The sequence below is a fragment of the Puntigrus tetrazona genome, chromosome 10, assembly GCF_018831695.1.
Source record: "Puntigrus tetrazona isolate hp1 chromosome 10, ASM1883169v1, whole genome shotgun sequence".
NCBI classification, from domain to species: Eukaryota; Metazoa; Chordata; class Actinopteri; order Cypriniformes; family Cyprinidae; genus Puntigrus; species Puntigrus tetrazona.
Genome location: NC_056708.1, coordinates 4,641,361 through 4,713,449, shown reverse-complemented (window position 1 = coordinate 4,713,449; position 72,089 = coordinate 4,641,361). Strand labels below are relative to the sequence as shown.

The 72,089-nt window shown below is 38.6% G+C and overlaps 1 pseudogene; it reads right to left on the bottom strand.

Annotated features, from left to right (window-relative positions):
• Positions 1-29,251: 29,251 nt before the first annotated feature.
• LOC122352397 lies at positions 29,252-65,262 on the bottom strand (annotated as a pseudogene).
• Between the last annotated feature and the right edge of the window lie 6,827 nt (positions 65,263-72,089).

Here is a 72,089-nt window from a genome sequence, read left to right as displayed (position 1 = left end):
AAAAGATGTGTCTTTAATCTAGATTTAAACTGGCAGAGTGTGTCTGCTTCCCAAACAGAGTTAGGGAGATTGTTCCAGAGTTTAGGTGCTAGATAGGAAAAGGATCTGCTGCCCGCAGTTGATTTTTGATATTCTAGGTATTATCAAATGGCCAGAGTTTTGAGAACGCAGCGGACGTGCAGGACTATAATGTGATAAGAGCTCGCTCAAGTATTGAGGAGCTAAACCATTCAGGGCTTTATAGGTAATTAATAAGATTTTAAAATCTATCCGATGTTTGATAGGGAGCCAGTGCAGTGTTGACAGAACCGGACTAATATGATCATACTTCCTAGTTCTAGTAAGGACTCTGGTTGCTGCGTTTTGGACTAGCTGAAGTTTGTTTATCAAGTGTGCAGAACAACCACCCAATAAGGCATTACAGTAATCTAACCTCGAGAGCCTTGAGGAACTCCATATTTCACTTTTGAGCGATATGATACCTCATCATTTAATGCTACAAACTAATAGCGGTCATATAGATATGATTTAAACCATGCTAAGGCGCTTCCTCTAATGCCAACATAGTTTTCTAGTCTATCCAAGAGAAGTTACAATTTTATCTCTGATGGTATCAATCTTAGAAGTAAAGAAATTCATGAACTCATTGCAGCTATCCTCTTGGGGAATATTAGCACCTGTTGACGTTTTATTTTTTGTTAATTTAGTTATTGTACTGAATAAATACCGGGGGTTGTGTTTGTTTTCTAAAAGGGAAGAAAAATAATCAGATCTTGCCATTTTTAATGCTTTTCTGTATGACAGGATACTCTCCCGCCAGGCAGTACGAAATACTTCTAATTTAGTTTTTCTCCACCTGCGCTCCCTTTTCCGGGCTGCTCTCTTTAGGGTGCGTGTGTTGTCATTATACCATTATACAACAATTAAGACTTTATATTCTAACTCAGTTAGAAAATCAGCAAATTCTTTAATGAAATCTGTGCTGTGCCCTGGTGGCCTGTATACAGTAGCCAGTACAAACATGACAGGGGATTTATCATTAGCACATGATTCTATAGATAATGTTATGCGCAGCACCAAAACTTCAAATGAGTTATACTTAAAGCCTGCCCTTTGAGAAGTACTAAGAATGTTGTTATAAATTGTAGCAACACCTCCCCCTTTACCTTTTAAATGTGGCTCATTTTTATAGCAATAATTTTGGGGGGTAGATTCATTTAGAGTAATATATTCATCTGGTTTTAGCCAGGTTTCTGTCAAGCAAAGCAAATCTAGGTTCTGATCTTTGATCAAATCATATATATAAAGTGCTTTTATGGAAAGTGATCTAATATTCAGCGAGCCAAGTTTTATCGTTTGCTTATTTGAATTATAGGTAGTTTTAATTTGTTGGACATTAATTAAATTATTGCTTTTGATTTGGTTTGGACGTTCTCTGCATATTCTAATTTGGGGAACAGACACAGTCTCTATAGTGTGATATCTAGGTGAAAGAGTCTCTATGTGTTGAGAATTAACTGCCTTCTGTGACATGAGGCAGCTAGCAGACGGTCGGTTTAGCCAGTCTGTCTGCTTCCTGACTTGGGCACTAATTGGTCATGTTGGAGCTGTAAGACTATATGCCATATTTCTAGATAGAAGAGCAGCACCACCCCAAGAGGGATGAAGACCATCTCTTTTTAACAGGTCAGGTCTGCCCCAGAAACTCATCCAATTGTCTATAAAGCCTATAGCCTATATGTTGTTTTGCGGGCACCACTTAGACATCCAGCCATTGAGACCCAGCAGTCTGCTGTAAATCTCATCACCCCGGTAAGCAGGGAGGGGACCAGAGCATATTACATTGTCCGACATCGTGCTTGCAAATTCACACACCTCTTTAATATTATTTTTAGTGATCTCCGACTGGCGAAGTCGAACATCATTAGCGGCGACGTGAATAACAATCTTACGAAATTTATGTTTAGCATTAGCCAGCACTTTTAAATTTGACAGGATGTCAGACGCTCTGGCTCCCGGTAAGCATTGGACTATGGTGGCTGGTGTCTCTATTTTCACGTTCCATACAACAGAATCGCCAATTACTAGAGCACTTTGATCAGGTTTCTCAGTGGGTGCGTCACTGAGTGGGGAGAACCTGTTTGATGTTCTGATTGGAACGGAAGAGCGGTGTTTTGACCCACGATTAGCCCGCCTCACGGTCACCCAATTGCCCTGCTCCATGGGCTGTAAAGCTGGAACCGAACAATGTACGTGATTCACTGTACTAGTCGCATCCAAAGCAGTATCTACAGCCCTCGCATTCTTACTGTCCTCAATTAAAGTTTGGATGTGTGTCTCTAATTCTAAAACCTTCTCTGTCAGCCTAGCTATTTCTCTGCATTTGTCACAAGTGAATCCCTGATCGCTAGTGACGATGCAGGGAGAAGCCATTTACTCACCACTCTTGTTTTGATGAGCTTGTGAAAACGGAGCGAACGAGCGCGAGGAACAAATGAACAGGAGCGAAAAGAAGCCAATAATAGGCGCGAAAATGCGGGTGGGAACGAAAGTGAATCGGCTAACGAGTGCTAACTCACCGCCGAGTTTTAGATTAAAGCGAGCAAACTAACAGGAGTCTAATTAGTTAGATTAATTTGATAGTATCAACGGTATGTAGACAATTAAATTATACTTGATCGCTAGAGAAGAGGTGATAAATTGAAGAGCGAAGCTACACGGAGCTACAAACAAACCAACCTCTCAGCAGACAGGAGCAATCGAGCCATTAGTATGACTGGAGTTTGTGTATCACTTTCCTACTACAGTAGACTGCCCTGACTGTACAGTATTAGAGGCTACTCTCACTATTTTGTAAGGGTTTCAGCAATTTCATCATCAGCATATTTATCAGTAAGGCACACACAGCACATTTTGCTTTGACATTGTAACATCTCTCAATATCTAAAACACTCATTTTGTTAACTTAATCACTTTACAAAAACTTTACAGAAAATAAAAATTTAGTGAATGCTGGTGTTCCTTGTCCTTGACTTCTCGGTCCCTCACAAAGTGGAATGACTTAAAAGCTCATTTTATTTATGTATTTATCATTTATTTTTAAGTGGATGTTACAGCTTTATACCAGATTCAGATCCAGTGATGCATCTGTCCTACAGTGAACTTATCTTTCCTAAAAGTTTTTTTCCCTTTCAGATATACTTTATGTCCTCTTGAAACTTGACATGGACAAATGTAAACAGCACAAGAAGTCAAACTGATTAAAGCTCAACACCTGCACTCCTCGTGATATGGCAATTTCTGTATTACTAAGCTACAGAAGAGGCGGATGGGTTCTTAAAACAGGATATGACCTTCAAACAAACCCACTCAACCCTAAGGAAATGTCTAGTAATCTGCAGATTAACTTCAGTGCTTCACATATAGCCCTCCCTGATGACAGTATAAGATGAAAGACAACCAAGCAAAATTAAAACCTGCAAATGGAGCATTTATTAAACAATTCCCATTCTCCTGACTTATTCTAGCATCAAATACACAGTAACAGACATTAATTTAGCCTGTTGTAATCAATTAAAATTGCATCTCTATGCTAGTGAATAACATGAGAGGAGCCAACCAAGTTAGTTCCTATCTGCTTTACCTTAAACTTAAACAATGCAATGCAATTAATGTAATTCAGAAAATGTAATTTGTTTTTCCTATCAACTCCTATTCCTCCTTAATTCAAAAACACAATTTTCTCTTTTTTTTTTTTTTTTTTTTTTGTTTTTTTTTTTTTACAGCCTGTGACATCTATTTATAGAGGCACTAGAAAGCATGACTTCATTATTTTTCTTCCTGATATGACTTAAGGAGTTTTTCCATTCTCTGTGGGTGAAGCAGCCGATTAGGAGAAGCAGATTCACCAAAAACATTTCCACTAATATCATCTCTTTGAAATAGAACTGTATAAATAAAGGTTAAACGGTGTTATCAGTCAGGATTTCCACTGCATTTTATCTATTGTCTTCTGTAAATGACATTCACGTTTACGTTTAGCATGTGCAGGATGATGATCAGCCAATGTTATTATTAAGTGAAGCAAATATAAACTATATAAATGACTTTTGATAATAGTCTTATTCATATTTAGATATTTTTAATTGTCATTAATGTAAAATACTGATTTAACTATTCTATTTAAAATCCAATTTAGTTGAATAACAAAAATAGAATATGAGTAAAAGTTATTCATCTTAAAGATAAATTTATTCCATGAATTATATACATGCCTATTGTTTATAAGGGTCAAATACATTTAAACGACATCAAAATACATTTTTACAAAACTGGTGGTATACATAGAACATACATGAGAGAGAAAAAAAAACTTGCTGATAAATGGGCAAAATGGGATAGTGGCAAAGTTTGAAAAATGTTAAATTACAAGTAGGCTAGTATTTGGGTAAAACTAATTAGTTATTTATTATGTCATACTTAAACTGATTTGTGGTAAATATGCCTCACATGATTGTCATACTAAATGACATTTTAGTGGCTAGTTATCATGGTAAAAATGTATGATATTTATTTAATGCAAATCAAGATGCTTTCTATTATCTAAATAAAACAACAAAACAATTCAAAGCTATGCACTTATTGTTTTGATGTTTGACAAACCTATATATTACCTTACACTAAATGTGAAACTACTAATTTACTCAAATCATGGTAATATAAACACAGAATTTTAAAAAAGTAAAAATGTATATTACTTGAATGTTACTGTGTTTAACAAGAAAACACAAATTTAAATGTGTAGTAATTTCTCAGTAAAAAATATAACAATATCCTTTCAGTGTTTGGCTTTAGGTCAGCAGTGTTAGTAAGAGAAGGCAGTGCCCTCCACTGGAAGCACTAAGTAACTCTTAGAACAGATATTTAAGTATCTGAACTAAAAGAATTTACTTGAGGCCCAATAAAGAACTGTATGTTACTTTTCAGTAAGTGAAATAAAGATAAAATTAAGATAAAATATAAAAACTAAGCTTCAAGCAGAAAGCCAAATTGTCTAAAACAAGGCATATTGGCAATACAATATAAAGCAACACAATGACTCTATTTTAAAATCAAGCAACAATTTTCAGAGCAGAGAGTGTAGCTGTCTTACAGCTGTGCAGTGTGCACCCCTAATTTTACAACAAACAACGCAAAGACTTTAGGGAATGAAGTGCCCAAGATGCATTCACAGCTGCCACAAACAGGGAGAGAAACTTGGAGTCAATTTGCCTGGCATAATCAGGCCTTTCAAAGCTAGATAGTGCCTTCATTTAAACAAACAGAGGTCTGATCATACTTACCTGAGCAAAGTGGAAAATAAAGGGTTAGTTCAACTCAGAATAAAAATTCAGCCATTAATTGTTCCAAACCCATAAGAAATTTGTTCATCTTTTTCATACATTTTGGTAACACATTATAATAACAAGCATTTCTAAATTGTCAGTACACCCTTTATAAAGCATTGTCCCAACATAAATAGTCATTAGTAAGCAGTTTACAAATACAAATATCTATAAATGCCTTGTTCTTGATTTATAAACATATCTATTACAAAGGAGATTTAAAGGCTCAGTTATCTTCCTAACAGAAAAAAATATTGTATGCTTGAATTTTTATTTTATTGTTTTTCTATTTTTTACTTTTTTATTAAATGTAGAGGTGGTTTTTTTTTTGCGTCTTTAAAAAAATATGTCTGTGTTTTGTGTCCCTCTGCTGTGTTTAACTTTTTTGTTTGGAAGACAACTGAGCCTTTAAATCTCCTTTGTGCTCCTTAACGCTTATTAATAGTCCTCACTTTAAATGAGCTCAAAAAACAGATGGCTGGCAACTACAAAAATTTTTATAATTACCTGACTTAATCATGAACATGTGTTAATAAAGCACTTATTGACTATTTTCATGTGTCTAATTTATAATTAATTTATAAATTAAAAATCAAATGTTATAGATAAGCTCATGAACAAACATTTATAGCTGTATTTATAAACTGCTTACTAATACTTATTAATGTCGGAATAATGCTTTGTAAAGGATAAATTATCTATTTACAAACGTTTAACTAATGAGTCATAGTGTGCAAAAATTCCTTTAGAGAGCATCACAAAGTACACGCACGGTTTCCATTAGGCGTAAACAATGGCAAACGGCAGATTAACTTCTAGTGATTTAACGTCGAATTGATTACAGAGTCTCTGCATTTAATAAGAAATTGGTCACTCTCGTCATTATACATCCCTGTCATTGTACTCTTCTACATTATACTGTACAGTGCTTTGATGCAACCTGTGTTGTTAAAAGCGCTATATAAATAAAATGATTGATTGATTGATTGATATCATTATCGAGCAGCCTGATGATTTATTTGTAGGGATAAATTGACTGAATAAATTGTACCAAACAACGGTGTGATGTGATCAAATAGAGGCGTGCACTAATCCAGCAAATATGACAGCAATGTGGAAGCATTTAGAACTGTCAGAGAATGATCATTGATCATTACAATTAACAATGATAAAATCATTGCAATTAACGACAGTGAGAGACCATTTTGTACTGCATCGAATGTCATCCATGATAACCACCCTGGTTGTTTCTTGTTAATATTGTATGATAATTAAAATTGTGAAATGGCCTTAAACAATCAAATACACTACAGAACATTATGCTTTCTAATAAACGCACAAACTGCCTCTGTTCAAATGGATCTACATTTTCTGTTTTAAAATAATTCCTTCCCTTCTGCTCAGCAAGGCTAGACTATGGTTAGTGTAGCAAAGCCATGCTTAATTTGTTGTTACCATGGTTTAACTAGTAATGGTTTTTAGTAAGACTTTCTATAAGTGTTGCGTTGTTATCTGCCCTAGTTGCCGCTAAAAATATTATAAAACAACATTTTATAGCATTGGTCTGCTAAACTGTAACTTTACAGTAGATAATAATGATGACCTTTATCATACAGTATTTTGATTGATGATAGTAATTTAGTTTAGTATAATAATTATCTGGATGCTACTGTAAATAGTTGCTAGCTGTTAAAAAAAATAGTGAAGTGAACTGTGGCCAGGTATGGTGACCCATACTTGGAATTTGTGCTCTTCATTTAACCCATCCAAAGTGGGCACGCACAGCAGAGAACACAAACACATTGTGCACGCTTCAAAATAACCAGACCCTGCACAGGGAGCGTGTCTTGCAAGCTGGGGACTGTTTTCCACAGGAGCTGCATGATATCACTGCGCCTGCTGTGGCCATGGTACGGCAGCAAACTTCTATGATTATTATGCCAGAATGACAGTATAGTCAGTAATCTTATTGGCCTAAGTGACTTTTCCACCTGTCTTATATACGATATAATCACAGAAGAGTCTTGTTTTAAATAGGAATTTTTGAACGCAATCCTACTGGTCTGATTGGATTCAATGATATATGCTAAAAGTGCTATCACTAGACCCAGAGATCAGCTCAATATATTCCAAAACAGTACACCTCAATTTATCAACTCTGGATGTCACACCTCTTTACTCTTGTGTGTCGCATATAATTAAAGCCTCAATTAAAGTTCAACCCACAAATTCATAAGAGTAATCACTTACAATGTCCACATACTTTCTGCTATTTATCTGCTGGTAAACAATATAACTTGTAAAAATCATTATAAATAAATATATACATACATATTATCTACATAATATTAATATTAGTAGAAGTTCTTTAAGTACAGTATCTTGTAGATTGGTAAGGCTCAATTAACTTAAAAGTGGTTTCTCCAAAACTGATTGATACAGCAAATAAACAACAACAACAACAACAACGCATTACAACTAGCTTTACTCACTGCAACTGTCTCATAAAAAATGAGCCAGCATTACAGTTACTGTGTGACCCCTGCTGCTAACTGAGATTGACACAGACATATGGGCAACTGAGCAGAGCCATATACACTGTTCAAATGTATTACTGTGCAACACTGCCATCTGGAGACTGAACAAATGCACAATAACATAAAAAAGGTTTTATACAGAAACAGTATTAATGTCATGTCCACCACAGGCACCTCTACAAATGTAGCATATTAGAAGTCTCATTACAGCAATACAGAACAATAATTATTTTTTCAACTTTAATTCTACACTATTTTTAAAAGCTCTTGATTGACACTAAATCAGTCTAGATTGCTGAAAGAGTTAAGTCAATCAGGGGTTAGTTTAGGCCACAGTAAGGGAATGTACTGGAAAGGGAGAGCAAACATACAATGGTGGTTTGTGTCTGGAGGAGATGAAGAGGCAGCTGCTACTATCCATTAGAGCTGAGAACACAGCAGATCGCAACACATGCTTGAATTATTCCTCTAACTCACACAGGCACATACAAAAACAAATAACACATCATGACTTATCTAGCATCCACACAGTCTCATATATTAATGTATATATATATATATATATATATGCATGCAAACACAATTATGATTAAAACTATGATTAGCCTGTGGATTCCTGGGAGAGATCTATGGATTCCACTGTGGTAAAATGGTCATACAGAAAACATGAGAACTCTCAGAAAAATTTGAAACATTATTAAATGAAAATAACTATTACAAAGAGATACACATCAGTCCAGTACCAGTCTGACACTCTTCTGTAGTGATGTGCTTATCACTGAACATTGCTAGGTGCACTGTGACTAATAGACTTGTCACAGCGTTTGTATAATAATGCAAATATTGCTCTCTTATTGGTCTGATTGCTATTTTGTAAGTCACTTTGAATAAAGGTGTCTGGTAAATGACTAAATGTAAATGTAAAGACGCTTCACAATAATGCTCATTTCAGCGAATAGAAACAAAGCCAAAACCTTCTCCTTTCACACAGTGATAAAAAGTAATTTTACTTGTGACACAAACAGGACGAATACATAAGGCCAGGGGCCAAGGCTGGATAAACCCTGCTGTGGTAACAACAGGTTAAATAAATCCATTTCTTCTAAAAACCTAAAGACTTCCCTGTCATAAAACAAAAGAACAACAAATCTCTCTCCACTTGTTCCCTGTGTGTGTGTGTTTTTTCCCCCAAAATGTTTTCTGTCAAATGCTCAGAAAGGACATAATTCATTGCAGGCAAGACGAATCTGGGATAAATCATCTGCTGAATGTCTTGGCATTTTATGACAGGAATCTCAGAGCATAAAGCCCTGAAATTTGAACATGGCTCCAACAATGGACTTCTTATGATCCTGTAAAGTGGGCGCAGTCAGAGGAAGCCTGATCTGCAGTTGTCTTTAGCAGCTGAAGAAATGTGTTTAGGAAGGTATTTAGTGGGCACACGCCAGAGCAGGACAGGTGTGTACGAAGCATGTTGTTCTAACAGCTCTAATCAGGGCTAGAACTGCAAATCAGCACACGGCTTGCAGATTCTCCAAGTAACACTCTCATGTGAATAGTTTGTCTTTCATTTTACATCTACAGTTAGTCACATCCTAAATAAAAAGTTGTTATAATAATGTGCCTGTGTTCTGTGCATATTTATTGTATATATTCATGTATATGCAAATGCACATACATTCATGTATTATTGTATGAATATAAGCGAAATACGATGTACTTGTGACATCGTAAAAAGAATGGCATCTACGCTAATATTAGTCCTGTCTCTTTCTCAATTTGTTTTCACAGTTTGTATCCAGACTAGATGGTGGATCAGCACACAGAGATTATGTTCATCAGAGACCAGAAAACCTAGATGCGCCCGTGTACAGATCACCAGATCCTGATGCACACACATACACACTAAGTCATTTACAATATCTGACACAGCTGCGTTTAAAATTGAACTGGAAGTTAAGTGCTGGGCGTCCGGTCAGAGGAGAACTGACCCCAACTGAGTCTGGTTTCTCCCAAGGTTTTTTTACTCCATTCTGTATGGATGGGGTTTTGTTTCCTTGCCGCTGTCGCCTCTGGCTTGCTTGGATGGGACACTTAACTTCTAGTGATTTAACGTCGAATTGATTACAGAGACCGTCTCTGCATTTAATAAGAAATTGGTCACTCTCGTCATTATACATCCCTGTCATTGTACTCTTCTACCTTATACTGTACAGTGCTTTGATGCAACCTGTGTTGTTAAAAGCGCTATATAAATAAAAATGATTGATTGATTGATTGATTGATAAGCCTAAATATTTATTTACTGTAGGTGTGTGTATTTATATATACATGATCAAGATGGCGCCGCGAATGGCAACCACAGTGCTTAATTCTCACGCGCTTGTATAGTTTTTGTTAGTTTTTCCTGTTTTTTTATTTCTCAAACACCATCGTTGTTACCAACTGCTGGACATTCGGCAGACCACTCCACAAAATCTTTCCCCGGTTTTTGATTATTGAGGCGTTTTTGTTAAACATCGTAGTTAGCGAGCAGCGATGCTGGTCAAGCGTCTAAAATCGCATGAGCGGGGAAGGCGGCCGCGCGCGCTTATGAAACTCGGAGAACACGGATTCCAGCGTTCACTTGGCGAACCTCCGCTCTCTACCCAACAAAATGGACGAACTTCTTCTGCTCAACCAGACTGTGCTGCTCCGTGTTTCAAACCTGGCTAAATGACGCCATTCCAGACAACACATTAAGTCTGTTGGGCGACGCAAATTAACGGAGAAATCGCACGGCGGCGGGACGTGCTTTTACATCTGGTGTACAGATGTAACTGTGTTAAAGAAGATGTGCTGTGCCGATGTAGAAGCACTCTTCATTAATTGTAAGACTTTCTACTTGCTGCAGGAGTTTTGCTCGCTTATTCTGATGTGTGTTTACATCCCTCCGCAAGTGCACGTGAGCCTGGCTTTACAAAAACTCGCAACAACTAAGCAACAACACCGGGACTCTGTTTAAATCATTCTCGGGGACTTTAATAAAGCCGATCTCTGCCAAAATTCAGACAGCACGTTACTTGTCCGACCAGAGACAGTAATATACTGGATCACTGCTACACCATAATAAAGGATGCATATCTCTCTGTCCAACGAGCTGCCATGGGACTTTCTGATCACAGTTTGGTCGATCTCATTCCCCTGTCAAGCCAAAGAAGATGCTAGCAGGATAAGCGACAGAGTCTTGCATAAACAGGCCAAGTACACACTAGAAAAGGAGATCAGAGTGGCAAAGAGGAATTATTCTGAAAAGCTTTGCACTCAGTTCTCCTCTAGTGACACAGCTTCTGTATGGAAAGGTCTGAAAAACATCACCAATTACAAGACACCATCCCCCAGCACTGTGGCAAATCAACAACTGGCAGACAACCTCAACGAGTTCTACTGCAGGTTTGAAAAGACACCATTCCTGTAATCCCCTCCTCCTCACACCTGCCCTTCAACTCAGCGAAGATGGCGTGTGCCAGGTTTTCAGAAAAAAGAAAAGAAGAAAGATTCCAGGTCCATACGGTGTGACTCCAGCCCATCTTCACACAGATCTACAACAGATCACTGGAGCTGTGTGTAGTGCCTTTATGCTTCAAACGCTCCACCATCATCCCCATCCCAAAGAAACCCAAAATTACTGTACTTAATTATTTCAGACCTGTGGCTCTAATGTCTGTGGTCATGAAATCATTTGAAAAACTGGTCTTGGGTTATCTGAAGAACTTCACTGGACCCTTACTTATCCCCCTGCAGTTTGCCTACAGAGCAAACAGGTCACTGGATGATGCAGTCAATATGGGACTGCATTATGTTTTTGCAACACCTAGACAAAGCAGGGACTTATGTGAGGATCCTGTTTGTGGACTTCAGCTCGGCCTTCAACACTATCATCCCAAACCTCCTCCACCCCAAATTAACCCAGCTCTCGGTGCCCACCTCCGTCTGTCAGTGGATCAGCAGCTTCCTGACAGACAGACAGTTAGTGAGGCTTAGAAAATTCTCATCCAGCAACCAGCACTGGAGCCCCTCAGAGTTGTGTCCTCTCCCCAATGCTCTTCTCCCTCTACACCAGACATGTCAAATTTTGGCCCGCACTACAATTATATTTGGCCTGCGAGATGATTTCAAATATGTATTATATCTGGCCCGCCGGCCCATTATACAGCGCACGTTCCGCTACAGGTGCCTACACATTGAACGCGTCAAGCCCGCAAGTCCGCACTGAGGCGCAGAGCGTCGCGCAAAGTGGCGTTCACTCCCTATTTAAAACATTTTTAATTTGAGCGTCAAAACGCTGTGACGACATCTACGCGCAGCCAATAGGAGAGCAGCCGGTGCCGGGGGCGGGAGTTCCCGATGTGGAGCAGGAAGCTAAGCTTAGCTGCTGCTAAGCGATAGAAGAAGCACTTCCGTCCGCAACACTTTTCGTTTGTGTCTTAAAAACACGAACGGAAGGGAAATGGAGCAGGCTCGATGTGTGGCAATCGTCCCGCAATTGCGGCAGCATTTTTCTACGAGTGCCGGAACTGTCTGTTTTGATTGTCGTAAATGCCGTGGCATTGGCAATACTCAGGCTAGCTTTATTGTGGCGCAGGAGATCGCCAAATCAGCCCGGCCCTTTAATGAGGGAGAGTAAAAATGTGCATGGTCAAAATTTGTGAGGTCGTTTGCCCGAAAAAAAAACATTTTTAAATGTTAGCCTGAGCAGAAATACTGCAGCAGAGCATGCATGTGAACTTGCCACCAATCGACAAGAACAGCTGATGAGAAAGGGAGAAGATTTTGTTGCATACTCACTTGCTGTGGACGAGAGCAGCGACACCTCCCAGCTGTCAATTTTATATTCGTGGAGTGGACAAGAATCTTTTATGTTACAGAGGAACTTTTAGGACTAAAATCCAAGATGCAGGAAAAGCAGGCAGGTGAGCTTACAGTTTACCACTGCATTATACACCAAGAGGCTTTGTGTGGAAAAGCCTTGAAAATGGATCACATTATGAACACTGTAACACAAGTTGTCAACTTAATAAAAGCAAAAGGTTTGAATCACCGTCAGTTCAAGTCTTTCTTTGAGGAGTTGGGTGCAGACCATAGCGACATTCCCTATCACACAGAGGAGAGGTGGCTGAGCCGAGGAAAAGTTGCGAAGAGATGTTTTGAGCTGCGTGAGGAAATTTGTCTTTTCATGGAAAGCAAAGGGAAAGACACAACAGAGTTCAGGGATGAAAAGTTTCAATGTGAGCTTGCATTTCTATGTGACATCATGAATCATCTCGACACGCTCAATCTGAAGCTTCAGGGCGCACACACGTCATCACAGACATGTACAACGTCGTGAGGGCTTTTAGAACCAAGTTGCACTTGTGGGAGAGTCAGATGCAGCAGGGAAACCTGGCTCATTACCGCCATGATGCCTTTTGCACAGTTCACTGAAAAACTCATTCTACTTGGCGCTGAGTTTGCCCGACGATTTGCCGACTTTGAAGCCCAAACATGTAGATTTTAACTTTTTAGCAACCCCTTTACGTTTGATGTGAATAACGCACCAAGCAATCTCCAAATGGAGCTTATTGAGCTGCAGTGTCATGACACGCTCAAGTCAAAATATGACTCTGTCGGTGCTGCGCAATTTCCACCTTACCTCCCTGACACGCTGCCCGAACTCCGTGCCCAAGCTGCGCAAATGCTCTCTATGTTCGGGAGCACATATCTGTCAGCGAGCAACTGTTTTCGTTAATGAAGATTGAACAAAACACCACATAGAAGTCGTCTCACCGATGAACACCTTCATTCAGTCCTGAGGATTTCCTCTGCACAGAGCCTGACTCCAGAAATTGATGCACTTGCATGTAAAAAGCGATGCCAAGTATCTGGCTTGAACTCATGTGCATCATCAGAGTAAATGAACAGTGAAAAAAACTAAAATGGATAAATATTATTTTATTTACTGATGGCATGGTCTGTTCAAAGTTAAACCAAGTTGCACTTGCCTGACATCGGCTGAATGAGAAACTAACCAGGAAGAAAAAAATACAGCATTAAAGAAGATGGAGTTTTAGAACACACCTGACCAATGGTAGCTCAAAGCTGTTTTAAGAGCTAACACAAACTCCCCCCCAAAATTTGCTTTGGCAAACCGATTTGAACTGGCAAAACAAACTTTATTTCGGCCTGATTTTTTGCAAATTATTTTATTTCAGTTCATTCTTTGATTTAGTTTGAAGTATATCTTTATCAATGCTGATTCAGAAACCCCAGATTGACAGAACAAAGTAAGAATTGAAACAGGCTTTGTACAGCCAGCTTTGTACTCTTGTATGTTCAGGTCCTTAAAATGTGTTGCACAAATAGAACATCTGTGTCGTGCTGTTCTGATGTATGTAATTTTAATCTTGAACTGCATTTACTTCCGGAAATCCAAATAAAGTGCTTTTGCATTTGCATAGAAACACAGAGTGCCCCTGATATGGCTGCATCAACACTACTGCAGTTACTGAAAATACACCTTATTTCTTTACATAGACATGTGGAGGTGTGTTTTCAAGAGCCCTGTCTGGATGCCTTCACTTTTAGATAGAATAAATCATTTTGTAAGAGACTTTGTAAATATGCAGATCTTACTTGCACAAACAGCTACATACCACAAAGAAAAGGAAAAATAGAAATCGCATCATATGACCCCTTTGACCTACACTGTCCATTGCTGGCCATTTGTAATAGCTGATTAATAACAATTATCAAAGGGTTAGTTCACCTCAAAATGAGCATTATGTAATTAATTACTCATATAATTCCAAACCCATAAGTTCATCTTTGAACACAAATTAACATATTTTTAATTAAATCAGAGCCATCTAACCCTCCATAAACATAAAATGTTCCCAAGTCTAGAAATGTCCATGTTACATCAGTGGCAAAACTTCAGTTTTGTGACTCTATGAGAATAAATTTTCCGCACAAAGAAAACAAAAATATCATCATTTACTCAACCATTCTTTTCCCCAGTTTTCTTTACTGATGTCACATCCTTATTTTTCCCTTTTCCTTATGCATTTACTATGTTTCTGGACCTGGATCATTTCAGTTGTGTTGGTGTCTATGGAGGGCAAGCGACACTCGATTTTATCAAAAATATCTTAATTTGTGTTCCAAAGATGTTTGAAGGTCTGACGGGTTTGAAACGACATGAGGGTAATAAATGACTGAATTTTCAATGATGATGAACAATCCCTTTAACATTTATAATGAGACCAACAACACAGAAGTGATTTATTGAGGCTTCAGGTTTGTTTTGTAAATTTCCATCTAAACACGCATATAATTTAGACAGATGGCACATTTTCAGCACCGGCCAAAACAGCAGCTCCACAAATCTTAGAAATGTGGTCCATTCAGGACCCATCATCTCACTCAGCATAAAGCACAGGCCACAGCTCCTCAGTTTGTCGGAGCTTGTTTATGCGAAGCGAACACACTGCCCAATCATATCCTTGAAAGCTTATACTTTGCTGACTTTTGATCTGACTCCTGGTTTCTGTCCCGGGTGCTCACTTTGACGTGTGCTTCCCCATTACCCATGCTTCTGTTTCTCCGGTCTCCCAGTTCTCCAGCGATCCTGTATTTCTGCTTCCAGTTTAGTTTATTCTGAAAGACTGTGCCTAGTGCCTCATTCTGCTTTAAATAAAGTACTGTTTAATTCTAACTCCAGTTTCCATCTGCATCCATAACAGCAACATGAGGTAGGCCTAAATTAAATATCATGTAAAATTATATCAAATACTGTAATTTCAAAACATAGGAAATAAAGAAGATTACTACATGGAAAATAAGACTATTTGTATTAATGTAAATATATTGTGTATATAATATTAATGTAAACACTGCTTTTCAAAGTATACTTTTAAGTATACACTTCACATCTTATCAATTTCTTTACAAGTTCTGTGCCAGAAAAACCAAGCTGTTAACCCTTTCTGGCTTCAGTGCCCCCCTGCTACATGTGACGATTCTATAATGTTTTAGACTCACAACAAAAACCCACCAATTCACAATCTCAAAAAATGTGAATACTTCATAAGACCAATAAAAAACAAAATGTGAATTTAGTGAATTGTTGGCCTTCTGGAAAGTATATTTATTCACTGTACATGTACTTAGTATTTTGTAGGGGCTTTTTTTGCTTTAATTACTGCCTTACTTCAGCGTGGTATGGAAGCAATCAGTTTGTGGCACTGCTGAGGTGGTATAGAAGCCCTAGTTTCTTTGACAGTGGCCTTCAATCTGCATTTTGGGTCTCTTGTTTCTCATTTTCCTCTTGACAGTACCCCATAGATTCTCAATGGGGTTTGGGTCTGCTGAGTTTGCTGGCCAGTCAAGCACACCAACACCATGATCACTGAACCAACTTTTGGTGTTTTTGCCAGCATGGGCTGGTGCCAAATTCTGCTAGAAAATAATCTTCAAAAAGCTGATCAGCAGCATGAAATGCTCCAAAATTTCTTGGAAAATGGGTGCAAATTTGTTGTCAAAAAACACAATGAACCAACACCAGCAGATGACATTGCACCACAAAATCATCACAGACTGTGGAAGCATAAAACACTGGACTTTATGCAAAGTGGGATATGAGTCTCTCCACCCTTTCTCCAGACTCTAGATTTCCATAGGAAATACAAAACTTGCTCTTATCTGAAAAGAGGACTTTTGGACCACTGGGCCACAGTCCAGTTTTTCACCTCTGATGTTGTCTGTGGTTCAGAAGTTGTTTAACAAGAGGAATACAATGCCTTTAGCCAAATTCCTGGTGGCTCCTAATGCCTTGGCCCCAGCTTCAGTCCATTCCTTGTGAAGATCACTCAAATTCTTGAATCGATTTTGCCTGACAATCCTCATAAGGCTGCGGCTCTCTTGGTTGGTTCTTAGACACTTTTTCCATCCACACAACTTTGTTAACATGCTTGAATACAGCACTCTGTGAACAGCCAGCTTTTCTGGCAATGAATGTTGGCTTACTCCCCTTGTGAAGGGTGTCAATGGTTGTCTTCTGGACAGCTGCAAGATCAGCAGTCTTCCCCATAATTGTGTACCCTAGTGAATAAAACTTATTATAAAACCATTATTATAAAACCATTTTGAATGCTTAGGAACCTTTGCAAATATTTTTAGTTGACTAGCTCATTGACATGTCACCATATTCAAATTTTTTGAGGTTGAGAATTGTTTGTTTTTTGAGAATTTGTTTGTTTGTTAAATGTGAGCCTAAATCATTACAAATAAAAGAACCAAAAGACTATTTATGCCTGCATTGAATTAATTTATTATATGAATTTCACAATTTGAGTTGACTTACTGAACTAAATTAACTTTTCCATGACATTAATTTATTAAGATGCACCTGTAAATCTGGGGTCCATAAAGGTAGCCATGGTGAGTAGCTCATTTGTTGCAGGGTCAGTATACTTATTGTGCACAATCATGTTGGAAGAGGAAGGGGCCAGCTCCACAAAATTGGGAACAGAGAATTGTCCAAAATGTATTGGTATACTAAAGCATTCAGAGTTCCTTTCACTGAAACTAAGGGGCCAAGCCCAGCTCCTGAAAAACAAGCCCACACCATAATCCCCCCTCCTGCAAAATATACACATTTGGCACAATGCAGTTAGACAAGTACCGTTCTCCTGGCAACCGCCAAACCCAGACTTGTCCATCAGATTGCCAGATTGAGAAGTATGATTTGTCACTCTAGAGAATGCTTCTCCATTGCTCACTGCCCAGTCCAGTGGCAGCGTGCTTTTCACCATTGCATCCGGCGCTTTGCATTGCACTTGGTGATGTATGGCTTGGATGCAGCTGCTCGGCCATGGAAACCCATTCCATGAAGCTCTCTCCGCACTGTTCTTGAGCTAATCTGAAGGCTACATGACATTTGGGAGTCTGTAGCGATTGACTCTTTGGCAACCTTCTCACTATGCACCTGCTCCATCAATTTATGTGGCCAACCACTTCATGGCTCTTATCACATTATAGTCCTGCACATCCGCAGCATTCACAAAACTCTGGCTGTTTGATAATAATACCTAGAATATCCAAATCGACTGTGGATTGTCCTTTTCCTATCTAGCACCCAAACTCTGGAACAATCTCCCAAACACTTTTCAGGAAGCAAAAACACTCTGTCAGTTTAAAACTAGATTAAAGACACATCTTTTTAACCTAGCCTATTCATAACACAGTTATATGCTTTTATTATCCAAATCCGTTAAAGGATTGCTAGGCTGCATTATTTACATCAGCTGGAACCGGGAACACTAATCATAAAACAGAATGTACTTGTGACATTGTAAAAAGAATGGCATCTATGTTAGCATTAGTCTTATAACTTATAAACAAACTATTGGTCAACGTAATTATGTTGTATTCAGCACAAACTGTTCTACAATAATATGTGAACACAATGGATGTACATGTCTGTATTTTAGAAAATAAATATTGCATGGTTTGTACATTTTTTGAAAAAAACATGTAGCTGAATCTCATACTGAATAGTTCTGCACAAGACTTTGGGGTAACAGATCTTGTAGCCTAGAATATTTAGTTTAAAATGATTTGTGACTCCTTCACAGAAAACGATATTGATTTAATTTATTAAAGACGTGTTTTGTGACTGAAAGCCTGTATACAGTCAGTGGTTCTCACCTAATAATAGCCCATCAGTGACTGTGACTTAAAAGCAGGTAAGAAAGAATGTGAGATTGAAAACTGGCTTTATAAAATTAGTTATATTCATTAAAACATATATAATAAAAGGTCAAAGACACATTACACTGACTTTGAGTCCTTCCTGAAAACTGTTCAACAAGTGACACATGTAAACCATACCTGATATTTAAGTGTTTGCTGCTTCTTTCCATGGATTCAAGATACGAAATAACTATGATCAGTAGTTAAGCTTGTTTTACCAGAGAATATCAGTGTAGTTGAATATATGATGTTGGTGCAGCACTCCTAGAGGTAAAGTTTGAAGATCCTTCATCGAAAGCATCAGGATTCATCTGTGGATTAATCTTTTTAGGCATTTAACCACAGACTTTTTTATGGTAAAGGGACATTTTATATCTGAGGACGTTAAACATCTATAGAAATCTATTTATAAAATACAATTGCTAATAGAGTATTAACGATAAACATGGTCTAAACATTCTTAGACTCATAGTGTCATGTTCTGGTTAAGGAGACAGAGACGAAGAGGTGTTTTAATGGTTCAAAGTTTTAAGCGGCATCCAGCCTTCAAACATAACTTGGGTAACAGAGTATACAGATATCCAAGTTCAATATGTATGTATAGATATGTATGTGAGCTGAGTCCCATACCCGCTCACTCTCTCAGAACCAATAATCTACCGCTGGGACTTCTGCCTGGTCACCGGTCCAAGGAAACAGAGGGGGTTGGAAACCTAGAACACATTGAAATGGGGTTAGACCTGTGGTGCTTTGATGTAGGGAGTTCTGTGCGTATTCTGCCCAGGGTAGATACTGGCTCTAGCTGTCTTGGTGCTGGTGGCAGTAGGCCTGGTGATATCGGCTGACTTCTTGGATTTTGCGTTCAGTCTGAATTGGGGACCTCAATTGGACACAATTGGTCTTCAGGGAGTCCAAAATGTCTGAAGACATGCTGGAAGAGTGCCTCCTCCGTTTCCATAGCGGTCTGGAAGGTGGAGTGGTGTGGAGGTGATGGCGCAGACTGAACATCCTTTGATGTAACGGCTAACATCCTGGGTCATGTTGGGCCACTAGTAGCAGTTTTGGAGGAGCGAGAGGGTTCGGTGGCTGCCTGGATTCCCGGATCCCAGGGGGTATGAACTGAGTGCAGAAGGGGTAGACGGAGTGTGGAAGGAACAAAAATCTTCCCTTCTAGACTTCCCAGCGGAGCAGGTTCAGTCTGAGTAGCCTCCTGAATCTGACTGTCGAGGGACCACTGTATACGCGCAAGGAAGGCTGAAGCAGGTAAGATGGTCTCTGGCGCCTCTTGCATTGGGTCTGGGTTGTGTAGACATGAGAGAACATCTGCTTTGAGGTTCTTGTGACCGTGTTGATAGGAGCATGGCGAACAAGCATGTAAAAAACAGAGCCCATCTGGCACCACTCCTCTGATGCGAGCGTTTTGTGACGTAAGAATGAGGTAAGGGGAGCTGCGATTTGGCTGTAAAGGGTTGTAATGGGCTGTAACCGGCGATAGAAGTTTGCAAATCCCAAGAACCTCTGTAGTTGTGTAATGGAGGAGGAAACAGGCCAATTGCGCACTGCTTGGGATCCATTTGCACGCCGGTTGAGGTGATGATATAACCCAGTAAATGTATAGAAGACTTACAAATTGTACTCTTCCATTGCCTCTCTCCCCAGGACCGATAATGGATCGACTCGGCCCGTCAAAGTTCTTTCCTTATAGGGTGATCACAATCATGAGAAGTGTCTCAGGCGGGCAGGTGGAAGCAGACGGGCAAGTGGATCGGGAACCAGAACATCAGGTAAGCAACCTTGAGATCAGCCATTGACTGAATGGTGAGAGCTTGCTTTATACAGGGGCAAGTGAGTGACTGCATGTGTGGGTGATCAGTACTCCGGTGATTGTGATCATGACCAGGTGGCGGGATCGGTAGGCGTGGAAAATGACGGCGTGACATAGCATACATCTTGGATTCATTATACTTTTATATAAATATAAATATATATAAACACATGGAGAAGATGCCCAAAAAAGGGGAGTTTGTGGACTCCAGAGCAGTCCATACCAGTGCTATAAAATGGTGGTTTCTGAAGATCTGCCATTTTTTAAGATTGACTGGTTTGGCCTTTATGCTTTTTACGTTTTTTGAGTTAGTGTTGATCCTGGGATATTAGCAGATCTCTTTTCCTCCTAGATCTTTTCACCTTCTACCTGGGAAGAAACTCTCAATGGCCAACGAGGCAAAGGTGGAAGAAGAGGTGGAAATCGATGATCAATGAGGATCCAGTATATTCTCAGCATTGACCCAGGATCACCTCTCTGGCTCGTATCCTCCCAATCAATAAAGTATTGCAACATCCGGCCTCGAGAATCGAGCATCGAGTATCTCTTACTCTGTATGCCTCCACACTGTCAATGATCAAGGGAAGGGTTTGCTCACGACCGCATTGGTCTCTCTCTCCCTTCTCGTGCCACCGGCAGGTTTGAGCAATGACACAGGGAAAGTGAGAGAAATAGGATAGTTATAGGGCAGTGCTAAGTGATAGGAAACAGAAGTGATTTGTCTTAAGATCTTGAAGGGACCCACGTGCACCTTGGATTGAGCTTTTTGCAGGGAAGGTGGAGGCATAAATCCGGGAGCATAGCTAGACTCACTGCCCTGGAGTGTAGGCCGGAGCCTCTCTGTGGTGTCAATCAGCAAAAGTGGTTGGAAACCCAAACGCACTGAACAGGAGCCAACCTGGTGGAAGGCTTGCGGAGGGAGTTCTGAGTATCTGCCCAAAGGAGATAGAGGATCCAATCCTGTTGGTTGTCATGACAATATGATCGGAGAAAGCAGGTAAGCTCTTGATTGTGCCATTCAGCTTGTCTATTTGACTGGTGATGATAGGCAGAGGTTAAGCTCACATTAATGCCAAGTTTAGTGCAAAAGGCCTGCCATACCCGGGACGTGAACTGAGGTCTGATACAATGTCCTCGGGCAGACCCTAGAAGTGGAAGACCTGATTTATCAGTATCTCTGCTGTTTCTTAGGCAATGAGCAGTTTGAGGAGTGGCACGAATCTGCAAGCCTTAGAGATATGATCAATAATGGTGATGATAGTGGTGAAATTATTAGAAGGTGGTAAATCGGTAACAAAGTCTATGGCAATGTGTGACCAGGGTCAATGGGAAATGGTTAGTGGCTGGAGCAGGCCTGCAGGTCGTTGATGAGATGTCTCGCAACAGTTCTTCAGCCAGCGTGGTTAGCTTCAGCAGCTGCTGCTAATGAGTGGCTAGTGTGGCAGCCTGGGATGAAGATCAACAGTAGCGTCAGGGTATTGGAGACAGAGGCAGAATCATAGACCAAAAGTAAACATGGGGAATCAATAGTGGGATGTAAACACTAGATAAGACTTGGTACAGCTTATATAGCTGATCTAATGTGAAACACCTGGGCAGGCAATCAGACAAAGGTATGGGGCATGATGGGAGGTAGTTCAGGACAGTTGACTTCGATCAGCTCACTCCAGGAAGGATAGTTAGAATGTTCAGGAATGTTAGGAACAGTAACTTCTTTCCCAATGCAACAATTCTGTTTCATTGTTCATCTGGTTGCTGTGAGAGTCCACATACCTCCAGGAGGTCTCATATTTTCGTCCCGACAAACACTTTGTATCTACAGGATTCAGAGTTTATCCATGCAAGGACAGTTGTACAGTCTATCCACATGAATACTTTACTGATTTCCAAAGTGAGCAGCATTCAGGGCATCCGCAACCACAGCCTGGGAATGTAACCGATTGACAGTGCCAACTCAATCCTAGAGTGTATTCCTGGGAATCATTTCATTCTTGGGACTACCACAACTCAGTACTGTCAGATTGGCTACAGATGGCAAGTGTTCAATCACATTGAGCCCATTACTAGCCCACTGACTTGGACATTTTTAACATACTATCTTTGTTTTAAAAATGTATTTAGTTACCACTTGTAGCACAGTTGAGTGTACTGTTGTATGAAAGGTGGTTTCAAATGTGCTGCAAGTGGTAACTCAATACATTTTTAAAAACAAAAATAGTATGTTAAAAGTGCATTTTAGTTCATATTCATGGTGTCTCAAAATAGCACAGTTGAGGACATTTAGATGATTATAAGGTACTAAAGAATAATTTGTAGTATATTAAGTACAAAATTAGTGTGCGAAAATAGAGTTACATTATGGAAGTATACTTTTTTTTTTTTTATCTGGGATCCCAATCATGTCTTAACCGTTGCCGCTTGACAACTCAAAGACCTTCAAAGGATTTGTTTAGAAACATGTGCCATCGTTTGCTGTCTTAGTGTTAATGTCATGGAGGATCTATAAGTTCTTGCCATTAGAGATGTGGCAGTGCTTCTTTAGGGTACACTTCGCCGCTCTAACAGAGCATGCACACTTCCAGTGTCTGTTGTTGGTCTTTATACAATCTATGATTTGGTCTTTAATAAGTGCTTAGAATAAGGAGCACTTACTCAGATAATGATCTCAGTTATCACAGTATGAATAGAAACCATTGCTCTTCTTAAATTTATTTTCCGGTTGTCGTATTGTCTGAATTGTAGTTGGCTGATGTGCACTGTAGATCTTGTAGCCGCTCTGGGTTTAAATCTGGATACGCTGTCCTACTGAGGTTTGTTTCACCAAAGCTCTCATTGTCTTGGCACAACAACTCAAACTTCAGCCACTTTCCCAAATCAATTAGTGAGTTAAACAGCATCAGTTTCATTACTTACACTCCTCCTAAAGCACATAGCTCAGAAGGTAATTTAGTGAGAAGTCGCGCACATGGGAACCGCAGCAAAGTTTGTTGCAAAGTGTTTTTCTGCATTTATTCATGAGAAAGAGTTCATTCAACCCAATCACTGCACTGAAACAAATAAAAAAAGTATTGTTTGAGTTTCCCTATGATGTGACCAGAGGCCTCATTTATAAAACACCATAGGTTTCATCCTAAAAGTGTGCAAATGCTCAAAAGCTAGATAGATTTTACATACACACAAAAGCTTTCAGATTTATAAACCTGAAACCAGAACCTGCACCAAAAATGTTTATAAATCACAGTCAGGTAAAGATGGTGGAGCTTACAACGCAAATATTGTCAAAAGTACATCAAGGAAATAAGATATACGCACTATAAATGACATCTGTGCCAGACATTCATTTGCTAAAAATCATACAAATATCAGAATACTTCATTTTGCATTTTAATACCAAATTTGTCCCATTAAAATAGCAAAATATCACTGCACTTGCAACTGTAATTAGATAGTAGACAACACTATGAAACTGCCGGTTCACACTTTTGGATTTCTAAGAGCTCATGTTGAATGTGGGCCATTTCAATGCAGAATAAAGATGGGATTATAGGATAATCTGTGAAAGGACAGAGGATTATGACTGGGCTATCTCTGTAACCCTTCTGAGATATGTGCCCTGACTTAACTTCAGCTCTCATATACTGCCTCTGCCAATAGATCCAGCTTGTGTGCTGTCCTACAAAGAAATTATCTTACATACTCAAAGGTCTATTGGGGTCTTTTTGGGGGTTTTGGGGTGTGGGGTGGGAGTCGTCATGATACATTTCACTTTGCTTCTGCTAATGCCAGGGTTCATTCAGTAATACCTTCTCCTACAGGGAATTGCAGATCAATAAGTTTCAATAAAGAAAATGAATAACGTTATTATCTGACACAAGGATGGAATTTGTAGTTCCTTAGGAGTCAAAGCTTTTAAAATCAATACATTTCTTTTGCCATTATAGAAATTGAAAATGTTTTTGAAAGTAGGTGTTTTAAATATGGTTAAGTATTTAAATAAACATTAAATGCTTGTTGTAATAAATGACTTTTTTTTGCACTGTGTTGTATGTGATGATATTAGACCAATGTTAATCTAAATCTCACTCACTGAAAATCAGCAATGTCTTAAATGTATTAATTTGAAATATGCTTCTCATTCATCTTCAGAATTGACTAGACCCACAAACTATTTAAATTTCTCATCAACTTTCCACAATGCCAAAGGACAGATATCTCCAGTTCATGTGGAGAGGAGAGTATTCACTGAAGGACTGGAACAAGAATATGTAAATGTAAGTGTAAGTGTAATGTCCAGCAAGTTTGATTCTATTGTACTATTTTATAGTGAGAAAACAAAGCAACATTGAGCTCATGAACATCTCAAAGCTTCTTACTGCATTATTGCTGCATACAGTCGATGAAGCAATACTTGGAACTGAAGGATTTCATCTTGAAACTTCAACTGATGCCAAATTCAAACAAAGGCAGCTCAATCACAAAGCCAAAATACATGTTTTCTAACTCTGGTCTTTCACAGACATGCTTGTTGGTCTCATAATCATTAAATCCAAAACAAAATGTGTAGCGCTAGAACATCAAGACTAAATTAGTAGGGGAAAACACAGGCATAACAAGCTTCCTTTAAAAAATACATGCTCATACTAAAATTGGACATTGTGTTTATGCATCAGGCAATATCAGCTAACTGTAAATAACCGCATAACAGCAGACAAAATACGTCAGCATAGCAAGCAAAAGTTGTATAGTAGATTTCTCTCATCATTCATCAAAATACTAACACCTCAAAATACTAACATCTAACTGAACAAGTTATTTGTGCACTAAGGTTTTACAAACATTGCATGATGTGAGATGATTCAGAGCTAATCAAAGTGAACCCTGACAGCTTTATGCAGGATTCCTTTAAGCCAAAAGTACCCTGCAATGTCTCTAGCTGAAATGATTAGGGTTAGCTTTTAATGCAGAGGCAACAAGGTTGAGCAGGAATTTGTGTAATCCTTCAGAATCTGGTGATGACATTAGTGGCAATAATCTCTGCAGAAATCCTGCCAAAAACACAGATTTAAGGCAATGACAGTCCAGCTTTTAAATAATTATTTTGAGCTTTAGTGGGCCAAAAATTCTAAATCAATCAGTCTATGCCGGCCGTGTCCAGCTGTTCAAACAAGTCTTAATACAACATTGTGTCTGTTTGACGTAGTTTTTTAAATGAAGGTCAGATATGCATACTGTAATAGATGTCTTCCACAAAATGCCAATTATTGGAGTATCAAGTACGATATTGTGATATTGATATTACCATCTGACAGCATCATCCTGAACTCAACTTTAGCACCAAGATCAACAGGAGACAAAGCAAACAAAAAGTAGTTCCAATTCAGTTTTGCGGCTGTGTCACTGAATCGGCGCACACGTGGATATGAATATGAACAGGTCTTACCGCAGTCCTGACAGAGCACCTGACTCACATCCTTTCTGACAGTGCGCTTAGTCTCCACCGGCGGGAAAACTGCCGTGAACACCGACGTGTCGTTTGTGGCTTCCATAAAGAACATGTAGCGGATCCCGGCGCTGAGCTGGAAACATCTGCCTCCTTGAAACCAGACAAGAGACACCACAGAGTCCTTGAGCAGCCCTCCCGCCTTCACCTGCCACACCTGCTGCACTCTTACGCGCACCTGGCGCGACGCGTTCGCCGGCGACTCACTCCCGTTCCGCGCTTCCTCCTGGAGCTTCCTCGAACACGACCTCCGCGCGGCGCGCCAGCTCCTGCACCGACGGCACGGACGGAGAGCAAGCGAGGCTTCCGCTCCGGACCACACGCGTCCACAGCGACAAACACACCGCCGCTCCACAGAGAGCGGAGACCGAGAGTGAACCATGACCCGATGGCATCGCACGCATCCTCCGGCTCGTTTCTTGAGTTCAGCGGGGATGAATTCAAGTGGAGCTGTGAAGCGAGAGTAGCTTGGCTTCTGTTGGCTCCTCAGCTGATCGTATTACAGGAGGCGGAGTGAGAGATTTCCCACCTCAAGGCGACGGAGGACGGGTTGTCGTGTCCTGTGTGGAATTACCGGCAGAGTTCCTTATTCAATTAAATGTTCAATTAAGTCGCAAGTGATTTGAGTCAAAACTAGATTTTAAACCCACACACACACACACACACACACGTTCGTTTTTGTGAAAAGTATATCCCATAGGCCTAATCATTTTTATACTACAAACTGTATGTGCTATGGCCCTACACCATGGGAGCCCAACCCTGCTCCTGGCGATCGACTGTCCTGAAAAGACTGTTTGATGAGGGTTGGAGGTAAACTTTGCAGGACAGTCGAGGACACCCCTGCCCTACACCTACGACTTACCCCATTACTTATATTAAGGTAACTTAGATTTTTGGGCAACACTGAAAAAAAGCTTTTGAAACAAAATGAACAAAACAGCTAAATTTTAAAGGCAGCATTCAATACATTTTTAAACCATTGCTTGGCCAACAGAAACCATAATCAAAATGAAAGTAGACCTAGGGTAGAGCGCGGGGAAATGGCCCCCTTAAGGACTGTTTTAGTGACACTAACATAAATTAGAACCCAAGTAGTTTTCATGTTAAATAAATAAATAATTTACTTTAAACGTTTGCAGTTTTAGCTTGAATTAAAAACTGAGGATTCTATAATCAGAACAGAATAACTACATTAACTGGCCATTATCCACTGAGGGCATTTTTTCCCCACTGACTCTTTGAAAAAATAATTATGGCATCTAAAAAAATATATATTTTTATGAAATAACATCTAACATGTTATTGAATAAGCATGTGTCCTCAACTCCTGAAACATTGCTTTCTCATATTTTAGAGGAATTAATGCAATTTATGAAATAAGTCTTTTAAATCTGTGTGTGTGTGTGTGTGTGTTTTATTCAGTAACTGTAACTAATTACACTTATTTTGTTACTCCACAACACTGTGCATAACATACAGTATAAAAACACCTGACAGTTATCGGACATTTCTGGACAGTACTCTATTTGAGAAATGTGTGGTTTAAAATGTTGTAGCACCTTTCACTGCCAATATTCCTCTTTTATGGCAACTCTTGTCAAAATGTTGTCAAGAAAAGCATCTATTTGTACATTAACTCAAAACCTTACAGTTACTGATATACAAAACCTTGTGACAACTTTAGCAACTAGCCCCAGACTCACTGGAACATTTGGATGTAGCCCAGCTCGTCTGATCCAAGATTAGCTTCTATGAACTTCAAGTGGCCCCACCTGGTGAGTTCCCAAAAATGCTAATTATGTATTAGATTTCATGACTTAATTTTATAAGCTCTTTAAAATGCTACTCATGTAAAGTTTCACATGACACAAATTATTACATTCAAAAAAACATTTAAGGTGAAAGGCCAAGTAATTCCACACAAGATTTTGCGAGGAAACAAGGTAGCCAACATCATGATATTTGGTCAACTTAAAACTAAAGAGCAAAGGAATAGGAAAGGAATTTTTTTTAAATTAATTTAATTTAATTATTAAATATTAAAACAGTTTCTTCTGCATAATATTTATTAAGAAAAATAAAATTCTGAATTGTACATACCATTGTACATATTTCAGGAGACAATAATAAGATTAATTAGAACCATACTTTGAAAAAGTTGTTCAATGAGGATAAGCAAACATTTTCATGTATGAATTTGCAAAGAGTCCTGAGCTTAACTCTATTGAAAGCCTTCAGGATGTTCTGGAGTCGACTTTTCAGAGTGGTTTGACTCCCATTATCAATACAAGCTCACTGCCAAAAATGAATAAAACCCTTGATGGAAAAAAATGTTATGGACAGGCAGTATATATAACTTATGATCAAATTCTCTAAACATATGTATAAAGGTGCACTCAGCCAAGCTCATGTCCAAAAATTAAAGCACTTGACAGAAATAAATGTTAAGAATGTGCAAAAAGAACAACTTCATCGATTTGAAAACACACATACTGCAAATGTTTACAACACAACCAAATAAAGAAACACACTGCAAATAGAAATAAAGCATGTACAAATGAATAAAACACCTCTATCGGTGTGACAACACATGTGCTGCAAATGCTCACAACAAAGTCAAATAAATAAATGCACTGCAAATAAAATTCTTTATTTGGTTGTGTTATGCGCGTCTGCAGCACTTGCTGTTAAACTGATGTTTTCTTGATTTGCTGGTGCTTTTTTTATTATTGTGTTTTCTTAAGTTGTAGCATTTAGCACTCTCTCGGCCACGGTACATAAAATTGCTTTTTTTTTTAGACCATGCAGTGTATATAATTTGTGATCACATTTTTTAAATTTATGTTCAGAGGTGCACTCAACCAGTACATTTTTTGTATATATAGATAGATAGATAGATAGATAGACAGATGTTCTGTAAAACCCTGTTTTTAAAACAGTACTACACAAATAACTTCAGACAATCAAATTGGAGCAAGACCAATAAGAAATCCTTGCTAAGGAAAGTTTGTTCATCAGTAATGCACTACTTTCATTATGAAATGTTAATGTACATTAAATGTAATTTAGAGCACTGAGCTGACAGCATTTCTTCTTGACCATTCAGATTTATGTTGGATCATGACTCATGGCACTCAGATGTGAGTAGTTACAAACCTTTAATTATTTGATTATTGTGGTTACATTTGTATTCAAAAATTAGCCAGTTGTGCTTCATTGTGGCTGTGAAAGCAGGACAGAGGCAGACTTAGATGTGCTCAGGTGAAGACAGACTTCCTACTAAAACCAAACTGACAGGTTTTGGTAATAATGACGAGGGACAGATATTTGGCATGTTTTAAGGCTCTGTTGTTATGTGGTTATTTAGCACAGAGCCATAAGTGGAATGGACTTTGTAAATGAACTTTTACAGGACCAGGACACAAATACTGCTTTGCGAGTGGTCTGCTTCAGTTATAGCAAGCATAAGTCAAATAAAGTCAAATAAAAATCACTCCATCACTGCGAATACCTAACTGAAATTGCATCAATACTGTATTAACTACGACGGTTGTTGTTGTTTATTCCTTTCAATAAACACTGAACTATCAAAATCGGGAGTTGCACAGGATTCTGGGAGTCGGTAACATACAGCTTCAGGCAACTCACAGACGTAGAAACATGATATGTGCAAATCGAGGAAGATTCACTAACTTGTGTGTCAGTCGGTAAGAAATCAAGCTGGTTGCAGACCACAAGCTTTTCACAACAGAGAACAAATTCAGAAAATTAACAAGACATTCTTATAGAATAATATATATTTAGGTTATTTTAAATCTTATACAAAATATCAAAACGTACACTACACAGCCTAATAAGTATCAAATGAAAAGTCCTTTCTTCTTTTTGGCTTTCTTCTCGGTCATGGCAGGTACTGAAGTGTTTGGTCCTTCAGTCCGGTCAGACAGTTTTCTCTTTGCAGGCTGACTTTCAATCTGTGGAAACATAGAGAATCAGCCTGTAGTTAAGTCTTACTATTGTTTTTTTAAAAAGCTGACATACATATTACCAAATATTTAGCACATATTCAGTCTTTTCCAATGATCAGTTCATAAGATGTAAAATAAAAATAAACTATAGTTTGGTGACCAATTATCACTATTAACTAACTGCTTATTAGCATTCATATTACTAGCATATTAGCAGGTTAAAGTACTTATAAAGCACATTAATCTTAAGGCCATTGCACACTTGAAGATCACTGCATAAAATAAAAGCAACCTCACGTTTGCACACAGGTTTTGGTCTTCTTTTTAATATGTGGCTTTAGTATTGCTAAAAAAGCATCAAACTGACCCACTGATATCCTGAAGTGTTTTTTTTTTTTGATCACCTGTGATAAATACATTGAGATTTTGTCATTAAAAAAAAAGAGAGAGGTTGCATTTGAGCTTGTACTCTACGGAATCATTAACTGAATCACAACAAACAGTTTAGCAATGAACAGAATTCAATCTCTGTTTTGTCAAACTGGTATGAAAACGGTTAGTATACCATAGCAGCGATCACAGCAGCTCTTTTGTGACACCCTCCTCTGGAAAAGACAAGTGACTCCGAGATTGCTATTGCTAGTCATTCAAGACTACACCTCATGGCCCTGACAGAGACATGGATCAAACCAGAAGACACTGCTACTCATGTAGCACTCTCAAATAGTTTCTCTATTTTCCACTCTCCTCACTCTAATGATTGGAAATGTATTCCTTTGCCTTCTCTGAGTACCAGCAGGTAGTCCTCTAGTTATGCTTGGAGATTAACATAAAAATCTTTGGAGTTTAATCGGGTCATTATACATTACTAACACTCTATTCACCTATTTGATATTGTTGCCTTTCCTGAATTTAATTTAAAACTTAATTTAATTGCTGCTAAATACAAACATCAGCTGACTAGATAAAACTAAGATAAAATTAAGAGCTGTTTGTGTGCAAAACAGAGCTGCACAAATCTGGATAAATTAAGACTTTTTTTTATGCTGGTTGTAGTTTCTGTAGTTTCTTGTATAATTCTGAAGAAAATATGTCATGGAATTTGTGAATTAAATGATTCAATGACTTACTCTAGATTTACTTGTTTCATTACTGGAAAAATCAGTGTTTTTGAATGAATTTCTTTAATGAATGATTCAAATACAAATATATCTAAAAAATAAACGATGTACACACTGGAATCAAGTATCCAGTTCAATAAGGATGCAATTACGCAATTGGAATTGATTTCCAGCCCTAGATTTAAGAGCTTAGTTTTCTTTCACAAAACTGCAGAATTAGCGTGGATGGCCTAAACAGAGAGAAAAATATGTTTTAAACAAAGGCCAAAGTAAATTTGATTCATGTTGAATTTTATTGCATTCATCCAAATGACAACTGTGCAGAGGGTTCAGCAAAGTGACACTTCAAAACCAACTAGTGCTGGCTTACAGCCCCATTACTGAGAATATGTTCAGCGTGATGGTTTACATGACACAGACAGCTGCAACAATAGAGGAAAAACCCACACTGCCCACCATCGGATTATCGTCCATAACTATTCTTCTTAAGCCATTTCTGCGTCCTAGCCAGCTCTTCTTATTTCCCTGTTTTGCAATCTGTCCTGTATTCATGCTAAATCATTTGTGGGCAAGGGAACATCAGGAGGGAGGGTGTGTTTAGAGACGCCCTAATGATCCCATATTGATCTACAGGCTTGTGTCACTGCAGGACAAAAGAGCCATGATGGACGTGCTCTTCAAACAAGCTTCTATCACCATTAGTATCTATGTTAACAGGTCAGATAGATGTGCACTAAACAGTCATGGCTAGAATTTACTGGAAAAGTCCTTAACTGCAAATACAACATTTATATAATATATTAGACTTTATAAAAAGCAGCATCATTACATTGTGTCAGTAATATTCATAATTCCATTCTTTCTTTTTTTACTTTTATCTTGACAATAAAGATGACTACAACCTGTCACACCTCCTGGACATCATCCTGCACATGAAGTGCACTGACACAGGTTACACCCTTATGACCTTAGTGGCTTTGAGCTTACAAGGGAAGGTATCGGGTAATAGTGTGTGTCATGGGTCAAGCAGAGGTTAAAGACAGTTGGCTCACGCTAAAGCAGTGCACAGTGCTTATCACTTTAGGTGACGTTGTCTGATGTCCAATCATTTTAGCAGACAGGGTTACAAATAAAGTTTTAAATCTGTAGGTGTTATATTCATCAAAAACTATTAAATCATGTGTCACAATCATACGTACACAGTGTTCAGACAGTACTGACTAATAATAAAGATCAAGTAGTTTACACAGTCTAAATCTTTCTAACTCAAATTCTATTTTCGATAAGAATTCCTTTCATATGCCCAATGTCTGCTAAAAATAATAAAATAATTTGCTTAACCCAATACTGCTGTCAAAATCAAAGCAATACAGGTGTCACGTCTCTGGACTCTTTGTTTATGTTTTTGTCGTGTGCCATGTGCTCCCTGTGCCCTGCCTTCCCTCCATGTTAATTATGTCATTGTCATCAGCTGTGTGTAGTTAATTTAGTCATTTAACCCGGTGTATTTAAGTCCTGTGTTTTCAGTTCCGTTGGTCCGATCTCGTCCATAGTTGCGTGTGATTTTGTTCTGTCATTCTGCCTGCCTGCCTACCTGTATATTGTTTATTTCATCCCCGAGTGGATTAAAGCCTTTTTGTTTTCGTTTAAACTCGTTGTTTGCTCGCCTGCCTTTCACACCCGTGACAGAAGATCGGACCGTACAAAAGTACAAGTTTAGCGGCGATTATTTCTTTTATTTTGTTTTCATGTATTTCCCGTACCAAGACCCGAATTTCCTCATCCTCCTGCTGGAGCAGGGGGATTGCTCTCTCGAGGAATATACCGCGCTATTCCTCCACCTGGCCAACGACTCGTTACCGGACAGCTTTCTGTGCGGAATCTACTACCGCGCACTAAACGTTTCCAATCAGGCGCAGCTGTCCGGGAGCGGTCCTCGAGAGAGCATCGCCGCATACGTCGAGTGGGTGCTGGTGTCGTGCAAATCGTCGATGACTGTTGCGCTGGAGGACACCGACACCAGCCCCACTCAGGATCCAGAGCCCAGCTCAGCCCTTCACCGCATGGTCGAGCCCCAGCCTGAGCCCACCGCTGACACGGGGCGGGTCGGCGCGACCACGGACCCATCGCCAGAGAGAGCGACAGAGCCGTGGAGCGTAACAGGACCCGAGCCGAATACGTCAGACCAGGTGCGCGAGCCAGCAACAGGGCTCACCACGGTGGAGCGAGCCGACTGCAAGGAGAGCGCGGAGTGGAGCTCCGCCCACTGCACATCGGCTGAGGGTGAGCTGATTTCCCACCTAGGGCTGCTGGATCCCAAAAACTCCCTCCATTGCCCGCGCACCGCGTGCGCTCCGTCCCGTTAGCCCGCTGGTTCCGCCCAGCCGTCCCGTTAGCCCGCTGGTTCCGCCCAGCCGTCCCGTTAGCCCGCTGGTTCCGCCCAGCCGTCCCGTTAGCCCGCTGGTTCCGCCCAGCCGTCCCGTTCCCGTGCCCGCGCCCCGTGCGCTCCGTCCCGTTCCGTGCCCGCGCCCGTGCGCTCCGTCCCGTTCCCGTGCCCGCGCCCCGTGCGCTCCGTCCCGTTCCCGTGCCCGCGCCACGTGCGATCCCTCCAGTGCCCGCGCCACGTGTGCTCCCTCCAGTGCCCGCGCAAATGCGCTTCCAGTTTTCCCTCCTCCCACCCTGGTCATACGCCACCGATGGATCCCAGCAGCCCCTGCGCTCACCCTCAGCTCACCATCTGGAGCTCGCCACGGGTCTGCCGGTCTCCATCGCCGTCGAGGTTGAAAGATCCTCGCCGCCGTCCTGCCTCCGAGACCCAGACTCCTCCTCGGCTCGTAGACCGTCGGCTCCCCTGGGCTCCTAGCTCCCTCCTCTACACCGTGGTCCGTCAGTCCACCAGCTTCACCAGGCTCCATCGTCCCTCCGGCTCCGCCTTGGTCTGTCGTCGACCATCCGTCGCCTCGGGATTCCTCTCCTCCGGCTTCACCTCGTCCCTCCATCCCACCGGCTCTGTCAGGCTCCTCCTTCCCTCCGGCTTCACCTCAGTCCTCAATCGCTCTGGCTCCGCGCGCGTCCTTCCTGTCCCCGTCTCCGTGTCAGTCGCCGAAGCCTGCGGCGTCGCCTTGGACCTCCAGCGCCTCAACGTCACCCTGGCTCTTCGGCTCTCCGTCTCCGCCTCAGTCTCCTCCACCACCTGCTCCGCCGCCGTCGGTCGGCCCCATGGAGTCGATGGCTGCTCCTCCTCCATGGCTCCTCCCTCCGTCGGCTCCACCGTGGACCACCATAGCTGGGCTCTGGATCTCCTCCTGCTCCGGACTCCTCCTGTCTTCTCCCTGGCTCCTCCCTCCGTCTGTTCCTCCCTGGACTGTCTGTCTACTCCCTCCTGGGGGCCGTCCTCCACCAGAATCTCCTCCCAAGACCCAGTATCCCCAATTCCTAGTCGTTTTGTTTTTGTTCCTCTTTAGGTGCGAGGACGCACCTTCCGGGAGGGGGGTGTAATGTCACGTCTCTGGACTCTTTGTTTATGTTTTTGTCGTGTGCCATGTGCTCCCTGTGCCCTGCCTTCCCTCCATGTTAATTATGTCATTGTCATCAGCTGTGTGTAGTTAATTTAGTCATTTAACCCGGTGTATTTAAGTCCTGTGTTTTCAGTTCCGTTGGTCCGATCTCGTCCATAGTTGCGTGTGATTTTGTTCTGTCATTCTGCCTGCCTGCCTACCTGTATATTGTTTATTTCATCCCCGAGTGGATTAAAGCCTTTTTGTTTTCGTTTAAACTCGTTGTTTGCTCGCCTGCCTTTCACACCCGTGACAACAGGCAACACTTTTTCCCATTTTTCTCCCCATAGTAATAACGACTTACTCCAAACTTTGAGCAGTAGTGTATTATTCTTTGAATTATGTGTTTGAGTAAATTATTAATTAGTCCAGTTCTTTTAAAGCTTAGCAAGAACATATCATACCTTAACAGGTGAATCGCTGAAGAGATCTTGCGTGTCTTTATCCAGGTTACCCTGATTCCAGGAGGCCAGATCCATTCCACTGCTCTGAGGAACTAGGTCACATGACTTCAGACAGTAATCCTGTACACACCGACAGATGGACACCACACACTCAACACTGATCAGCATTTAGAAGACATAGGACATGCTGTAGAGACTATATCTCTCGGCTGGCCTGGGAGTGCCTCAGTGTTTCCCCAGAAGAGCTGGATGTCTGGGTGTCCCTACTGCTGCCCCCGCGACTCGGCCCCAGATAAGCAGGAGAAAATAGATGCATGGATGGACAGTATTGCTAGGTAAGCATTGACTAAATAAAAATTACTCAAACAAAAAGTAAATCCTACAAATATTTTTTTTAGGTAGACTAGTCCACATGATTTCAGAAACAATGTATGCACATATGCAGACAAACTCACAGTGTAATAGGCTCTCTGATACAGACAGATGTGAGTCACCTGTGGCATGGGAATACTGATGAAGAGGTCATCTTCACTCATGTCCATGGTGTCTGCCTCATGCTGTGACTCTCCAATCACATGTTTAACAGCAGGTCTGTCTGCACTTGCTGGTTTATCCTACAGTGATGACACATATCTGTTAGCATCAGATCCCTGTTAGCATCAGATCCCAACTCATGCACCTGCTAATAGGACTATTACAGAACATCACCTACACAAGCATAGAAGCAGTTATTTGCTAAAACATCCATAATCATTTTTATAAGACATCTGCAGAAAAACAATCAAAATCTAGTAAAGCGAATGATCCCGCACCTGGAGATGGGCTAAGAATAAATAAAGTAGGTCTGCCATAATCTGTCTAAAATACAGCAGATGTTTTGTCAAAGTCTTAGTCTCCTGAAGTGTCAAGACACTGAGAGACTCCAAGAGCTCAACAATTGCTGCCTTGAAAATGCAAGTCTTAATGCACAGATGAGATCTTTGGCTCATATCCAAGGGATAATATAAGGGATAAAAAAGAAATACATAATAATTTACATGCTTATTTGTAATTTCTTTAGGGTTTTTTTATATTTATATAAAAAAGGTATAAGATAACACCTATTTTCTTTTCCTGTCATTAATGGGATAATTTTAAAAAAGTCATAGTGGACTAGTATTTTGATTGAATTATACCACAATCCAGACACAATGAAATATTCTGCTCAGCACAGAAGAAGAGGAAATAAATGATAAACCTTTACACATAGAGACAGCAGCTATAAATACATTTTTAAGAGTGAAATCAGTAAGGTTAGCCGCTAGCAGTTTGTTACAAACAAATCAAATGTGTTTTCAAACGACAGCACTGTGCTGACCTCTGCTGGTACATTTCAGGCAAATATGAATATTTTAATAAATGAGCTCTTGGGAGTTCATAGTGACAGGAGTGAAACACACCAGTGGCTCCATCCAGGAGATCTTATGATGTGCTGTGAATGAAGCTTCTCTCTGGAGTTCATAAAGTGCCAGCCTTATCAGGAAGCTACTGACATCTTCAGGGACATGAGAACGAATCACTTTAAAATCATTCAGATCTGTTCAGGAATAAAACAGAAATAATGTTATGGTGTGCCCTTGTTACAAATGTTATGTTGTACTGTAATAATAGACAGTATCAGTACACTATGTGTAATAACAAGAAACTAACCCTAAACCAAATCCTAACCCTTATAGTAAGTACATATTTACTGTATAATTAAATGTATTATTCAGTAACTCTTTTTAAGGTGTCCTTGTTACAGGTTACATGTATTTACTATTATAAATAGCTATAACCTAATCCTAATCATATATAACAATTAATGTAGTTAATGTAGTTACTAGGAACTTAAATGTATAATTACACTGTAACAATGACTTCTTAATACAAAGTTTAACCTTTAATGCATTTATTAATATAAATTCAGTACAGAGATGCAAACAGGTAAGGGAGAAAAAAAGAATACCCACAGAACTTCTATTCAAGATATTTAATTGACATGTTCATTTGTAGTTACTTTAAGGTATTTAAAAAAAAAATCATTAACTTACATGTCTAAAACTAATTGATTTAATATATTTGGTCCAAATTCTATGTTATAAAAGATTAAGTGTTATGCAGGCTACAGAGCTAAGTGTAACTGACCTAGAGAAACTTACTCATGCAAAAACTCCTGATAAATCTATGTCTAACTCTGCATGTGTTTTTCTATGCTACAAAACACATGAATAAACTTGTGGTTTTGGAATTCACAAACATACAAGAACATTCTATCTATCTAGAACAGCAAACCTTTCAGCATTTAGATGAGAGATACTGGATTTTGGTGAAATGCATTTAACCTGGGCTGATTGAAGGAGAGTTGATGCTTTTTCTTATGGTGTTATAGATGGACTCTGAGAGTCCAGCTCTGTTCATGTCCACAGCATAACCCATCCTCTGAGCCTGCAACAGATGAGACTCCACCACTGCAATAGGCAGACTGCGAGCATCTGCTACCTGCCTCTAAACAAGACAACACACAAATCCACATGTAAAAATAACTGCTTCTTCAGGATCAAACCAAATTGGCTTCATCAGGGTAATTTTGTTTATCCTTAATAAAAAAAATAAATAAAACAAAACATTAAAACCATGCTCAAATAATAAAAATGCAGTTAAATGTGTTAAAGGCTGGTAATAAAGATAATAACCACAAAAAGTATTATTAAAAGTGTGAAATTATTGGGAAAAAACTCTGGGACACATTTTTATTATTATTGATGACAAAATGAATTATGCATAAAAATACTGCTAATCTATTTTAAAATGGGATTTTTAGCAATGTCTTGGGTAATAATTTAAGGTACTCAAAAGGTACTCAAAAACTCATCTAAAATAACTTCTCTCCCATTGATTCCTTTCTCTATAATATTGTCCTATGTAGCATTTGAACCAATCAGACACAGCTATTTGTTATATTTAACAAATAATATTTAATGCCCCTTTCATCCAACCAAAGGGCCACTAAAAGTGCAAGTCTGAAATGCACTTTGAAAGGCAGAACAGGCCTCAGGTTCTGTGGCAACCCACCTGATAAACCTACTTACTGCTTAAAGGTAAGTGGACAGTGCAACTCTGACTCATAATGTCTTCAATGGACTTTCCTCTTAATTCACAGGGAAACCTTTCTTTGAATGAACATGCATATCCTTCAGGTCATTTTGCGTATCTTGTTATTGTTCTTGTATATTGCCTTAGAATCTTTACTAATTTGTATATTAACCTCCAGTACAGTGCTTGAGAAGCGAAGATTCATAATCTTCCCCTCCAATAGTGAAAGTCACTACTGGCTCTCTGACCCTCAAGAGGTGTGGCATCCACATAGTTTAAAAGGCCTCATGTCGTTGACCCGGCTAGAGCTTTTCATTCTGAACACTGGAATCAGATTCTCGTCTTCTGGTGACCAAGTCCCAGAGCCGGAGCATCTACACCTGGTGGGCATCAACATATTGAAGTCTGCGCGGTTCTTTGATACACTGATGAGGATATTAAGATGAGGATGTGAATTCCACTGCCACCCTTAAATTTTTGTGCTAGGTCTTGCAGCCATGACTTTCCATTGAGGCTTTTCTGGTCTAACCAGTAATTGTTAATTTTAAGCATTGACTAAGATTAATTGCACATTTATTAAGAAATCATTCAAACCATTTAAAATGAACCATTAATTAACTATAGCCTACTAAGTGCTTAAGTGCACACACAAAACTTGCCACAGCACACCAGCAGAAGTGATGATTATGAATGGGTCAGTGAAACTGACAGGACGATCTCAATGGTCCCCCTATAGAACATAGTCAGGATGGGTGGAGGAAGATGAGCTTTCCTCAGCCTCCTCAAGAAGTAGAGGCACTGCTGGGCTTTCTTGGTGATGGAGCTGGTGTTGAGTGACCAGGTGAAGTTATCCGCCAGATGAACACCAAGGAATTTGGTGCTCTTGAAGGTCTCCACCTTGGACCCGTCAATGGACAGCGGAGAATGGTCGCTCTTTGCTCGCTTGAAGTCAACAATCATCTCCTTTGTCTTGCCTTTGTGAGCTGCTGCACCTCATCTCTGTATGCTGACTCGTCGTTCTTGCTGATGAGACCCACCACGGTCGTGTCATCAGCGAACTTGATTATATGATTGGAGCTGTGCATCGCTGCACAGTCGTGAGTCAGCAAAGTGAACAGCAGTGGACTGAGCACACAGTCCTGAGGGGCTCCAGTGTTCAGTGTGGTGGTGCTGGAGATGCTGTTTCTGATCCGGACTGACTGAGGTCTGCCTGTCAGAAAGTCCAGGATCCAGTTGCAGAGAGAGGTGTTCAGGCCCAGCAGGCTTAGCTTCTCTATAAGTTGCTAAGGGATGATGGTGTTGAATTCGGACGTAGTTTCCCTTTGAGTCCAGATGTGAGAGGGCGAGATGGAGGGTTGTGGTGATAGCCGTCCGTAGAGCGGTTTGGACGATACGCAAACTGTAATGGGTCAAGTGAAGGTGGTAGTTGAGACTTGATGTGCCTCATGACAAGCCTCTCGAAGCATTTCATCACAATTGGTGTGAGTGCGATGGGACGATAGTCATTGAGGCACGAAACCACAGACTTCTTAGGCACCGGGACAATTGTAGTTGTTTTGAGGCACGTTGGAATGACAGAGCTGCTCAGAGAGATATTGAAGATATCAGTGAAGACATCAGCTAGCTGCTCTGCACACTCCTTTAGTACTTTGCCCAAAATGTTATCTGGTCCAGCAGATTTCCGTGGGTTAACTCTATAAAGTGTTTTCCTCATGTCAGCTGTGGTGAAGCAGAGTACTGGGTCATTGGTACGAGGGGTGGACTTCCTCACCGTTGTTTTATTCTGTGCCTCAAAATGTGCATAGAAGTCATTCAGCGCATCTGGTAGAAGTTGTCTTGTAGTTGGTGACCGCTTGAATGCCCTGCCATATGCGCCGTGAGTCACTGCTGTTTTGGAAGTGGCCGTGGATTCTTTTAGCATAAGCGCTTTGCTTCTCTGATAGCTCGGGACAGATAGGCCCTCACTGTTTTTAGGACTCCTTTTAGGGCTCCCGCTCCTTTGCTCTGAAGGCGAAAGTATCGCTCCTTCAGGAGAGCGCGACGTTAGTGTTCATCCACGGCTTCTGGTTAGAGCGTGTGGTGATGGTCTTGGAGACGGTCACATCATCAATGCACTTCTCGATGTAGCCAGTCACTGGTGATGTGTACTCCTCCAAGTCAATGGAATCGCCGTTGGTTGCAGCCTCCTAAATATTTCCCAGTCAGTACATTCAAAACAGTCCGGAAGAGCAGAGATGGATCCTGCTGGCCAGATTTTAATCTGTTTCAGAACCGGTTTAGGCGTCCGATGAGTGGTCTGTATGCTGGAATCAACATAACAGAAATGTGGTCTGAGTAGCCGAGATGGGGGCAGGCTCCCGCGCGATATGTGCGGGAATGTTTGTGTAAACAAGATCCAGCGTGTTCGCTCCTCTCGTAGCAAAGTCCACATGCTGATGGAATTTAGGGAGCACTGTTTTGAGATTTGCGTGATTGAAATCTCCGCGATGATAAACAGTCCATCGGGTGAGCATTCTGCAGCTCGCTAATAGCTTTGCACAGTTTGCTCAGAGCCTCCTTAGCATTAGCACTGGGTGGAATGTAAACTCCGATAGTGTAGACTGTGGTGAATTCCCGGGGTAGATAAAAGGGTCTGCATTTGACAACAATGAACTCCACTAGCGATGAGCAATAGTTGGATATAAGCACAGAGTCCTTACACCATTCCGTGTTGATATAACACACACGCCACGCCCGCGAGTCTTACCACACAGTGCGGCATTTCTGTCGACACGAAATGTGGTTATCCTGGTTAGCTGAATGGCAGTGTCCGGAACTCTGTTGCTGAGCCACGTTTCTGTAAAGACAAAGACGCAGCAATCCCTATACTCACGCCTTGTAGCTCGGTGAAGTTGAATGTAGTCCATCTTATTGTCGAGTGAACAGACGTTGGACAGAAAGATGGAGGGGAGTGCCGGCCGGCTAGGGTTAGCGGTTAGCCTAGCATGGACACCCACCTGTTTACCATGCTTCCGTTGTCTCGAACACCGCTTGCGGCGTCCTCTTCCCCGGCCTTCGGCATCAGGAGACACCGAGGACTGAGAACCTGGTCCGCACAGCAAGCCGAGGTCCCAGAGTCCGTGTGCAACGTTGTCGCTCAGTTTAGATATTACGTGGTTTCTGAGCAGCTTCAGTGTCTGGTGGTCGTATGCGCAGACATCGTTGGTGTCCATGCCCTATGAAATTTTGGCTGAAGCATACAAAATTTAGTCTTGAACAAACAAAAAACACCATTTTGGTTCCGTAGTGGCCGCTGTGTGCTACTGCCGCGCCGCCATCTTGGATCACACTTGGATCAAGAACTTTCAGAAAGTGTGTAGAGGCTGCATTGATGCCGCTGCGTCAAGCAGGAATCAGAGTATCAGCCTACTTGGATGATGTTCTAATTTGTGTGCAGTCACAACAGCAGAAAAAAGGATACAACAACTCTATTTTCACATTTGACGAGTCTGGAGTTCAAGATGAACCAAGAAAAGAGCTGATACTACCCACTCAGGAGATACAGTATCTGGATCTCAGACTGAATTCAGTGCTATATCGAGCATTCTTATCAGAGGAACGCATCCAGTCATTCCACAGCTGCATTTCTTTTTCAGAAAAGGAGATTGATTCCGCTCAGAGTGTGTCCGCTCAGGTTACTGGGGCTGACGGTCTCTACAGTCACCATAATTCCCCTGGGGCGGTTGAGATTGAGAGATTTTCAGAGCAGGACAGCAACTAAGAGTGTCTATTGGGCTGACAATTATCTAGGGAGTCCTATTTCATGCCAGCAGGTTTCTGACTGGGTAGTAGATGCGATTGTAATGTGTTACAAAGATGCAAATTTACCACTTCCATCTCGCACCCACTCAACTTGTGGAATTAGCGACTTCCTGGGCTATATTCAGAGGGGTATCTTTTTCTTTGGTGAGATATTATTAAATAGATGTGACAGATAGCTCATTCAGTGCTTAGAGTAGGAGCTGTGCCTGATGTGTAATGTAATTCATTCAGGTATTCTAACTGATCCTGATTCGGTAGTATACACCTTGTGCTTGTGTTCACTGTATTTTACTGGGAAGTGCATCATGTTTGCTCATCATGCAATACAATCATGTTCACTTGTTGTCACCTTCTTGCGTCTGTTCATACAGATTTACCTGCAAATGTTGTCTATAATGAGATACTGAACGAATGTTAGATAGAGAACACTTGGTTACGTTTGGAATTGGGGTTATACAAGTAACCTAAATTTTTTAATTGGTATGATTATACTAAAAATATTATCAGGTCATTTCAGATATTCAGTTAATACTAGCAGCTGATATAAATAATTGCAATTAATCATTATAATTCCAACTATTTATATACATTCCCATGCTACACACATTTATGAAATTATTATTTGGCAACCCCAACTAATAGTTGTGCTGTTGTAATAAAAAAAAAATTCTCAGACACCATTGTTTTGCTATGTAATAACTACTTTTATGGAGTAATTCAACATTCAACAAATTGAATATAATAAAGCATGATAAACTGTGCAGATACCACATTAAAACAGAGTATTGAATGTGAATGTCGTACCATGCTCTTGAGCTCCATCTGAAACAGTCTGTATGTGACAGAGACACTGTCAGGTAGAGACTGACCCACAGAACTGTATTCACAGCTAGACTCCGTTTGGACAGGTGCAGTAGAGCTGGAGGAATCATCCACCTAATTCACAGAACATTTCATTATTATACAGTATAATACTTCATACTGTGCAGTATCAGCCCTGTAAGCCCTGAGCCGGTCAGATCCACTATAAAACAGATATGTGGTCCTGAATAACAGACAGGTCAATCCGGTGATCTATTAACAACCTCGACATGAAACAGCTGTTTAGCTGCTACTATATATTTCAATGCACAAAACTTTAGAAAATGTACATGTATATATTTGTATTAATATAACTCATATGTTAAATATAATTTTGATTTTGATTTAAATGTAATAATTAGTGCTGTCAAATGAATAACTGCATACAAAATATTTTTTGTTTACATAATGTGTGTGCACTGTGCATGTATTATGTATATATAAAGACACACACATACAGTGTATATCTTGAAAATATTTACATGTATATACATTCATATTTATACCTTTCATACACACACACATACATATTTCCCTTGATATATAAATGCATGTGTTTCTATGTATATATACACGTTAGATACACACACACACAATAAACACAAAAACTTCCTGACATGACTAATTAAATGTTTTTTTGTATATTATATTTATAATATGGTATGTTTATCAGCACACTTCATCTGTAAACTGACCCTGAATAGTCGATGTTCGTATCCAACATGATCATAACATGATCATCTTGGTGGCAAGGATTTAACTCATTAACTCATTCCAGTTGGTACTAATTAGATTTTTGCATGCTGTGAACATCATGGTTGCTGGGGAATGGCTAAGAGTCCTCATAAAAACTTGATATATCATCTATATACTATCATATTTGCTTAACTGATCTGGCAAAACCTACCAAACATAATCGTTATGAAGATAAGGGACAGCTTTTTTAGTGAATATAAAGGCAGTGCAGTGTGGCCGGCTAAATGTTAACTAAGTTAGCCTATCTTTTAATAAACAGATTTTCCATGTGTGTTAACGTGAATGTTTATGACTGTCAAATGTCTGTCCTTAGTCGGGGAAACCCCTACTGCAAACACATTCATGCATACAATACAGGATAACTCTAAGTGCTTAAAGGTGAAATGGATCATTTTATGTTTTGTTACATTTCTTATATTCTCCATGCTTAATATGCAGTTGACAACTATAAATCATTGGTAGGTTGAAAACAACACACCGTAGCATTATTAAAACATTACTTTTGTTTGTTTGGGCATCTATACACACCATACAATAAATGATTTAGAAATTGATAAGTTTGTTCAGTAAAGAGAAATTACTTTGCAACAAATAATAAAATGTTTCAAATAACACAGCCTTGATAAACATAATATAGTGAAATGTAATGTACAATTACAATATACAATGTTTAGTAGTACCTGCAAACTGTGTGTCTGACAGAATGCGAGAATGACATCAATGAGAGGTGTTAACATGGCTGCTTTGGCTTCTGACACACCATCCACTTGTTTCAAGCTGGATATTGAGCACGGCCTGCCAAAGAATTTTAAGTTTAAAACTTCACAACTACAATTTAACATTAAGCATCAATACAAATTTGGCTTTTAATAATTAAAGTAAGGTCTAGTCACATTTTGTGGCAAAAAAGTCCATAGTGTATTGTTAATAACACCATGTATATATTTTCTTTCATATTTCTAATGGTCAAGCAAAACTCTCAACTGCACAGATTTGTGAAATGCTGAAAAGGCAGATTTTGATGCCTGTATTTTTAAATGCAAATGCAGAAGTTATATAAGTTACAGTACATTAATCAGTAAATCCACTGCTCTCATCTCCTCTAAAGCTTGGCATGTTTTCCTCAAACTTTTGCCGTGGCATTTGAACTGGTACACGATTGTCACTTGTAAAATCAAAATGAGATTAAGAGATTAAATTTACAGATCAAGATATTATAATTAAATCTCTTTGCATCATCACAAAGGGAGCGTTTTTGAAGGGCTTGAAGAAAAGCTTACTAAAACAAGTTACTGGGTTAATCTTTTCCATGTTTCCTTGCTTGATTTTAGCACTTAAAACCTGGAAAATTTACATTTTGAAGGTCTACACCATTCCACACCTCAGAATTGCCAATATTACCTTGATTTTGCCATATCCAAGAGTATTTTATTGGTGGCCAGTAGAGCTGGTGGGATGTCTCTAAGACCAGCTAACTTCTGACGCTCAGACACCAGCTTACCATACAGCTCAGACTGTAAAAATGAGACAGTGAGAAATTTATTTTGACTGTTTTGTTTCCCCAGAGTTGTTACTTTTTTAGGAAACAAAAAACATAAGTTTTTAATATTCAGTACCTGTAGCTGGATTTCTCTAGCTGAGACCGCTGGAGTCTGGGCTGTGTGAATCTGGGTTGGTCTAACAGCTGATCTGTATACAAGTATTAAATGTCATTTTTCATACAAACAGACAGATGTAACTCTAACATAGCAATTTCGAAATGTGACATATTAGTGTTGAAAAGCTCTAAACAAAATACACAAACCATAAGCAAAAAAGGCCAAAGTCAAAGTCAAAATGTCTGATCATACAGTATTATTTATCCATGACTCATACCTTGATGGTAAATCTGCTTTCATCTGTTGGATATCAACTCCAGAACTGACCTTTGCCCGCTGAAATGAAACAAGAGAGGGCTGCAGAAAACAATAAAAATCAACCATTTAAAGGAATAACCCTAAAATTATAATTTGTTATCATTTTAAAACTATAAATATTTTTGCTTCAAAAACCCATTGTTCTGCTTCAGAGGACATGTAATAACCCCCCATAAGGGGTAGGTTAGTTTTACATTGCAGTACTTGATTTACAGAGCTTCAAAATAATGATCGCTATCCACCAGCAATACCAAGTTTTTTTACATTCTGACTGTGTTCGTCTAAAAGAAGAAAGTCATATACATCTAAATAAATTAGTCAAAAATACTGACCCGAGTGTAATCTGATTTCAGCTTAAAAGCAGTAGACTCAACATGTGCTGGATCTGCTTTTATCCTACAAGGAAATATCAGGAATACAATAAAAATGCGTTCAGAGGTCCTTGCACCACACAAAATTTTTCAAATATCTTGTTCATGGTTAGTTGATGTTAATGTATTAACTAATGTTAACAAATGAGACCTTACTAAAAACTGTTACCAAATCCTTTAATTATATATAAGCTATTTTTTTTATATTGTAAGGATTTATAGATGGTTTCATTTGGGCAAACCCCTGGCCTGAAGTTGCCACAAGCTACAAACACAGCTAATGAGTAGTAATGAGTAATGAAGTTGGTCTCAGGTTATTGAGCTGTGGAATGTGTTTCCAATACATTTATTTATTTGTGTCAACCTGTAATGTTATCAAAACTGACCAATTTTTCAAAAGGCTTCGTTGAATGAACATGAGCATGTAATTAAACAGATAAAAAAAAAATAAAAAGGGGCGTGCTGTTATATCATTGCATTTATTGAAGGAGGACTGTCTTTAGAAAATGTCATTTTAATTTCATCCATCCTGAATGAATTTGCTTTTTTAATAAATCTGTTTGATTTACGTATTTTATTATTAACATATTTTGATTATCATCATAAAAAAAGAATCTACTCTAGAAAGATTTAGCTGTTATTATTGATTCTTTATGGATGTCTACTGGAAGTTAAGTTAGGGCCACAAAAGCATGCATGCGCAGTAAAGTTTGTCTATGTTGTTGTCGTTGAAACCGTTTATAAGCATTTGTGGAATATTTCCCTACATTACAGCTTAGTATTACAGACATCAAAATTCAAAATACAAAAATAACAGATATAACTAAAGATACGTTTACATTTGCTTATAGCACTTAATTTGACTGGTGGCCCAGGTTTGCCAGAGGGACCCAATGTGCCCTCATCTATAAAGTGCACTGATGATTAGATGTGAGGGTCTTACCTCGGTACACACACTCTGCTGAACAGATCTCTGTTGGGCTGTAGCAGGAGTTGCCTGTGCCTCTCATCTTCAGCTTTACTCAGCCACAATCTGCCCTGAATTTAAAAAAAAATGTTGATTAATATATAATGGCTTTTCAACATATTTGTGAAAAAAAAAATAAAAATAAATTATATATATATATATATATATATATATATATATATATATATATATATATATGTATCATTGCTATATTCTATTAGAGACTTTTAACATTTATATTTTTAACTGAATTCGTAACAAATTAAAATTTTAAAATGTTTTGATATCTGTATGGTTTTGGACTTGTTTTTTCCGTGTGTTTATTCCTGGTTTTCCATTTATGGTCTTTCTTCTGTTATTAATTTCTAATTACCCGGTGTATAATAGTTCCTGTTTACCTGATGTTCCTTTGTTGGATCAATTTTTTGTATTTGTGTCTTTACTCTGTTGGATTATTCCCCTGTGTTAAAATGGAGGAAAATGAAATAATTTATCTCCAGAGTAAAAGAACACCACTAACAAATTTAAAATGTGTCTTTGCACCTTCTGAGCTTGGGACCTAATAAAAATAATTATTCTACCCTATACCATGATGGAACCCTACACATTTCCCTTGTTATACTGCAACATAAATATTACCCCAAAGAGGCATTTTAGATTAAAATACATCAAGACAATAAATTAACGCTGATGTGCTCCTTTAACTGTTTATAGTAACTTGCTACTGTCTCTGTCTCATGCTCTTTCCATATTTCAAAAATAGTTAAAACTCACTGCACCTTAAAAAAAGTATTTGATACTATTCACTGCTTTGACACAATCTGTATTATTTGATCAGTGTTTCTGAAGTGGTAGGTCATGAGTCAGGGAGTGAACGGCCAAAGAAACATCACTAACAACAAAAGACTTTTATGTTTTCTGATGCAAGACTTTTGACACATGAAAGCTGTTGACACTTCTGGCAGGTGCAGTTTAAGTGGCTGAAAAAAAAAGCACTGTCCAGATTAAGTACCTGGGTCAGATGAGATGTTGCCAGGCTTAATGTCAGATTCATTATTCAGTAATTATTTTCGTAACTTGTTATGAAAGAAAAAGTCTCACCTCAGAAAAGCAAACTATCATGTCCTGCCAGATGTTACCGTGTTTGTAGCACAAATGGCACTATGCTGTCTATTATATCACTAAAGCCTTGTTTATGCCTACGAATACCATATTATTTTAATTGTGGCATTTTTTATGTTTTAATGATTGTGAAGGCTCCACGCAACAATAACAAAGTGCACGACACATTTATAATTAGCCTATTTACAATTGACACTAAACTGATTACAGTATAGTACCATAACTAGAAAATGATTTAATATTAATAAAAGTGAAAGCCACTATCTTTAAATGCTTTTACACAGCCGACATGCTTGCTGCATTAGCATTCACATCACATCACTGTCTTATTCTTGGCGATTCATGATCAAACAGAAGAATGGCGACTCCCTGAGCCGCATGCTTGCACCAGAAATCTACTGCAGCTGTGTGATTGTCCACTTTTCGGGAGATCATCTTTTCACTGTGAATGAACTGACCTACTTTTTGTATGATCTGAATTTCTCAGTTTTGAATTAAAAAAATAATAATTTGATGTTCTGAATTTCTTCTTCACCTTGAAAACTTGAACCTGAAAAGAATTCAGAAACAAAAAAAAATCTGTTGTTTAAAACTACATGTCTATAAAACTCTGCCTTAAAAAAAATCTAAATCTAAAAAATCTAAATCTATTTAAAAATTAAATTAAAACAATTTTAAATCCCATATAATATTCAGTTTTGTTAACTTTTGTCAATAATTTAAATGTAGCTCCATATTAATTAGCATTAATTAATTAACTCCAAATTAACGTTAACCAACGTTAATTTTCTGTGCGCATTATTTACATTGTGTGTGGGTGTGTGTCATGTGTTTTTATAAGGACAGACAACGTAACATTACTTTTTAAAAGGTCGAAATTAATGTTTATGTGAGTGCCTGGTGGGGCTCAGGCCGAAGGAGCGACGTAGGGCCAAACCTTTGTATGACAGCCGAAGGCAGGGGACCTTGGCAACCCAACCCCTAGACACAGAATCTGGTTTTAGGGTTATAGTCGGGCTCACCTCCACAAGCAGCTTAGGCTCTGGAACCCATTTCCTCGAAATGGGCTGGACTCTCCACTACTCTGGTGTTGCCTGCAGTGAGAGGCGGCGAGCTGGTGTGGGTTTGCTACTAGCCCCCAGCTTAGCCTCCATGTGTTGGAGTTTACCCCGGTGAGCGAGAGGGTCGCCTCCCTGCGCCTTCGGGTTGGGGCGAGGTCTCTCACTGTCATTTGTTCCTATGGGCTGAATGGCAGTGTAGAGTACCCGTCCTTCTTGGAGGGGTGCTGGAAAGTGCTCCGACCCCGGGACTCTATCGTTCTGCTGGGGGACTTCAACGCTCACGTGGGTGATGCTACCGACACCTGGAGGGGCATGATTGGGAGGAACAGCCCCCCGATCTGAACCAGAATGGTGTTCTGTTGTTGGAATTCTGTGCTAGTCATGGTCTCTCCATAACGAACACCATGTTCAAGCATAAGGTTGTCCACCAGTATACGTGGCACCAGGACACCCTAGGGCGGAGGTCGATGACAGATTTTGTGGTTGTATCATCTGATCTCCGGGCACATGTCTTGGACACTTGGGTATAGAGAGGCAGAGCTGTCTACTGATCACCACCTGGAAGGAAGCTGGACAGACTTGGCAGGCCCAAACGTACCGTGAGAGTCTGTTGGGAACGTTTGGCAGAGACCCCTGTTAGGGAGAACTTCAATTCCCGCCTCCAGCAGAGCTTTGACTGGATTCTGAGGGAGGCTGGAGACACTGAGCCTAAGTGAACTATGTTCTCTACCTCTATTGTCAACGCCGCCATCCGTAGCTGTGGCCATAAAGTCGTGGTGGCGACCCCCGAACCCGGTGATAAGGGATGCAGTCAAGCTGAAGAAGGAGTCCTATGAGGCATGGTTGGCTTCTGGGACTCCTGAGGCAGCTGACAGATACCGGTGGGCCAAGCGGACCGCTGCCAAGGTGGTTGAGGAGGCAAAAACCTGGGTCTGGGAGGAGTTCAGTGAGGCCATGGAAAAGGACTATCGTACAGCCTCAAAGAGGTTCTGGCAAACCGTCCGATGCGTCAGTGCTGTTGGGAATCTGCTAACCTCAACTGGGGACATTGTCAGGCAGCGAAAGGAATACTTTGAGGATCTCCTCAATCACGCCAATGCATCTTCCACTGAGGGAGCAGAGGTCGGGGACCCAGGGGAGGACTATCATCCTGGCTGAGGTCACCGAGGTTGTTAAGAAGCTCCTCGATGAAAAAGCACCGGGGGTGGACGAGATTCGCCCTGAGTACCTCAGGTCTCTGGATGTTGTTGGGCTGTCTTGCAGCATCGCGTGGAGGCGGGGGACAGTACCTCTGGACTGGCAGACCGGGGTGGTGGTTACTCTTTTTAAGAAGGGACCAGAGGGTGTGCTCCAACTACAGGGGATCACACTCCTCAGCCTCTCCAGGAAAGTCTATGCCAGAGTACTGGAGAGGAGAATTTGTCTAATAGTCGAACCTCAGCTTCAGGAGGAACAATGCGGCTTTGTCCTGGAAGTGGAACACTGGACCAACTCTATACCATTTTCAGGATACTGGAGGGTTCCTGGGAGCTTGCTTAACCAGTCTACATGTGCTTTGTGGATTTGGAGAAGGCATTATTCCGGATTCCGATGCTGTGTCCTGTGGGGGGTGTTCTGAGAATACAGGGGAAAGAGCCCATAGCCCTAAGGACTGTCTGATCCCTGTATGATTGGAGCAGGAGCAGGAGCTTGGTTTGCATTGCCGGCAGTAAGTCAGACTTGTTCCCGTTGAATGTTGGACTCCAGCAGGGCTGCCCTTTGTCACCAGTCCTGTTCATTATTTTTATGGACAGGATTTCTATGTGCTGGGGGCCGGACGGGGTCTGGTTTGTTGACCACAGGATATCGTCTCTGCTTTTTGTGGATGATGTTTTCCTGTTGGCTGCATCTGGCCAGGACCTACAGCATGCACTGGGTCGGTTTGCAGCCGAGTGTGAAGCAGCTGGGATGAGAATCAGCACCTATAAGTCTGAGGCCATGATTCTCACTCGGACAAGGGTGGCTTGCCCCCTTCTGGTTGTTGGAGAGTTTCAGTATCTTGGGGTCTTGTTTGACAGATGGATCGGTGCAGCTTCTGCAGTAATGCAGTCACTGTACCGGTCTGTCATGGTGAAGAAAAAGCTGAGCTGCAAGGTGAAGGAAGCTCTCAATGTACTGGTCGGGCTTCATTCCTACTCTCAACTATGGTCGTGAGCTTTGGGTCATGACCGAAAGGATGAGATCCCGATTACGCGACCGAAATGAGTTTCTTCCATAGGGTGGCTGGGCACTCCCTTAGAGATAGGGTGAGGAGCTTGGTCACTCGGGAGGAGCTCGGAGTAGACTCGCTGCTCCTCCACGTCGAGAGAGGCCAGCTGAGGTGGCTCGGGCATCTGTTCCGGATGGCCCCCGGACGCCTCACAATGGAGGTGTTCCGGGCATGTTAAACTTATCACTGCATCTAAACCAACAACATGTCCATTAGATCCTGTAGTTGTTACCTGTAGCAGTAGAACTTCTTCTCGATATTATTTACTTATTGTTATCTTTAGGTTATGTCCCAAAACCATTCAAGCTGGTGATTATCAAGCCACTTATTAAGAAATCACAACTAAATCCTAGTGAACTGCCAAAATACAGACCCATTGTTTGTATCTAAAATTGTAAGAAAGGTCATTGCAAAAAAATATCTCCATGAATAATTTAAGTCATGTTTCAGGCCCCATTATTGCACAGAAACTGCACTTGTTAAAATTACAAATGGTTTATACCAAGGCATCTTATTGCTAGTTTTACTTGATCTTAGTGCTGTGTTCAACATCATGACATACTCAATTCAGATCACTTACAAAAATATATGGGTATTTAAGGGCAGGCTTAAAGATGGTTTAGATTCTTCCTGTCCAATCGCTACCATATTGTTCATTTAAACAGGGACTCAATAATCACTAGTAAAGTATGGAGTATCAAAAGGATCTGTCTTAGGTCCTCTGCTATTTTCAATATACATGTTGTTCCTTGGTATTATTATTAGAAAACACAGAATTAGTTTCCATTGTTATGCTGATGAAACTTCTAAATTATTCAAGATATTAAAGTGTGTTAAAATATAAAAGACTTGATGACCAGTTAGATCCTATTAGATTTAGATAAGACTGAGATATTACTTATTGGATCAAAAATAGTACAAAGAATTTGTACTTTGCTCTTGGATTACAATTTGCAACTAGACAGATGTACTGTTACATCTTCTACAGTCAAAAATCTGGGTGTTATATTAGACTGTAACAATCATGTTACAAATACAGTATTCCTCCATCTTAGCAACACTGCCAAGCTACAAAACATGTTGCCTGTTTCTGATGCAGAAAAGCTAATTCATGCATTTATAACATCTAGACTGGACTATTATAATGCACTGCTAGCTAGTTGTTCTGCTGCCTGTTAAATTCTGTTTCAGTTAAAAAAATATTATTATTTATGCATAACGCCCTTGATGGTTTAGCTCATTCGTATCTAACTAGTCTTCTATCACACTGCAATTCAACACACTCCCTTAAGGTCGCGAAAAACACTGGACTCAGCACATTTTTGAATTTTCTAAGTTGAGAAAACTCAAACATCTGCTATAAAATTTTAAGTTAACTTTTAACTTTTCTGTTTAAATCCAGACTGAAGACACATCTCTTTAGCCAAGCATTCACATAAGGCATCTCATAACCTTGAAATTCAGTTACATCTGTTTAAACACACATTATTATTCGTTAGATTGGCTTGGTTTTTGCTTAGATGAAAAAGCAGCTATGCTAATTATGTGTCTATTTGTTTCACTGTTTCTGCCAAGGGATACCACAGTGTACTGCAAATTTTAGCTCCAAACCTAATCAAATACACCTGAGCTAATTAAGCTGTTTATGATTACTATTAAGCTACAGGCAGGTGAGTTTAATCAAGATTGGAGCAAAACTCAGCAGGACAGTGGCTGAGAACCTGGGTTGAGAACTCCAGCTTTAGCTAGTACCATGGGCGTGAGTTTACAGAGAGTGGAGAATTTGTTGTGGCCTGTGGTTTCCATCAGATATTTTTCAGCAACAAGTTCTCGGCCGAGAGCTTTCCACCAAGTTTCTGAGATTTCCTGCCGATCCCAAAGAGAGAGTGCTTCCGAAAGCGATCTGGAACCCGCTGAGAGGTCTAAAGGAGGCATGAGAAATGCATTTGTAAGGCGTGTAAAATATGCAAAAAAAAAATAAAAACCTTCATTTAAGCTGTCTTTCAATAAATATTTCAGTATACATCCAAATTAGTGCTGTCAATGAATTGCAATTTATTGCATCCAAAATAAAAGTAAATATAAATATACATTTAGATAATATTTACATGTATATACATTTATAGTATATACTATATACCAAAATTTTGGTAGAACATCTAATAATTAATTTAAGTAATTGACATCGGGTCTGTAAAATGATTAGTTATAAAAGAGATATCGTAGAGTGACAGAGTCTCTCAGAAGTAAAGATGGGCACAAGCTCTTCAATCTGCGGAAGAGTATGTAAACAAGAAAAAATGTACCTCAACATCAAAAAGGCTTTGCAAATCTCATTGTTTACATCATATAACATCATCAAGTGGAATATTTAAAGTGGAAAAGTGTTCTATGGTCAGATGATTCCAAATGTGAAATTCTTGTTGGAAATCACAAATGCTGTGTTCTCCGGGCTAAACAGGAGGGAGACCTAAGTTATGGGCAGTCTGCATGTTTTGGAAGGCACTAGGAATGCTGAAATGTATATAAAGGTTTACATAAATAAATGTACATAAAGGCTCCCCTCCATTTATTAACATCTATTTCAGAGAAGGCCTTGTGTATTTCAGCAGGACAAATGCAAATTCACTGAATTCATAATTCCTTGTTGTGTTATCTTTGTTCTACTATGAATAAAATATTGCCTTATATGATTTTATTTTATTTTTGTCTTCATTTTATTCAAATTTTAAAAACACCCAAGCATTGCCAAAATTCTGGTTGCATAATAAATATACACAATATACACAAACATATCATGTAAACAAAAACTTTTACTTTGTATGCGATTTATCACAATTAATCTTTTGACAGCACTAATAAATATAAATATTTTTTCTTAACCTTTGGTACTTTTCAATGAAATATTTTGAACGCAGACTTTTTGGACTGACAAATGATAGTGATTAAGCTCAGATCTTTATGACTGATTAGTTTTACATATTACTAGGTGTTAAACAATTTTCTCTTTGACATACTGAGCCCCGCAGGAAGAGGATGGGCGCTGTGATGCCGAACCTCTCATCCATAGCGGTGACAGCCTTCATCAGCTGATATGCACATAAGCCAAAGTCCTGCAGGACCACCTCTGATCCTCTCTGTTTACACTGAAACCACATCAAAGTAAGTCATCCTCAGGGACTATTAGAACAGTTTGAAAATACACAGAAAGCAGATTTACTCACCCTGACCGGCAGTTATCACAACAATTACTGCTACCCATTATTCCAGAAGTCACTTTTCTCAAACGCTTGTCTTCAAAATGACACAAAATCAACCTAAGATACAATTCATCAAGTTTAAAAATATCAAAAATATTACAATGAAGAAAGTCACATCTAATCAAAGTTGGTACAAACGCATTTCTACATATGCAAAAATTTGACTGCCAAAAATAAAAATAAAAATATATATATTATTAACTATATAACTATATTAACTATAATTATTAAACAGACATATTCTTTGTGAAACTTGAATGTGCTGATTTTAGTGCTATCAAACATTTAATTGTGATTACATGTGTGTGTACTGTGTATATTTGTTATGTATATATAAATACACACACATATAAAGTATATATAAATATATACATTGAAAATAATTTACATGTACAGATTTATATTCATATAGTTTATAAATATATTTAATATAAACATATTTTCCTTAAATATATACATGCATGGGAGTGTATTTATATATACATAATAAATATACACAGTACACACATATTATTTAAACTAAAACTTTTATTTTGGATGCAATTCATTGCATTAGTTTATTTCCTTCTTTAAAAAAAAACAAAAACAAAAAAAGAATACTTTGGACAGGTTAGACAGGTAAAAACACTTACTTTCGCTTCTGCATTTGGCTGAATTCAAATACTTTTCCATCTTTTGCCATCATGTCTATTTTGTAATCTCTAAAGCGCCACTTTTGGATTGGTTGAGAATAAATCTAAAGGAAGTGACAAAGAAGATATATTTTAAGTATGTCAAACTGAAAAAAGTCAAAAAGTTAACAAAATGAGGATGAGTTTACACCTGTTCAGGGCCATATCTCCAGGCATCCATAGGACGTGACAGGCGCTTAGCAGCCCATCTCTACCGGCCCTCCCGATCTCCTGATAATATGACTCCATCTCTTTGGGAGCTCCATAATGGATGACCTTCCTGATATCAGATTTATTAATGCCCATCCCAAATGCCACAGTGGCCACTACACACTGTTGATAAAACCATGAAGAATACATGTTAGATACTGAGCAACGTTGTGTACTGTGTTTTTGGCATGAGACTTTCAGTGGCATTTACCTGAATCTCATCCCTCATGAACTGATGCTGGGTTTCTCTCCTCTTTTTGATGCTTAAACCTGCATGATAAACTCCACACAAGATGTCCAGCTTACACAGCGCTGCAGTCACACGCTCTGCCTCTTTCTTCGATGGACAGTAGACAATGGCTGAGCCTTCAAACTCAAAACCACCCCTGAAAAACAAAACTTTTATACTTACAAATAACTAAAAATTACTGTAACATAAGACAATGGCAACATAATTACAATGAGCAAGACAATTTCATTTTGTGTAATTTAATGGTGATAATCAGATTTTCTGAGTTGGTACTGGAATTTGGCATTACATAAAAAAATAATAAAAATAAATAAATAAATAATGATAATAATAATAATAATAATATTATATATATATATATATATATATATATATATATATATATATATATATATATATATATATATATATATATATATATATATAGTTAGATAGTTCAAATAATTATTTAAAATACTAATAATCCAAAAGTTTCAATGACTGAATGTTCTCCATTGTTCAATAGTACAATACAATAGTGACCCTGGAGCACAAAAGTAGCAAGGATATATTTGTAGCATTAGCCAAAAATACATTGTATGGATCAAAATAATACATTTTTCTATTATGCAAAAAATCATTAGGATGTTAAGTAAATTGCATTATCCATAAAGATATTTAATACATTTCCTATCATAAATATATATAAAAAATAACATTTTGTTTGAAAATATGCATTGCTCAGTACTTCATGTGAACAACATTACAGTTTTTTTTCAGCCAAATATTGTCCTATCCTAACAAACCATACATGAATGGAACGAGTTCTTTTCAGCTTAGATTATGCACAAATCTCAATTTAAAAATATAGCTGCAAGCAACGATATGGCCTGAGCCATCATAATTATATGGCATTTATTATTGTTAAGTAATATTCTGTTTTAATCTTAAACATTATTAAAAACTGTAAAAATGATCAGTTAGCATTAGTTAATGCACTGTAAATAAACAGATTTTTTGATTCAATAACCAAAAGAAATGAAGAAATGCTGTGAAAATATATTGATCATTGTTAGTTTATGTTATTCATTTAATAATGTTAACACATTACACCTTATTATGAATAGTGCTACTAAAACCTTTAATGATTTTAGAGCATTTTTTTCTCCAATATTATTGATCTACATGTATTCATGAAATACAGGATGACATTGGTCAGTATCAAATTTGTAAGACAACTTATGTATATTAGATCTTTTTATGTTGTAAATATTATGTTGCATTGTCAGTTCCCTACAAATGAACTGGATCCAGGATTTAACTGGAAAAGGATAAAGCCTGAGAGATTTCTTAAGCTGTAATGCATTAAATAAATAACTTTTTTTCTTGTGCTTAAATATATGTTTAAACTCACTCTCTCACTCTCTTACACTGTAAAGAGTGACAAACATGCAACTCTGCCTCTCTCTCTCAGATCAGCAATATTTGACAAAAGGGTTTAGCAAATGTCTGTTGTGGTAATTGCCTTTATCAAACATGAAGATATGCTGTGGTACTATCATGCAGTTAGTAATGTTAATCCTTTGCAATTTTTGCAAACATGGTATAATTTGAATTCAATATAACATATAACAAATTATTATTTTTCATTAAAATTTTATGTCAGTTATGCTTACATTTATCCATTTTTTGTTCGTTCGGGAATCCAAAAATCATACCCCATCATTTGTTGTGTGGGCCCAAAAAAATCTTTGTTTGAAGGGCTATCTGGCCCTTCTCGTGAATGTCAGGGGGTAGGGGAAAGGGGTACGAAAAGGGGAAGGGCTAAGGGGTAGAAATAAGATTGGGCAATTGTCTTACTGTGTACTACTGGGTCCTGGTTAAAAACCACTTCATTAAGCAATCTTCAAACATTCCTTGTGCAGAATGCAAATAATATTAATAACAAGAATCAACATGGCCTACCCTTTTTTTTTGATGAGAAATTGTTTAAGGTCTTGGATAACATCACCACACTTGCGATTGACATCCAGGTAGAGGTTTGGTCGATCAAAAGAGGTGCAGGTGATCAGAGGGTTGATCAGATTAAGGCTCTTAATGATGTCCTCTCGGATAGACGGACTTGCGGTAGCCGTTAGAGCCAAAATTGGCACCTGGTTAAAGAATCAAATTTTAGGAATTACTAAAATTTCATCAGTGATATCAGTCTGTAACTTTATAATTACACAAAGATGATTTCAAAGAAATGTGGCTTACGCCAGGAGATTTTTCTTGAGTTTCCCAGGTCACGATACGCACTTCTGAAATCATGGCCCCACTGAGATATGCAGTGAGCCTCATCTACCGCTACAACTAGTGATAAACCTACAAACACACAGAGCGAAGAAGCTCCTCATGTAAGATGTAGGATTAAATCCCTCCAAATGGCATTTTACTTCCCATTTGATTTACCAATAGTCCTATCAAGCTGCACTAGGAGAGGAATATTCCCAGAGCAGAACTCAGGTGTCATGTACACCACCCTAAAATGACCCCTGAAGACATAAGAGAGAAAGGAAAAATAAGGTCAGCAGCTAAACACAAGTCACTGAATCATCCGGGGCAACAGCTATGAGGAATATTGCTTGATTTTTATTTTGGGTATTTGTTGTTAATATTTAGATGAGGTGACTTTTGTTTATGCATTCTTTGTTTAGCTCAATTAAGCATTTAAAACTGCATTGGAAGAAGAGGGAAATCTACACATTTATTTACACGTGTTGGAGAGGACTTACCTGTTTAAGTTTCCCTTAATATATGTTTTATATGAGTCTCTATATATGTTATTATATCTTGATTTATACCTCTAAAACGGTGATGTATTCCCTGAGGTACAAATTTAAAAACAGATTACAAAAAAGAAGCATTTAATACAACTTCAATGTAAACCTAACGTCTAACAATTTCAAAGTAAAAGCTAATGCTGAATAAACTTAAATTTGAAAACATTTTTTGAGCTAAATTTATACACAAAAGCAGATCATTCTAAAATGTTTACATGCTTTTTCCTTTTACATGCTTTTTCTCCCAACAGTATTTTATACCAACAACCTCTCACCTCTTCACTTCCTCATATATGTTCTTCGTCTGAGCAGTTCCAAGAAAACAAGCAGGAATGTTTGACATTCTGCAACACAAACACAAAGATAAATGAAAGAGATAAGGGCTTAGCAACTGTTTGGTTTCCCACATTTTTCAAAATATATTTTTTTCTTCAACAAAAGAAAGACACTCATTCAGGTTTAAACAACTCGAGTGAGTAAATGATGCCAAGAGTTTAAATTTGTGGGTGAAATATTCCTTCAATACTCTTGACTGAAGAGCTTTAATACAACTAATTTAACATTTTTACATTGAAGTGTATATAGTGTTTTATTTCTTATATTTGTTCAGTAAATTTTTTCAATGCTCCTGCTATATACACCTGCTGTACCAGAAAAATAAAGCTTGTTTTATTTGTATATTATGGGTTATTTTGTACTTATATTTAAACAACAAAATGAACTAATGATAACGATTTTCATCTTTAAGATCTCTTTGGCCTAAAAATCAATTAGTTTGTCTGTACTGCTCAGACAACTTGCAAAAGAGTAAAACCAACGTGACAAAGAATCATGATTCTTCCATAAAAATAACAAGATATGACATTGTTAAAAATTACTTGAAGTGAGGTTAAAGAACTCTAACATACTGTAGGTGAAGAACCTGGTCCTCCATGAGAGCGATGAGAGGGGAAATGACCACACTGACGTTCTGGCAATACACTGGAGGAAACTGGAAACATAAACTTTTCCCATAACCTGCCAACACAACCATTCATGAGCAGAATCTTCAACACAAACTAAAGCAACTCAAATTTATTTGTATAGCACTTTTTTAATATTTTAATGCCTCATAATCAGATTATTGAGGTTAGAGCTGGACAGAAAACGTATATAATAACTAAAGAAAATTTGTGAGTCTGGACGACAAATCCAGTAGTAAGAGTAAATATTTTACACATAATTTTATACAGTCTATAAATAATCAGAAAACAATAAACAAGCTTTCCATTAATGTACGGTATGTTAGGATAGGACATTATTTGACACAACTATTTAAATATCTTCATGGAAGATGATCTTTACTTAATATTTAGTAAATATTTCATAACTTTAATGATCAAGAAAAAGTTATACCAGTTGCCATGACCACAAGATTATCTCTCCTCTCAGTGAGAACAGAGTGAATCACTTTCCACTGAACCCTGAAAAACATGACAAATCAAATGAGAAACAAACAAACTAAAACCGTGCAAATGGCAATAACAATAAACAATAGTAATAAAAGACGCACCAATACTTCAAAACTTCAAAACTTACGGTTTAAAGCTGTGGTGTCCAAAGTACATTTTTAGATGTTTAATTTGTTCAGGAACAGGTTGTGAGATGCTTGAATCTTAACAGAAAATAAAAGAAAAAAGTTTGTTGAAAATCAATACTGATGCTAATGGATATTAAACTAAACATTGAGCTCATTTAAGGTTTTTCAGTCCGACTGAGCCATCAATTCAAACAGATTGGATCCAACAAATGATTTGGTTGCATTTAAACATAAACATATATATATATATATATATATATATATATATATATATATATATACACACACACACACACACACACACACACACACACACACACATATATATATATATATATATATATATATATATATATATATATATATATATATATATATATATATATATATATATTTTAGAAATGATTCATTTATATTTAAAGTCAATTTTGAGAATTTTTCTATACATATTATAAATGTTAGATGTGCACTGCTGAAACAGGTTGCAAAGACTGATGTTTTAGGCGGTTCTAAATCGAGCTCGGTTATGCAATGGGCACTTATCCACGAGCACTGCCTCTCAGTAAAATTATAAGACCTGTGTTTGACTTGAAGCAGCACTGACTGCACAGACTGATCGCTGTGTGACATCAGTACAAGGAGGCCTATAAAGAGCAGATGTTCATTATGCTTTGAATAATGAGCAACCAATGTACCGCTTTTTTTATTTACAATACAACTGAGCTTGGTCTCCTTATTTAAATAAAGCTGCTTGAGAAACTCACAGCAGCTTTTCTTTTCTTTTTTTATAAAACCTGAGAATGTAAAAAACTGGGCTAATAATGTTCTAGGGTATTTTGCAAAATGGCCGACAACACCACACACTTTAGGAGTAAAGCAGCAAAATCTTGATTTTTTTTCTTCCTCATGGTCTCTCGAATTTTGCAGATCTTATACAATTTTTAAACATTTTTAGACAGCATAAGGCTGAGTAGTTAATGACTGAATTTACATTTTTGTCAGGGTTCTGGACAGAGCTACATAAACAGAGCTGTATTTTATAAGCACTGTTATCCTGTGAAGCTTTCATATTGCATTGAGTTTATATACTGCAGAAGACTTATTTTGTTAAGCTTGAAGGATATGAAATTAATATATATTTAATGTGAATAATATTCAAGCTGAACAAAACATACATTTATTCAGAGATTACATGACAACAAAATATATAACTATATATAAATCTGGGAAGGCAATTAATGTTCAAGGATCAAGGACAGTAAATTTACCAAACCCCTCTTCTTTGTCTTCCTCAACATCTTCATCATCATCTTCAGTACCAGACCGTGAGACAAGTTCCTGTTTCTTATGACCACGTTCACAATTTATTCGTTCTATGTCAGCAGCACACTGACAAACAACAGAAGATAAACACAGCAAGAGTGAAGTTTCGCTCTTGAAAACAATTATGCATTATTTGAATAAATCTTTTTCAGAAAGTTTTCAGAAAAAGGTGCTATCATTTATCTCATTCTCAAGTGTTTTAAGATGTTTTTTGACTTTCCTTTACTATTTTGGAGCTTGACAAGCTTAATTTAATATAGCCTCAAAGACTTAATTATTTAACATTCTGCCTGAAAAATAACGTGACTGATGTTCATGAATAAGTATTACCTTCATCATTTCATCATCAAAATCTTCATCACTCTCCATGTCATTAGAGTTCTTTGGGCATGATGCCTGCTGAGTCTGAGGAAAACCATAACAATCATGAAACCTCAGTAATCACAATAATGAAGCCAGAGGAGCTGAATGCAGCAGTCACCTGGAAAGCTAAGATACATTCTTCCTCCAGCAGCTCCTGTCTGGTCTGCTGCTCTAGCATCTGCAGCTCATACTCAGAGATATCCGGAGACGTCACACTCTCTCTCAGTGTGCCTGTTGATGTCTTCCTCAGACTGACTATGGCTCTGGTCTTGGTTATGTGGCTTAGGCTTAGCTTCAAACGTTTTGCTGTTTTTTGACAAAACACATCTTAGAGATGCAACGGTTTGAGACAGATCATCCACTAGTCTCACAGCACTGCAAAAATCATAGAAATCATGTAAGCATCATAACTCATAATATTTATGTATCACAGACAACAGAATTGTGCAGTTTATGCTTTGCGATTACATTTCAAGCAGGGGTAGTATCATGTAAAATTACAGATGCATTAGAGATGCTGATGATGTGGCCTGACAAAAAAAGTAGGTTGCTGACAGAAAACAACATTTTCAAAAGAGAGAACTTTACTATTTTTTAGGAGAAAAATGCTGTATTTGATGCACATTGAGCATATTTCAATCAAAAATCAAACGTAATTTTAAGCACACCTTCCTAATTATGCCACAATGTGACCAAATTCAATACACTATTGAATAGCTATTTAATTCTATTCCTGAGAGCAATGTCCTGCAGAGTTTAGCTCTGATTAGGTTACAATCAAAACCCACAGGACAGTGGCTCTCAAATCAACCAGAGTTGAACAGCCCTTGTATATTGTATATTTGTGTCTGCTTTTCCACGATACTCCTCTTGATACAGGCTGCCTAAAAAAAGTCATTTAAAGGGATAGTTCACCAAAAAATGGAAATTCTCTATCATTTACTCACAATCGAGTAGTTCCAAATCTGAATGAAGTTCTTTGTTCACACAAAGGAAGATATTTTGAAGAAAGTCTGTGATCAGGTTGTTTTGGGTCACCATTGTATTATTTTCTACTACAGAAGTTAATGGTGACCCAAAACGACCTGATTACAGACTTTCGGTAGAACACAGAAATTCACACAGATCTAGAACTAAGTTTTATTTTTGGGTGAACTATTGCTTTAACATCTAAAATAGACTAATACTTAAATTCACTGTTAAGTCATCAAGCATCAAATACTATGAGATGTGTTCTTCTTTGAGATCCTCTGACTGGATGAAGTAACAATACCAAAGATGATCGATAAATGCAGGAGTCAAAAGCCAGAGATATCGTCAAAAGCATAATATAAAATATTGACAATAATAAGAGTATGTAGCCATTTGTTAATTAATGTAGGCCAGTTACACTCTTATTATTATTATTGTTAGGTTACTTTGTTAAGTTACTTATTAAATAAATATTACAATTAATTTGTGAATTAATTTGTAAAAGCATAAACTTTCATTATCCTCACAGCGCATCAGTTATGTGGTGATGTTAACTGTAATAACATCACCACATAACTGATCGCTGTGAGGATAATGAAAGTTTATGCTTAGCTTACTCCTCATTTTAAATGTCTGTGGCCTGTTGTGACAGAACAGCCCTAGTGCCATTAATGCAATGTAAGTTAAATAGTAATAAAATATCATTTCTATAATATAATTTAGTAGAAAATCAAAGTTGCACGTTTTATTGGTGCAATGATGAGTAGTGGTGACATTTTGTACAGCATGTGCAACTGCTTTTATCACTGAATTGTGCCATGCTATAGGGACTGCTGAACAGACATTTAGAAGTAATACAGTTACAGTTAAGTATAAAAAAAAAAAAAGAATCTCTGTAAACACTTGAATTGTGACCCATCAGGTAACTTTGTGTTTAAGATAATAGCATCTACCACACCCTGCCCTGCAGAGACAACATTGCCAACATGCACTATACAAACGCAATGTTCAGTTTAACAATAAAGTTGGTTTTCACTTTTCAGATTGTGCATAAACTAATATAAACATTAGCTTTACTCTTATTGGTGTTAATGACCACAATATAATATTTAGTGTTGGGCTGTTGAGATTTCGGGAATGCGTGGTGAAAGGTGAGCTCAGATAGGCCTAGTGAACTTTAAAATTGTCACATCTCTGGACTCTTTTGTTATTGTTTTTGTCTCATGTCATGTGCTCTGTGCGCCCTGCCTTTAGTTCGTGTTAATTGTATTATTGTCTGCTGCTGTGTCTCGTTAGTTTAGTCAATTACGTTGTATATTTAAGTCCTGTGTGTTTGTCTTCAGTTTGTCCGATTGTCGAGGTTACTTGGTTTATGTCCTGTCTGCTTGCCTGTAATTATTATTATTTTGCCCGTTTGGAATTAAATCTGTTTATTTTACGTGCCGTGTGTTTAGTCTCGCGTAAACGCGCGAACGTGACAAAAAAATACCACTGTACAAAAAGGCTGTGAAGGAATTTGCATGCTTTATTTATAACATTCATTATGTTTCCTTAAGATATTTGTATTTGACAAATTGTATTTATGGGATATTTTGATATAATTCTGTATGTATTTGTCCTTTCGAATGGGAATGCGAGGAAGAGAATTCAATCCATCGTTTGCCAATATAAGAGGTGGCTTTTGTGCATTTGATTTGTGCGCGCGTGTCTGTGGGGCGCAAGCACGGAAACAACACGCAAATGCAAAATCGATCTATTTTGTGTTCTTGTGCTTTAATCTGTTAAAATCACACAATAAATCTGCATACAGATTTCGAGAGGAAGATTCAAAATTACATTTTAAAATGAGATATTCCAAAATGGGAATATGTTTTGATTCACAGACCTCTTAATAAATTATTTCATTCTTGCATTCATAAAGACTATGAGGTTATGTAAAATATTTTTTTGCAAATTACTAGGTTCATAATTTGTCCTTTTTTCCTCTGATAATATTGATATAAATTGTCCATTACCTGACTGCTGAAACTGACATTGTGATACTTACGAAACATCGGCAATTATATCATAATATCGCCCCGACCTAATACTAACAATTCTGGACCCAATCCTAACCTTATCATAGGACCTGGAGAAAATAAATAGCACTGACCTGGTCATGCAGTCAAGCTCATCTGGAAGATTATCAGCGAGATTATTAAGATCACAAGCAATCTGAAAAACTCTCTGTTTCAAAGCGAGCGCTGGGGTTTCTGAGCAGTCTGCAGGCAAATGAACAGCAAGTGTACAGAAAGACACATAGATATACAAATTACATATTTAGTTCAGAAAAAAAATGTGAACATCATTACATGAAAGTATAGATATGGCCAAAAGTTCTGTTAGAAAATGCAACACTACTTTCAGAAAATTGTTCCAACTGCAAATGTTTTGGTATTCACATGCACTAATGTAGTTCCCACATGCAGTTCCTACAGTCAAACATATGTGGAGGTTCAAAGATGTTTTGAGGTTACTTTTTGGCTTCTTGACTTTGACTGGTATCATGAATTCAGGTGCAATGTAGTGGTAAGTGTCAGAAAGCTGTGTCACCACCAGATGTCATGCGTTATCCAGCAGGACAATGACCCGAAACATACTTCAAAAAGCACTCAGAAATGGTTACAAACAAATTGCTGGAGAGTTCTGAAATGGCCCGATGAGTGCAGATCTGAATCCCATAGAACATGTGTGGATAGACCTCAAAACTTGTTGGGAGAAAGCATCCTTACACTCTGAATGACCTGGAGCAGTGGTCCAAAATTCCAGTAGAGAGGTGTTGTTCCAATGCAAACAAAAAAAAAAAAATTTACATATGGGTGCTAAAACATTTGCAACTGCAGAGATTTTCTGAGAGAAGGGTTGCATTTTCTGACAGAATTGTCATGATTTTTGGCCAAGACTGTACATTACAATAACACAGCCATAACATTAACAAGAAAACAACTGATCTCACGGACATATAATTTCCTGTAGATTCCGATAAATGAGCAATCCAGCCTGTTACGGAAATAATAAAACATTTTTATTAAAATCAAGATGTAAGCATTGATTCAATAATGTAATATAAGCTGAATAAGACATTTCACATAAAACATGCTTACATATAGTCCACAAAAGAAAATAAGTGTTAAGAATCAACCACAGCTCTGTGATAGTTTTTCACAGAGTCCCCTGTTTAGCCGAAACAGTTAAACTGCCTGCTGTTCTTCAGAAAAATCCTTAAGCTGCCACAAATTCTTTGGTTTTCCAGCATTTGTGTGTATTTGAACCCTTTCCAACAATGGCTGTTGAATAATGATTTTGAGATCCATCTTTTCACATTGAAGAAAACTAAAGGAATCCGTATAATACTATTACAAAAGGGTCAAATGCTCACTGTTGCTCCAGACGGAAAATCATGCATTAAGAGAAGGGGGGGTGAAAACTTTCTGAATTTGAAGATAAGTGTAAATTAAACTTTTTTTCTGTAGCTTTTGAAAAAATATAAAAGTCTAAATTAACTTTTTTTATTTAGGAGCACCCACCAAAAAATTATGAGCACCACAATTACGAATTATATATATATATCTTTACATTCTCAAATTTAATGCAGATTTTGGATTGATTATTATTAGCTGTCAATCATCCAGTCACTGCTTGTCCACTGTTTGGTGACAGAGAGCTAACTACCATACCATTAGAAACTTTACTCTCATACCAAAATAATAATCAAGAAAGTTTGCGTAACATGTCACTTGCAGGTGCAGTGATATAACTATACCAACAAAGCACAATTTAGTTAGGAAAACAATTTTTCAGGTATGTACTTTTTTTTTTTACTGTACAAATAAATGCAGGCTTGCTAAGCAGAAGAGTTTAGCCATCAACCAGCAACAGCCACACTTCGCTTCTCATTGGAGACATGAGATGCAGTTCTAAACAGTCCGCTTAAAATGATTATAGCACCTTTTTCTGACACTTTTAAATGCTTTTACACTGCCAGCATTTTTGCTGCATTAGCAAGACAACAATATTTGATCTCATCATTATTTGACACAATTTAATTTATAACACTGCTGAAGACAATAAGACATGAAAACAGCAACAAAAAGAGTCCAAATATCGTGACATCACACATCCCTTCCTGGAAGGTGCGACCTCGCACCAAAAGCGGGAACTTGGGAGGAGGATCCATGGAGGACAAACCTCCAGGAGGAACAGATAGAGGAGCAGCCAGGGGAAGAGACTGGAGAAATCCAGAGCAGGAGGAGATCCGTTGGACCCAGAGCACAGCTCTGACGACCCACGGTGGAGCCGACGGAGGAGGAGTCATGGAGGAGGAATAGCTGTCGACTGCATGGGGTCGACCAACTGCGGTGGACCAAAGGCAGAGAGCTGAAGAGCCAGAGTGACACAGAGGAGCTGGAGGGCCTTGGCGACACCGCTGGCACGGCATCTGATGCGGAGACAGGAAACGATAGGGACGCGGTGCAGCCGGAGGAGTGGAATCCCAAGGCGACAGTTGAGCGATGACAGACGGGACGATGGAGCCTGGCAGAGTTGGTGGACAGATTGGCCACGATGGAAGGAGAGGAACTAGGAGCCAATGGGGTGCCGAGGATTCTACAGGCAATTTGGAGTCCACAGGACGACGAGGAGAGAGATCCTCCACCCACGATGGTGATGGTGACTGGCAGACCACGCGGTGAGTGTACAATATAGTGTACATTATACAAAATAAAGTGTCCAGGGAAAAGTGTCCAAAATAAACAGGGGAACTGGGTGTTCTTGTTATGCTGCAGGGGAGTACAGGTGGGTAGTGTTCCAGGGAGAACGGACCAGGTAAGGGGCGCAGTCCGGCGCCGCACGCGCTCCCCCTCTCTGGTCCGGGCGCGAGCGGTCAGCGGCTTCTTCCCGCAGCTTCTCCTTCGCTTCTTCCAGTCGGCAGTCAGAAGGGATAAACAGCCCGATATCCTGGCCCGTCCAGCGGTACGCGTGTGCAGTCTTCCCCTCTCTGGTCTGGGGCGCTAGGGGCGGCGGCTTCTTCTCGCGGCTTCTCTTCGCTTCTTCTGGTCGGCAGTCCGAGCAGGATAAACAGCCCGGCATCCTGGCCCGCCAGCGGTACATGTATGCAGTCTTCGCCAGGACTACGAGTCCAACAGCTCGTTTCTCTGGCGGCATGGCGAGTCCCTTCACGCTCCCTTCCTGGACCCACGAGAACACCAGCGTGCATGCACGGGGGAAGAGGAGCAGGTCTCTCGGGGAGAGGCGCGCTCGGCATTTAACGGCGGTGACGAGGTTCGATCCACTTCAGGGGTGCCTCACACACGCCGCCAGACCTGGCTAATGCCACGCCCCCTCCTCTTACACACACCACTCCCGTCGGGAGCCTGGTGAAGGAGCAGCGAACAAAGGGACGGGGTGATGATGACAATCAAGGGGAGGGGCAGCCGACTCGTCACATTTATATATATATATATATATATATATATATATATATATATATATATATATATATATATATATATATATATATGTGTGTGTGGTTTAGGAAGGAGCACTCGGCATTTTTTTTTTTTTTACGTTTTAATAATTCGCAAACAAAAAAACATCACTGCTACAGGCAGGCAGGCAGAAAATAACCACACGTATAAACGACGATGATCGGACAAACTGAACTGAAACAAACTGGACTTAAATACACGAAATAAATGACTAAATTAATGAGACACAGCTGAACTCAATAAGACAATTAACTGAAATTAAGGCACACAGCACATGGGACAAGAAAACAACAACAACAAAGTCCAACTATGTAACATATACATATACATATATATGTATATATACATATACATATATATATATAGAGAGAGAGAGAGATAGAGAGAGAGAGAGAGAGAGAGATGCACATTAAATGCGACTCACGTAAGCATCTGTGGCAGCATACTTCTTCTGATTTTCTGTCAGACCATAGTCATCCCAGGAACTGCAGCGCACAAGTTTCTCTTTGAAGAGCTGCTTCTTCAACAGGTGCTTCACTAGACCATCCAAACTCCACTTCTCACAACATCTCAGCTGAATAAAACAAACAACACATAAACAACAATTAATCTCACCCAAAAACAACATGAATTTTCAACATTTTAGGGTACTGTGGTAACTTCTAGTCAATCCTATTATTATTCCATGGCAGTATTGTACATCAGACAGCTCATCCAGCCCTACTTTTATGTAATTTCAAGTCTAATATTTGCATTTCATTTTATTTCAATTAATGTTAACAAAAACATTTTACCATTTTAATTTTTACTTAACCTTGTATTTATTAATTTTTTGCTGTGTAATAAGATAATAATAATTCTCGTAAAATAAACCCAAGATTATTATTCTGTGACTGGTTGACTGTAATTTACTGTACATTATCTCTTACTCATCACTCACCAGGCAAAGAAGTCACGTGATTTATGTCATCGTTCAAGCTGGGAGTTTGACTCTTAGTGTTAAAGGGATAGTTTACCAAAAATGTATATGTAACACTTTAAAATATTGTTAATATAGTCTTCCCTATGACTTTTCCCTCAAAAATTTCAAATTTGCTGCTTATTAAGAGTTAGCAATGTAGTTGTTAACTTTAGGTATGTGTGTAGGATTAGGGATGTAGAATAAAGCATTAGGAACTATCCCTTTAAGAGTTTGAAGTTTGAGCACCAGTCCAAATCATACTTAACTCCTCAAACACTACTAATAAAGAAAGTAAAGGCTTCTTTTACTTTACTCAAGCAAATGTAAAAAGTATATGTGATTTAGAGTGCTTTTCTTTTGCTTTACTTTACCACCATGGCTAGCGCACAGACATTCTGAAGTGTAGTTGCAAAAAACTAAAAAAGGATTATTAAGAGGGCGGGTGCTTGTTAACATAACTTATCCAGTTGTTACAAATATACACTAGCAGTCAAAAGTTTTTGAACAGTAAGATTTATAATGTTTTAACATGTTGAAAATATATTAAAATTAATTATCAATATTTAAAACAGTTGAGCAGAGGGTTTTATTCCAGGATTCTTTGGTGAATACAAATATCCAAATGTCAACATTTATACACTATGACCATTCAGCCATACAAGAAATTATATAAACTCATATTTTTAATATTAAGCAAGGATGCTTTAAATTGGTCAAAAGTAATGATAAAGACATTTATAATGTTACTAAAGTTTTCTATTTTATAAGAATAACAACAACAACAACAACAACAACAATAATAATAATAATAATAATAATAATAATAATAATAATAAACAGAATATTAGAATAATTTCTGAAGGATCATGTGACTGGAGTGACTGGATATTTAAAAACCCCATGAATAAATTACTTTTTCAAATATATTCAAATAGAATATTAAATATAAATAACCTGTACAAATATTAATTTTACTGTTTTTTGCTGTACTTTAGACCAAATATATGCATACTTGGTGAGCAGAAGAGACTTTAAAAACAAACAAACAAACATAAAAACATTAAAAATCTTACTGTTCAAATAATTTTGACTGTGAGTGTACAATTAAAAAACAGAATACATTCTGTAATATTTCAGATTTTATTGTAAATGTTTTGATAGTGATTTAATATTATTCTGTTTAATTATGTATTATATATTTCTTAATAAACAGTTAATTAACAATTATATTACCTTTTTCACTATTCTAAAATATTTTAAATAAAATATTATAAATGTATTAGGTTACTTAGCTATATAGTAACATCACATGCCCTTATAGCTGGCCAGCCAATGGGCAAGAACAACCTTGCCCTGCCACACTCCCCTCACTATCCCTCTTCTGGGTCTTAAAGGTTCCTCCTTTGAGCCGCTACAGACTATCAGCTTGAAAGCCCTGTCCGTGAAAAGACTCTTAGCACTAGTGTCTGTCAAGAATGTGGGCATTTACATGCGCTCTCCATAAGCCCTAATTGAGACCTACCTGACTCCAAGCGACATGGCTAGACATGGATATGTCGAAACAGAAACCAAGAACATGGCTATGTAGGAGTAGAGGTACCCTTTGCTCTACTCCTCACAAGTGGTCACCCTCTCTGCGTTACCAAACACAAAGAGGATCGGGAGTTAAGTTTACTGTGCCCAGTTAAAGCATTGAAAGTCAACATTGAGTTGCTGCTGCATCGTTCAGGCGATCAGAGCATCTTTTTATATGTTTGTAAATCTTACTCAAGAAAAGGTACTCTTGAAAGGTACTTTTATATCAAAGTAAAAAATACTTTATGGCTCTGTTCACCATATCACAAAACTACTGAATGCTAATGATTCAATCTGCAGGAAAATCTGTCAGATGTTGTGCAGGACATTTTTAGGAAATTCAAAAAATAGTTTGAATAAATTGTTTTGTCAAAATTGGCTTTGTTACATTATTAAGAAAACATCTTGGCAAAATTCAATTGTTTATTGCATAAAAATGGCAATTTACTGCAGCAAACAGAAAAGTCTTTCTCTAGTTTTTTCCACTAAGTGGCGGGTTTTCCTAGATTGTATCCACATGTGTAAAAATACTAAAACAGCATACCGTCTTGTTTGTTTGATCAGATCAGAGAAGCTCAACAATATTCTTCAACTTGATGTCATAATCAGATAGCAACTTCCACTTGTCACCCTCAATTCCCACCAACTTTTTTGATATTTTCGTCCTCCAAAAAGCATTTTCAGGCCAGTAGGAAACCTGAAACATCAGACATACAGTAGATAAGGAGATATTAAAGTAATAACAAGCAATGACATGCAGTTCCTCTCTAAGCCCACCTGACATGGAGAAATGTGAAATAGATAGCATTTCTCCTCTGATGAACAGAACTGCACTACACCCAGCCACTTTCTTTGTCTTTCCTTTGGTGAAGCTGGGTGGCCATTCAAGATCAAACCCAACCACTGAACCTGACACCCAAATTAGACCTGGAGGAGAAAAGTCAAATACTATAAGGAGAGATTAACAAACATCTTTCATTCGCTTGGAACATTCTAGATAAAACTGACACAGAATAAATTAACTACCCAGATCCTTTTACATTAGGGCAGACTCTCACAATAAATCCAGCAAACCTGTCAGCTTAACATATTTCAGAATAAACTTCATAGAGTGAAATGAGGCATTTTGGATACATTTTTAGAATTGATCAATTCAGAAAACACAAATACTCCCCAACCCAAATGATCATACAACCATTTATTTTTGAAGTAAACAAATAAAGTAACAAAAAACAAAATCAAGGACTTAATCAGGGTGTATCTACAGATATATATGATAAGTAAGACTATTTATCAAACAAGTGAAAAGTACA